This window comes from Anguilla anguilla, chromosome 1 (genome assembly GCF_013347855.1).
Source record: "Anguilla anguilla isolate fAngAng1 chromosome 1, fAngAng1.pri, whole genome shotgun sequence".
Classification (NCBI taxonomy): domain Eukaryota; kingdom Metazoa; phylum Chordata; class Actinopteri; order Anguilliformes; family Anguillidae; genus Anguilla; species Anguilla anguilla.
Window position 1 is genome coordinate 1,006,928 of NC_049201.1, and position 71,460 is coordinate 1,078,387.

The window sequence follows — 71,460 nt, forward strand, 5'->3', positions numbered from 1 at the left end:
GAGAGCATTTTAAGAGCGTTGTGTGAGTGTTGTGAGAGCGTTGTGCGAGTGTTGTGAGTGTTGAGGGAGCGTTGTGAGAGTGTTGTGAGAGCGTTGAGTGTTGTGAGAGCGTGTTGTGTGAGTGTTGTGAGAGCGTTTTAAGAGCGTTGTGTGAGTGTTGTGAGAGCGTTGTGCGAGTGTTGTGAGTGTTGAGGGAGCGTTGTGAGAGTGTTGTGAGAGCGTTGAGTGTTGTGAGAGCGTGTTGTGTGAGTGTTGTGAGAGCGTTTTAAGAGCGTTCCGATAGCACTGGCCGTAGGTGTATTTGCACAGCACTCCCTCTCTCACCGCTGAGCACACAAGCCCAGGACGGAACAGACAACAAAGAGGACTGTTTAGGCCGTTACCATGGTGCCCAACATGATGCCATCCTTTCTCCAGGACGCAGAGAGCACTGCTGCTGAAGGCAAGCCCATGCGCAATGGTGAAAGCAGTCCCCGGTGCGCAACAGTGAAACCGGTCCACGGTGCGCAACAGTGAAACCGGTCCCCAGTGCGCAACAGTGAAACTGGTCCCCGGTGCGCAGCAGTGATGCTGGTCCCCGGTGCGCAGCAGTGATGCTGGTCCCCAGTGCGCGACAGTGAAACCGGTCCCCGGTGTGCGACAGTGAAACCTGTCCCCCGGTGTGCGACAGTGAAACCGGTCCCCGGTGAGTGACAGTGAAACCGGTCCCCGGTGAGCGACAGTGAAACCTGTCCCCGGTGCGCGACAGTGAAACCGGTCCCCGGTGAGCGACAGTGAAACCGGTCCCCGGCACAGTAGGGTGCTTGTGTGGGAGAAGTGAAAGACTTGCACAGGCAAGGATGAGTCAGACCCTAAACATGTTCCTGCTCCTGCAACCCCCCCCCCCCACTGCTCCCAGGCAAGCCAATCAAAACTGGGACTGGGATCATCACTCCCACCCAGAGCAAAACAAGCCACCCCCCCCCCATCCTGCGGAACATCATCACAGGAATACAAGCCTCGGCACGTACACCCCCCCAACTCAGAGCGCACACACTGGGACCATCTGCCCTGAACCCCAAAAACCCCAGACTGGCAAAGCCCCCCTCCACACATGGATCCAAACTCAGACACTGTGGGCAAGCAGAGACACAAAGAGTCACCTCAGTACCACCTCGCCAGCACCCCCACCCCCCTCCTCCAATATCATATCGGGGTGCCCCCATCACTCACAGATTTCCCCCCTCCCCCCCTGCACAAAGCAAACATGGCAGGAAGCACAGGCCACACTGTGCAGGTCTGAAGCATGTTCCTCTTCACAGATCTGACGTCTCTGATCGATGCCCCCTAGAGGCCGAACAGAGGAGAGTCTCACCTGCAGGTCCTCAAATCCTGAGCTGCGGTTTGTTTCAGGTTTTTAATAGCATTTATTTATTATACGGCTGATAGGACCCTGCCCTCAGGGTTAAAGGAACAGAGCTGGAACAGTCTCACTTTGCTCAGTCAGTCAAGGTCAGCACTGTCTCCCTCTGTCTCTCTCTCTCTCTCTCTCTCTCTCACACACACACACACACACATACACGCACACACACACATACACAGTCTCTAACACACAGACACAAACCCACCCACATTCTCACACACACACACACACACACCCACACTACTCCCCGGGACTAATACACAGCCCCCGTATTGATCGCTATGGTAACATCCAAAGCCTCCTGATCTGTTTACCTGCTTATTATAGGCTGAGTAGAAAAGAAGATCAAAGGGCCAGGTAGACTCCAGCATGGCCTTCCAGCACACCTAAGGAGGAGGAGGGGCTCAGAGCTCAACGGGACCCCCCTGGTCCCACAGGTGTGTGAACGCCTGTCTCCTGTTCTGATTATTCTGGAACAGTCAGCAACGTGAAATGAGCTTTACTCTGAAGGACATAGGTACCATACCCATAACCCCAACCACTTACTCCTATAGCCCACCCCCCCAACAAGAACCCCCCCATAACCCCTACCACCTGCCCCATAACCCCCCCGCCAACATGAAACTCCCCCATACACCCCAAACACCTACCCCTATATCTCCCCCAACAAGAACCCCCACATACACTCCTACAACCTACCCCTATAGCCCCCCATACCCCCCTACCACCTACCCCTATAGCCCCCCCATACCCCCTACTGCCTATCCCTATAGCCCCCCGAACAAGAACCCCCCAAACACCCCTACCACCTACACCCATAACCCCTACTACCTACCTCTATAGCCCCCCCCCAACAAGAACCCCCACATACACTCCTACCACCTACCCCTATAGCCCCCCCAACAAGAACCTCCCAAACACCCCTACCACCTACACCCATAACCCCTACTACCTACCCCTATAGCCCCCCCAACAAGAACCCCCCCCATAACCCCTACCACCTGCCCCTATAACCACCCCCCCCGCCAACATGAAACCCCCCATACCCCCCTACAACCTGCCAATGACACACTTATTTTATTAACTTATTTGCTCAGACAAATCCCTGCTAATACATGTTTAAATAGAATAAATAGAACACTAAACTAACCAGAAACAACAGCAGACCTTAAGTGTTGCTGTAGTGCCAGTTTTAATCCGCAGAAGGACATGTAGATTTATGACCTTCATAATTGAGAATAATAAAAAAACAGGTGTGTAAGACGGACCTTTATATTTTTACAACAATTCTAAGAAATCATTTAAAAAATATTTTAAAGAGTAAGAGCATGATCTGGGCCTGCGGGGCGAGCCAGACCTGCCTGCCTCAGCGAGCAGCAGGAGAGAGAAATCGCAGCTCTCTGTGAGGTCCCCACTTTGTGCTGATCTGATAAAAAGTAGCGGCCTTATCCTTCATGACCACAGACCTGCACCGCACACACACACGCACACGGGCGGCTCCAGGTCTGACTGGGCTAAACACACAACACAACGGACGGGAAGAATGTGCAGTGTGAGTGTGTGTGTGTGTGTGAGTGTGTGCGTGGGTGTGTGTGTGTGGGTGTGTGAGAGTGTGTGCGTGTGTGTGAGTGTGTGTGCATGTGAGTGTGTGTGGGTGTGTGAGTGTGAGAGTGTGTGGGTGTGTGCGTGTGTGTGCACGCTTGTGTGGGAGGGAGAGAGAGAGAGAGATAGCGAGAGAGAGAGAAAGACAGAGAGAGAGAGGGGGGCGGGAAGAGAGATGGGGGGGGAATATACCTGGCTAAGCATACCTCTGAGTACAGTCTGCTGAAGGGCACACACAAATAGTCACTCAAAAGCTAAATGTAAATGTTGTAAGTTCATTTTAATTAAAACACTGCAGCAAATATTTTTTCCACTCAAAGTTCTCCCATCAAGAGATGTGGAGCTGAGCTGAGCTTCCTGGCCGATAAACATCCTCCAGCTTCCACAGCCTTACCCGGAAGCGTGTAAACTCTTCCCATCAGCCACTGCTTCTTCCTGCATTTTCCTTCCTGGCCTCGCACTTATTTCTGATGTGGATGCCTCATCCAGAGGTTTTCTGAGAACTTCGCCGAGCAGAAAAAAACGCCTACAGGTTCAGCAGGGCGACAGAGCCAACACGATACCCACAATGCACCACACATATTCCATCACAGGAGTAATGTACAGTAACCTACTCAAAGTTGTGAAACAGATCCTGACCACGACGTCCCGCCGTGACTCAAGCGGAGAATTCCCCCAACGGTCCCGGCCTCCAGTTTCACAATCAGTCACTAATGGACCTGCCGTGAACCGGCCATGCGAAACCGTATAATCACACGCGCGCCAAAACCAGCCCTCCCCGGCGGAGTACGGCGGGACAGCCCGAAAACAAGCTTTTATCAGCAAGAATGCAGAACAACAGAGAAACTCAATCTCCCACGTCCCCCTGCCACAGCGCCACACACAGAGCGCACTGAAGGATGTAGCACGAGGGGAATCTGATAGCGCGGCACGCGGGGCTCTGGTTTTAAATGCTGTGAGTACACCGACGGAAACGGTCAGTTAAACAGCAGCCCGCGAGCCAGGACGGCGTGGAACAAATGGAACAAGATCGGTTTGAAAAAAGCAGAATGGCGCCGTGGTTAACAAGCAGCCAAACGTGCCTCAGTGTTTCATGCAAATATTAACACATTCACAACATTCCCCTCAAAACACATTTTCACTAGAGAGAGAGAGAAGAAACACTTCACTGACTGTGTGTTGCCTGTTAAAACGTGCCAGTTGCAGGCCTAACGTAAAACCTACCTATTGCAAGTGCAATCCGTAAATTTTTGTGAAGTGAAAAAATAAATATTATAACAATAATAGCTGACATATTATAATGAATAATAATATGTCAGCTAGCCAAAGAAGTACGATTATTAGGGTAAATGTTAATTGAGTGCCGATATGACACAGGGTGTCGTTTGTTGCATGTGACATGTACCGTCCTGCTATAGAACGCTACAATCCCGCAGTGTCATAAAAGCCCCATTGTATGCACAACACCACAGACAGGAACCACACAGCCAGTTTATAACAGGGGTAACATTCCCCGTGATTCACAGAAAATGAGAAGCCAGTTCCCAGACGACCTGGTTAAAATAAAGGTGAAATGAAATATAAATCGTCACATTGAATTATCTCTTCTTTTTCGGGTGGGAACATTTTTTGAAGGTGGTCGCGCCACCATAACTGCGTCCTGTTAGTAAATCAAAAAATCTGAACCTATTACAAAACCAGCCTAAAATCTAATTCGAGCGCAATCGTTCAGACAATCAGACGTACCAAAATCAGCGTTGCTCAAACCCTCCACACAGCATATCACAGATTTATGTGTTTTCCGTGTTCACTGAGGTAATATAACATCGTTTCTCCAATAACATTAGTTCTGAAATGCAGTGTTCTCACACATTGCGATTTTCTTCCCTTTTTGGAAGGGGTGGCGTCATTTGGGGTCATACAGTGTTCGCAAGCAGCAGAATCCAAAAAACATATATATAGATAGGCTATAATAATTTTTAAAAAGCAATATAACTACTCATACGCATAACACAGAAGAACTGGGTGTACACAGTACACAAAGGCTTCACGCCCGAACATCTAGTCACTGGTGTCTCGCTAACATTACATCACCAATATTTTCAGAATCGGCATGTTCCATTTACACGCACCGTGGCTCGTCTCTGTCCTGAAATACCCCGAGCCTTAATCAAGAGGTCTGGCTGTGCGGATGGTGGAGGGTCCCAGCCATGCGGCTGTACTGGAGCGGAGAAGTGCCACAGAACGGCACATCGCCGATCGATGATGCCGTGCACTTTACCGTTAACAAGGTCCCATTTAACACAGCACAATAAATAAATAAATAAATAAATAAATAAATAAACTATGGCTACACGCATTTATAACACATACTCTAGATATCAGTGCCAACAAAGGAAGGCTTGCAAAAACAAATAGTAACAATGGAAAGTAAAACAGGTTAAAGCCCATTTGTCCCAGGCGACATATGTGACCGCTCGACTGTACAGATTTCAGGTGGTACAACAAAAGCAAGCAGACACATAGCCGTTCTTCTCCCGGGTAATTTCGCTCACACACAGGTAGCCTAGCAAGCGTCCCCATTGGATTTTCATGCTGTAAGAGATTCCGCTAAATGGGACGCATGACTGTACACAGAAAGCTCCTTGGAAATTGGCAGCTGTACCTTGAAAATGCCGTAAAATGCAGTAGAACCGCTCTTCGTTTGCCGTCGGCGACGCAATGATATACTGTAGCGATCTAGCGGTCTGCCTACAGTACGCCAAGCACAACGTAGTAAACTAAACCGTTGATAAAACTAATATGGTATCTCTGACATTTCCGCTGTATTGTACAGCAGTGACAAGCCTAACGTAATGATATTAACCGACGTTTGCTGTGTGAAATACAGCTATTGTGTCAAATTAGCCTATTGCACTTTCCGTGCGGGAAAATGTTTAATCTAAAAACGAAACCGGACATAGGACAATTAAAACAGAAAAAAATACTGTCTACTAAATAACCGCTCTCAAAACTGCGATAGGGTCGCCAAATTAATTCATTTTTTCCCTCCCTACCACTTGCAAGAATTGGTCAAAACGGGCATTTCCAGGACGCGGTGTTCCGCGCGTGTCCAGAGACAGAGTCGTTTTCCGTTAATATTCTTTATTGCCGCCGGTAAATTGACATAACAGCCTATTAATCATCACAATCGCGGGGTTATCCTTGCAGTGACTCCGGGCAGCGTATCGTGCGATTTTTGGTATGATAGCCTACAGTAGGCTACGCACTGTTGCTTAACGAATAGTTTACCTAACAGGAATAAAATATATCCTGTACAGGTACAATAAAATCACAGGCGCCGCAAGCAGGCTGTTTGCTTCATAGAACAACACGGCACAGTACAGTAACCCGGGACAGTAACTAGCGTAGATTAATTTGCAAATCTATGACAGTCGCTAAAGGCAATAGCGATAGCCAGCTAACTAGCTTGCTACGGCTATCTCACACCACGTTTTTAATAAAGGACAACAGCAGAAACATTGCTGCACTTCATAATTCATACAACAGCAGCATACTAACAGATTTCTGTTAAATCGCGATGTAAGATTTAACATAGCAGCCAGTTAGCTGCATAAAGAAAACAGCCTATCCCACGCTGAAAAAGACGTAGCTGCACTTAACGCGACAGGACATAGCATAACCTACCATTTGATTTTCTACAAAATAAAATACTACAGTTAATGCAAATTAATAGACAGTTTTCTCATGTTGGTTACAAGCTCTGTTTATCTTAGTAGCCTAAACTGGGGTGTTAAACATGGACATTAACATTGCGTGCCAAACCCGCCTGAACTTCACCTTAGCCTATTCTACCGTACCATATCTCATTTTATATCGTACCACCCCCTTCTGCCGTACGTTTCCCCCTTTCACTCTCAGACGAGTCAACGATATCACACTTAAAACAAGTCATACTAAAAATATACGAGCATGCAATAGCGCCAAATTAGCTACCTGACAGTGTGGAGAGAACTGCAGCCATTTATCCCATAGTGGGAGACCGGCGGCGGAGCGCATCTCCCCGGGAATGTGACGGTGTGCGCGGCTCCTTCGCTCGCAGCGCCGCTGGGAGGCAGATCGGGACGGTCGGGGGGCTTTCCCTCTTCCCTGTCAAAGTGCAACTGCGATCCCACATTCAGCTGATCAGCACAACAAAAACACCGTCTCGCGCTACGCAAACACTCCGCGCCGCACCACCCCGCACGAGACGCCCCGGGGGCCCCGCCCCCTTTCCCGACCTCCCATTGGCCCGGCCCTCTCCTCTTTTGCATCTGGTTAATTATTCATGAGGCGAGGGCGTGCGGTGGAGTCTATTGGCTGCTAGTGGTGTCATCTCTCTCCCCTCGTTGAAATCCCCGCCTCCATATCAACAACAGCGACTGTCAGATGACGTCATGGAACATTCCGAAAATTCCAAGCCGCGGCATTCGGCAGGGCCCAGGAGGCGGGCGGCTCTGCCCCTCTTTCAGGCGCTGGGTCTCGCGCGGTAACCTCTGTCCGCGGGGAGAAAGCCTGGCGGCAGAAAAAGCGTGCTTTGAAGCAGTGCGCCTTGGTACACTGGAGCAGCTATTGTTTGGAGTTTCAAGCTGCGATGCTAGAGGAAGAGGGTTTTCCGGTGTTAGTTGGGGGGCGGTGGGGGGGGGGGGGGGGGGGGGGGGGCTGCAGTGTCATCAGTGTGCCCCAGCAGTGTGTGATTGACAGCTGGGTGCAGCGGGAGGTAAGTGTGCACACAGGAGAATTTCCCTGTTCAGTGCAGCAACTAACACCTGAGACCTGTAAGAGAGGCATTCATCATGGGTATACTCACACACTCACACATGCACGCACACACACACGCACACACACACACACACACAGGGTGAGAGAGACACAGAGCCAGCGTGCACTTCCTGGACCGCCGGGGAGGGGGGGGGGGGGGTCACCCCACAGACCCCCCTGCCCCCCCCCCCCCCAGCTCATGCTCACATTTGCTGCCTCTCTCATGCAGCTCAGACCCCCCACCCTCTGCAGCCACACTGAGAGGGGGGGGATAATAAAAAGCACGTAAGCCCCCCCCGACCCCTCCCCCCCCCCCCGTCGGTGCCCCGTCCTGCGCACTGAAAGGTGAGCGGCCTTGCTGCGTTAAAGCCATTAAAAAAATATCTCCATTCATAAAACCCGAGCAGAACTGCAGCCCTGACTGCCATCGCGAGCTCTTCTGTGGCTGCAGATCTTGTGATTCACAGAGAACTGTCGGCCCACCATGAGCCCACTTTAACAGATGGGGACCCTTCTGCCTCCTGGATCACCATGCCAACATCTCAGCAAGGCATTCTGGGTAGAGGCATGCTCACTTACATCAACCAAAGCAGGCCTACTTTACACCCCCACCACAACTTACACCATCTTTACTAACACCAGCAAATTACACCATCTTTACTCACACTAGCAACTTATACCATCTTTACTCACACCACAATTTACACCATCTGTACTCACACCACAACTTACACCATCTTTACTAACACCAGCAAATTACACCATCTTTACTCACACCAGCAACATACACCATCTTTACTCACACTAGCAACTTATACCATCTTTACTCACGCCACAATTTACACCATCTGTACTCACACCACAACTTACACCATCTTTATTAACACCACAACTTAAACCATCTTTACTAGCAGGCAGAAGTCTGAACCCTGAAGCAATGTTCCTGATGCGCTGCTCTCTAGAGCTGCAGCACTAGCGTCTCACACTGCAGAACAGTGTCTTTCACGGTGTAAAGTCGTTTTGTTTCTGCTCATTCAGTGGAGTTAAGTGTAACTCAGTCCAGGGTTAAGAAAGGGTTAAGAAAGGACCTTCTTTCAGGCTGGACATGCACGCGCTTCTGTCTCCATGTAAAGACAGTGAGGAGGGTTTCTAACGTGACCTGGAGGTCTCTCAGTGCATTGTGGGTGTCTGGCTTGTGCTAAACCCCTTGCAGGCAAACAGATATGATCGTTTCTGTATGGCTCAAACGAGCCGTGTCTGCTGTGTTTGAGCTCTCTCACTCTCACAGCTGATTCAGTACCACTGGACCCGGGGCCTCACAGCTGATTCAGTTCAGTACCACTGGACCCGGGGCCTCAGAGCTGATTCAGTTCAGTACCACCAGAACCGCAGCTGGCTACTAAAGACCTGTCTGACAGTCCCGACACCGTTCCTTAGCAACACTTCCAGTGGCCGAAGGTTCCTCCTGAGTCCTAGTTTATGATGTGAAGCTGGTCTGGAAAAATATGCACTTGCAGAGTTTTCTTTTTGTTACACAATTTCAACCTCCTCAACTCAAAGGCAATAAAAAGTCCGAGTTCAGCATTTTCACCCATCAAAGCAATTCTGCTGGGAAGGCTGGTCTGCGGAAATCTGTAAAAGCAACGTGGCACTGAGGACCAGGACACACGGGGAATATCGACACATCCTGGGTGTTGCTAGGTGATCAGTCACATGACAACACAACAACCTGGGCCCACTTTTAGGATCTGTTAATTCTAAAGCGTTTTATTCTCATTTCTGTCAGCTTAATTTCACAGGCAGTGCATTAGCTGGCTGCTACTGTTACAATAAAGTGAGTTAGCCGGACAGGAGAGAGCTGATCTGTGATTACAGATGGCTGGAGAACAACATGTGCTGTTCAGAACCGCGGCCTTTGGCTGACTTTATTGAGCCCATATTCTTAAGCACACAGTGTACCCCGATGCTCACTGGTCACACACGTAATGCATATTTCACATGTAAATTTGCATGAAACCAGGATGCAAAAGACGCACACAGAGACACCTCTTATCTCTTCTCTCGAGTAAAAGTGTTTAAAACACTCGCCCGTTGCCAGGGAGATTCCCACCGCATCTATACCGGCCACCATGTTTGTCCTCTCTCTGCTTCCTTCCTGTCTCCAGCACGCAGCTCCTTGAAAGCATCACGGCAGCAAAACCTCGTTAACCGATCCAATTAAGCAATTAAGGACCTGTTTTACGGTTAAATGGATGGAGTACCGGGATGGGCACGCCGGCTGCACTGGCCACACCCACCGGCTTGTTAGCGGACAGTTTTGTGATTCATAGAGACGGGGGGGTGGGACCGTGGGGGGGGGTATATGCTGTCGTCAGCTGATTCCAGAGCCACTTCCAACTAACTGAGGCCCATCTCCCAGCATGCCCTGGGGGCTCCCGGCGAGTTTAAATCACTTAGCACAGTACTAATGGTAGTACAATGCATAGCCCTCCTGGGGCCTGTTACTGGGTTTAACCATAAAAAAGGCTCCTATTCAATCAGGCCCAGCTCCGGGGAGGGGGGGGGGAGGGGGGGCTTTACATGAATTCACTTGGTTATTTTTGAGGGGGTTGGATTTTGCCAAATCTTCCCTCACAGCCAGGAAAAAATGAGAAAAAATGAATTTAAAAAGAAAAAAAAATCTTCCAGCGCTTTTCAGGAGGCTGAAATATCACTCCTGGGGGAGGTTTGAGCAGGTCTGTCCTGCGCTGAAGTGAACAGAGGAATCCAGCGCAGACTCTGAAGGAGGGGATGGCTATTTGTGCTGCTTCTAACAAAGCCATGGTGGGGGGGGGGGGGGTGTAGCATTAATTACACCACACCAAAAGAAAACCTGTTTTCCTGGGCTGACTGGTTTGGTGTCCTTTCATTTCTAATTTTCAATTTTTTCTCCACAACTCAAATTACAGCGAGAACATCAGCTGCTGATCTTCCTGGTTAATGCAACACGGGAGCCAGTTTACCCTCCCTCCCTCTACCACTCTCTTTCTCTCCCTCTCTCCCTCTACCTCTCTCTTTCTCTCCCTCTCTCCCTCTACCTCTCTCTTTCTCTCCCTCTCTCCCTCTACCTCTCTCTTTCTCTCCCTCTCTCCCTCTACCTCTCTCTTTCTCTCCCTTTCTCTCCACTCCTTGTCTCTCTCATTCCCTCAATCCCTCTCCTTCTCTCTTACTCTCTCTCATCTACTCTCTCACTCCCCCTCTCTTCTTCTATACCTCTCATCCTCTCCCTCCCCCTCTCTCTCTCTCTGTTCCTGGGGCGTGGTGGGCTGACAGCCCCCCCATGGCTGTACAGCAGTACTCAGTACTTACAGTGTCTCAGTGCAGTGCGGGGGGGCGCGTGAGGGGTGGAGGGGCTCTGAGCGGTGGGGGGGGGGGGCGGGGGGTCTGGGGGGGGTAGGGTATGAGGGGTGGGGGTCTGAGGGGGGGTAAGGTATGAGGGGTGGGGGTCTGAGGGGGGGTAGGGTATGAGGGGTGGAGGGGTTCTGAGCTGTGGGGGGGGGTGTCTGGAGGGGGGGGTAGGGTATGAGGGGGGGTATGAGGGGGGGTAAGGTATGAGGGGTGGGGGTCTGAGGGGGGGTAGGGTATGAGGGGTGGAGGGGTTCTGAGCGGTGGGGGGGGGGGGTCTGGAGGGGGGGGTAGGGTATGAGGGGGGGAGGGGGTCTGAGGGGCCGAGTTTCTTACAGGACCTCCACAGGGCGGTCCTGCCATGGTGGTTCAGCACTTCTGGGTTCCACAGATGCCACCGTCAGAACCCAGAGAATTTCAGAATCAGCAGCGCAGAATCAGTCACACACACACACAACCAACCGATTATGGGTTATGTGTGTGTGTGTCGGATGGGTTGGTGAGGTGTGTGTACATATGTGTGTGTGTGTTTGTGGGGTGCATGCATGGGTTGGTGAGGTGTGTGTACATATGTGTGTGTGTGTGTTTGTGGGGTGCATGCATGTTTGTGTGTTTGCATGTGTGTGCGGGTGTGCGTTTGTGTGTGTGTGTGTTTGGGGGTGTGTGTGCGCGTGCAGCCAGTGCTGACAGATCGAAGGTCTCTGATCAGCCAGAGGGGGCGCTGTTCTGCAGTAAAGCCTCCTTCCTGATCAGGTTGACACTGTGAACCATGGGCTCAGTTGGCACAGGCCAGACCAGGGAAAAAAATATGCATCTGACACCAATAAAAATTCTGACTGATGACCTCTTTAAAATGAAAATGTATTTCCAAAACAAAAATTCTTTTTATTTCACCCGATAGTTTGGTTTTTGTTTGTGATGCATTTCCCCGGGAAACTGCTGAAGTGTTTCCACTTGTCCCGCCCTGTAAATAGAGTAAAACTTCAGCTTTTGCCCCAAAACTGGTGCCGTGTTGCACAGAGGCACCAGTTAGAAGTTCTTCTGTTTGAAAACACACACACACACACACACACACCCACACGCACACAGACACACATACACACACACACACACACACACACACACAGACATGCACAGATACACACACACCCCCCTCTCCTCAGTGGCAGTCTGATCCTAACAGCCTTACATAATGGAGCAGCTTCTCTCTGGCCCTCATCCTGTGGAGCTGTGTGGTTATATAACAGCATTAGCCAGCGAGCAGCACCACAGGGGCAGCAGGGCGGGGGGGGGGGGGGGGGGGGCATGAGAGGGGCAGCAGGGCGAGGGGGGGGGGGCATGAGAGGGGCAGCAGGGCGGGGGGGGGGGGGGCATGACAGGGGGCAGCAGGGCGGGGGAGGGGGGGGAAGGTTTGGGGGGGCATGACTGGGGCAGCACGGTGGGGGGGGGGTGCGAAGGTAGCCTCTTTAAGATCCCGTTCCTCTAATCAGGAGATTTTTGGGGTTTGTGGCTCTGAGCAGCCAGCCCATGCTAGCGCTGCAGCTCACCAGACAAGTGGGAGAAGTACTTCCTGTGTGAGGACTGCATGCGATGACATCATCGTCTCTAACTGCATCCTGCTGACCGGCTGGAGTCTGAATTTCTCAATGAAAAGTCCACTTTTTACTATCAGAGCTGTGCCCATGTGCTGCCCTGCTGTAATATTTACTAGCCTGCTGCAATATACTGCACTAACACACACACAAACATACTCACATGAACACGCATACACGCCCACTGCTAATATACTGCACTAACACACACACAAACATACTCACATGAACACGCATACACACCCGCTGCTAATATACTGCACTAACACACACACAAACATACTCACATGAACACGCATACACACCCGCTGCAACATACTGCACTAACACACACACAAACATACTCACATGAACACGTACACACACCCGCTGCAACATACTGCACTAACACACACACAAACATACTCACATGAACACGCATACACACTTGCACACACACAGAGCCCAGATCCACTCCACGCTGGTATTTGAAAAATTGAAAATCCAAAACAGAGACGACAGTTTCCCCATAAAATTTGAGCGATGCAACCAGGATGTTAGCCAGCCAGCAGCAACTCCATCTGATGGGATGAACTTGCTACAGAATGATTTTTTTCGTATCTTATTCATGCATTTCCCCCCTAAACCGTAGCAATAAAGAACTACAGGTTAAAAAAAATAATAATAATAATAATTCAGCATGCTAAATAAACAGGCGAGCTGAGCTGAATGTTGAGTTATGCTGGTGTTAAATGAAATTAAACCACCATCAGTACTTCCTGCCAGACCGAGTCTCTCCGGAGAATTCTGCTTCCTGTTGCAGCAGCTTCTGCCCTCTGCAGCTCAGAGGATGGAGGCACATCGTAAACCCGATACTGCTTAACCCTAACCCTAACCCAACACTGCTTAACCCTAACCCTAACCCAATACTGCTTAACCCTAACCCTAACCCAACACTGCTTAACCCTAACCCTAACCCAACACTGCTTAACCCTAACCCTAACCCAACACTGCTTAACCCTAACCCTAACCCAATACTGCTTAACCCTAACCCAACACTGCTTAAACCTAACCCTAACCCAATACTGCTTAACCCTAACCCTAACCCAAACCCAATACTGCTTAACCCTAACCCTAACCCAATACTGCTTAACCCTAACCCAATACCGCTTAACCCTAACCCTAACCCAACACTGCTTAACCCTAACCCTAACCCAACACTGCTTAACCCTAACCCTATCCCAATACCGCTTAACCCTAACCCAACACTGCTTAATCTAAACCCTAACCCAACACTGCTTAACCCTAACCCTAACCCAATACTGCTTAACCCTAACCCTAACCCAATACTGCTTAACCCTAACCCTAACCCATTACTGCTTTACTACCAAGACTCCTTTCAGTCGAACTGCAAAAAGAAAAAAGAAACAGACAAAAAAAAAAGCAGTGAAAAAAGAATTTCATTTTATTTTTCATTTTATAAAAATGTTCTGAAGTGCGTTTGTCCTCTTCGGGTTGGGAAGGTGATTCCCGGGCTTGTGTTCTTAGATGGGGTGTTATCAGCTGGAACGTCCTCTCCCCAGGACACCTTTACTGAGAGCTAAACGTGAGGATAAAACAGGGAGCACTCACAGGCCAAACTCACAGGTGTGTAGCTCACAGACCAATCTCACAGGTGTGTAGCTCACAGACCAAACTCACAGGTGTGTAGCTCACAGGCCAGACTCACAGGTGTGTAGCTCACAGGCCAAACTCACAGGTGTGTAGCTCACAGACCAATCTCACAGGTGTGTAGCTCACAGACCAAACTCACAGGTGTGTAGCTCACAGACCAATCTCACAGGTGTGTAGCTCACAGACCAAACTCACAGGTGTGTAGCTCACAGGCCAGACTCACAGGTGTGTAGCTCACAGGCCAAACTCACAGGTGTGTAGCTCACAGACCAAACTCACAGGTGTGTAGCTCACAGGCCAAACTCACAGGTGTGTAGCTCACAGGCCAAACTCACAGGTGTGTAGCTCACAGGCCAAACTCACAGGTGTGTAGCTCACAGGCCAAACTCACAGGTGTGTAGCTCACAGGCCAAACTCACAGGTGTGTAGCTCACAGGCCAAACTCACAGGTGTGTAGCTCACAGGCCAAACTCACAGGTGTGTAGCTCACAGGCCAGACTCACAGGTGTGTAGCTCACAGGCCAGACTCACAGGTGTGTAGCTCACAGGCCAAACTCACAGGTGTGTGTCGGCGGGGTGGGGCGGGGTGACGGGGGTTGGCAGGGGCCCTGGGGGGGGGGGGGGCTGTAATTACTCTGCGGATGAGAGGGAGCCGCTCCCTCAGCATCATCCCGGTGCGTCTGGGGGGGGGGCGGCAGGGGAGCACGTCCGGGGGGCCGGCAGGCTCCTGATTAATCTATTACACCGTCTCTCTCGGTGGGGGGGGGCAGGTTTGGAGGCAGAGTCTCACCCGTTCTGGGACAGAAATGCTAAGATGAGCAACACTGCACTCGCATTATGACAGGTTACCCTGGTTACCCTGCTCATACAGCGCTTCACCCATTATGCTAATATTACACAGCCTTTTTCCAGGCTGCTCGCTGCCTTAAAGTGGGCGGCATTTCCGGTCTTCCACTAAAAATAAGACCAGAGGACAGGAGCAGATGTACAGTATGTTAGCAGCATTCGTGAAGAAGACAACATAGAAAACATGACAACTGTAGCAGCCCTGACACTGTGGAGAGTGTAGCATCAGTGTGTTAACAAGCAGAGAGTGTAGCAGCAGTGTGCTAAAAATCAGAGAGAATGGCTTCAGTGTGTTAAATGTAGTGTAAGTCACAGGGAGTGTGGGGGGGGGGGTGTAGGGTGGGTGCTGTAACATGACCTCCTCTATAATGCTTAGTCAGTGTGTGTTTGGGTGCCCTAGAGCTTAGTCAGTCTGCCGATGTGTGTGTGTGTGTGTGCGTATGTGTGTGTGTGTGTGTGTGTATGCGTGTGTATGCGTGTGTGTGTGTGTGTGTGTGTGTGTGTGTGTGTGTGTGCGTGTGCGGCTTCCCCCTTGTTCATTGTTTAATGAGTCTGGCCAGTCAATGGTGAGAGAGAGGGAGAGAGAAAGAGGGAGAGGGGGAAAGAGGAAGAGAGAGTAAGAGAGAGAGAGCAGGAGGGGAAGGAGAGAGAGAGAGAGAGAGAGAGAGAGAGCAGGAGGGGAAGGAGAGAGAGAGAGAGAGAGCAGGAGGGGAAGGATAGAAAGAAAGAGAGCAGCCCTTTCCCACTGTAGAGCTGAACCAGGTTTATGATAACATCATCATGGTCATTGTAGTGGGAATTATTACACGACTGATTGGCTGATTCTTTTGGTTTCAATAACAATCAGGAAGATCTAATTCCACGGCCCTTATTAAAGCCTGTCTGGGTTTTTATGAATGAAGAGCCACAGCCATCATTGACATTACGGAGGATCCTGTTCCCCACAAGGCATCTGTGATCTTTGTTTATGACACAAAGACTTCTAATTAGGGCCATGTGCTTGACCAAGTATTCATAGTGTGCGTTTATGGCTCAAATGGCTTTGCAAAAATGACCAGATGTATTCACCACAAAGTTCCTGAAATACGACAGATGTTTTGGTAGTTCCTCAGTCGATCGGCACCAGATGCTGCAAAGCCCGTTTCTGCACGTTTTCTCCCATCTGCACCTCACCTCTGTCACGCCTGCAGGGCAGAGCCCGTCCATCGTCTTCGGCAGGCCTGCAGGGCAGAGCCCGTCCATCGTCTTCGGCTCGCGCTGCAGTCAGTCACCCAGTCAGGCCCCCGCTTGTGCTGCGGTCGCCATGGCGGCTGGCGAGTCCACCACACGCCCAGTCAGGCTGCACAGGGTCGAGGAGCGCCGATTCAAACAGACCTAAACAGCCGAGCCCAGATCTTACACAGGACTGGTTCTGAGGGTCCAGGGCTGGTTCTGAGGGTATAGGGCTGGTTCTGAGGGTCCAGGGCTGGTTCTGATGGTGTAGGGCTGGTTCTAAGGACACTGGACTGGTTCTGAGGGTATAGGGCTGGTTCTAAGGACACAGGACTGGTTCTGAGGGTATAGGACTGGTTCTAAGGACACAGGGCTGGTTCTGAGGGTGTAGGGCTGGTTCTAAGGACACAGGACTGGTTCTGAGGGTATAGGGCTGGTTCTAAGGACACAGGACTGGTTCTGAGGGTATAGGGCTAGTTCTGAGGGTACAGGACTGGTTCTAAGGACACAGGGGTGGTTTTGAGGGTATAGGGCTGGTTCTGAGGGTATATGACTGGTTCTAAGGACACAGGACTAGTTATGAGGGTATAGGACTGGTTCTAAGGACACAGGTGTGGTTCTGAGGGTCCAGGGCTGGTTCTGAGGGTATAGGACTGGTTCTAAGGACACAGGGGTGGTTCTGAGGGTCCAGGGCTGGTTCTGAGGGTATAGGACTGGTTCTAAGGACACACGGCTGGTTCTGAGGGTCCAGGGCTGGTTCTGAGGGTATAGGGCTGGTTCTGAGGACACAGTGCTGGTTCTGAGGACACAGGACTGGTTCTAAGGACACAGGGCTGGTTCTAAGGACACAGGACTGGTTCTGAGGACACAGGCAGCCCTTTAAATGCACAGCATCCTCAGACTCACACAGTAAATACTGATGTAAACTCAGTGCTGATAGCAGAATGTCCCACTGCCGGGAAAGAGAGAGATAAGGAGCCCGAACGCACTGAAAATAATCACTCAGCATGCAACAGTGTCGCCAAGATAGCGCCGCGAAAACAACACCTTCTGTAAAAACAACCCAGCACCCAACCCAGCCCCGCAGAACTGGGTCATTTCATCTCCAGGCAGGGTCCCCACTCCCATCAGATATTATATTATATCTCCCATAACTTTCCAGTGATGATGCAGTGATGCACCAGTTTGATGTGAGTCAGGGTTCATCTCAGAGATGAGAGAGAGGTCATTTAGGGCGGTAGAGGCGGGGTTTTTAAGGACTTGTGAGGACCCTGCACCCCTGCCATCAAACCCGCCCCAGGAAGACTCAACTGGGGTGAGATTTTAAGGTGCTGTATTTGTGTGTGTGTGTCTGCATATGGGTGTGTGCGTGAGTGTGTGTGTGTGTCTGCATATGGGTGTGTGCGTGAGAGTGTGTGTGTGTGTGTGTATGTGAGTGTGTGTGTATGTGTGTGTACGTGAGGGTGTGTGCGTGAGAGTGTTTGCGTGTGTGTGTATGTGAGTGTGTGTGTATGTGTGTGTACGTGAGGGTGAGGGTGTGTGTGTGAGTGTGGGTGTGTGTGTGTGTGTGTGTGTACGTGAGGGTGTGTGTGTGTATGTGAGTGTGTGTGCATGTATGTGAGTGTGTGTGCGTGTATGTGTGTGTGTGTGAGTGTGTGTGTGTGTACGTGAGGGTGTGTGTGTGTGTATGTGAGTGTGTGCGTGTATGTGTGTGTGGGTGTGTGTGTGGGGGGGGGGTTCTTGTATGTGGTGTGTGTGTCAGCAGGTTAACACAAAGCAGACTGAGAAAGGAGAAAGAGGTGAGTGGAGAACTTTTCACACACACATGCACACACACATAACAGCTTCATATAGGGCATATTTCTGATACCATATCAATATCTGATCCTGAAGGCAGGGCCCCCTGCCTGTCCTCCGGTCTAAAACATACACAGGGCTGCAGGAAGAACACCGGCTCCACCTACAGGACAGTTTCAAAACAACTCTTCACCAAACGATCGTTTGTGGGAACAAAAATAACAGAATAAAATCACACCAGGACTTCACAAAATGTTTATTGAGATTTAAAAAGAGCCGTTCTGGGTATAGTCCTTAAAATTATTACACCATGAAAAATGTGGAAATGCACATGGACACAGTCAAATAATCTTGGATCTTACAGTCACTCGTGTGTACGTACAAAAACGAGAGAAGGCACTTGTGTAGAGATCTGTTTCCGACCTCCTGTTCTGCACCTGTGTGCAAAGGCACTGGCAGCGATGTTCACGCTACTGATCACAATACTCGCTTAACTGAATCAATGCTGACGAGACTAATTACCACTGAAGTCATGCTCACTGTTAAATATCTGAATACTGGTTCAGTCCACAGCCACATGCTACTTTATATATGTTTCTAACTGATTAATACAGTCGATTAATACAGCATAACTCTGCCAACTCAGGAGCTGGGGAGAAGCCAGGGAGCGTTCACAGGACCAACGACACTCAGACACCCATGACCAGCCACCGTACTCAAGGACTATTATTAGTTTATCTCACAGAGCTGAGTCAAGATGCTTTACTTTACCTACTAAAGTAAATTTAAGACACCATCACTATGCACTTTAACCACGAAGAAAGAGCGACGTGAAATTCCATTTAAAACTGGCGACAGCGATATTCCGAATGAGCTTCCTAAACCCTACCAGTCACAGCTACTGCCCAAAACCAGCTTAACTAAACCCGACCAGTCACACCTACTGCCCAAACCCAGCTTAACTAAACCCGACCAGTCACACCTACTGCCCAAAACCAGCTTCCTAAACCCTACCAGTCACACCTACCGCCCAAACCCAGCTTAACTAAACCTTACCAGTCACACCTACTGCCCAGAACCAGGGCCCCTCTATTAATAAAAAAAGAGATCTTTTTAAAAGCACAATTTCACTTTGTGAAGATTTGAAATTCCATCTACCACACGCTCAAGAGGGGCCTCCCTATCGCCATGGGAGCCAGGGGGCGTGGCCTGTTGTCAGGGCTGGAATAGCAGACAGCCTTATCTCTCCGACACACTGCTGCTCTGGGGCTCAAAAGGGGGGGGTGTTTCATCTTCTCTATGGTAACCAGGGTCCTGTCAGTCATTTCAATCACTCAGCCCCGCCCCTCTACACCCCCCACAGCAGCAGTGCATTTCAAAAGAGCCCATTGACCAGGCCCCCTGTCAGACGTCTGACCTCAGCCCAAAACCCAATTACCCAGGCGGCCGTGCTCCTGGTACCGCCCCAACAGTCAGCTGAACAGCCTGGTACTGCCCCAACAGTCAGGTGAACAGCCTGGTACTGCCCCAACAGTCAGGTGAACAGCCTGGTACTGCCCCAACAGTCAGGTGAACAGCCTGGTTTTTGCATACGGATCAGAGTGGATCAGTTCACGTTAGAATTAAAGACCGTTTCCAGTGCATAAGGATTTTTGGCAGCTCTTGATTCCTGTGTGTATGATATGAAATATATACAATGATTACGTTTCCCTAACTGAGTGTGAAACCTGCACCATCCCGTGTCAACAGACCCAGGAACACAGAGACGAGCCGAGAGACTCACACAAGCTGCAGGAACACAGAGAAAAATACAAATACAAAAAATAAACACCAAACTAAGAGGCATTTGGCCAAAGTAAAATAGGACAGCATCCATCTGGAACACACACACACACACACACACGTGCGCACTCCCAGCATACACACACACACACACTCACACACATACACACGTACACACAAACACTTACACACACACACACACGTGCGCACTCCCATACACACTCACACACATACACACGCACACACACGTACACACACACACACTCACACACACATGCTAACACTCACACACAGTCAGTACCCTGTTCCAGGGGCATTAGGGCGGGGGGGGGAGGGGCGCTGGGGTATTGGGAGGCTCAGTTGAAGTCCCGGTTGGTCAGGATTAGGGGGGCCACCAGGGTCCAGAGGTACAGGGCCAAACCCAGCCAGCTGGAGCTGATCTTCACCCAGACTGCAGGCATCCGAGTCAGCATGGCCTGAGTAGAGGTATCAGGCCTGGAGAGGGAGGGAGGGGGGAAGAGAGAGAGGGAGAGGAAGAGAGAGAGGGGAGGGGAGGGAGAGGGGGAAGAGAGAGAGGGAAAGAAAGGGGGAAAGAAAAGGAGATGGAGAAAGTGACGTGGGTGGTTTATGAAGGAGCAGATGTAAAACGGTTTAGAGAGGGCAGGTATAAAATGGGTGAGCTTTCAGGGGGGTGGGTATGAAGTGGGGCGGGGTTTCCATGGGGCAGGTATAAAGTGGGCGGGGTTTAGAGAGGGTGGATAAAATAGGCGGGGTTTCAGAGGGGCGGGTACAAACGGGCTGTCACTCACTGGTACCAGTTGGTGAGGGTCATCATGATGTAGAGGGACGCCAGGAACAGGCAGAAGTGGAAGAAGCTGTAGCTGTATGTGACTCCGTCCTCCTCATTATCCACCGCCCGGCGTATCCCATCCTCCCCCACCTCTCCTCCGCTCACTCCCCCACTCCCCTCCTCCGTCTGCATCAGCTTATTCACCTGCGTGTTATTGGACGAGCGGATGCTGTGGGCGAGACACAAGGGGAGGGGTTATTCTGGAGTCTCACCACCTTCTAAAGGCATCAAGCACAACCACATTGGTATCTACTGACACCTACAGGTCTAAAGGGGAACTACATCACATGCAGTGTGCTAGGCAGGGCTCACCTGGCGTAGAGGGTGCAGAACAGGAAGATGACCAATCCCACAATGCCCTGCGCGTCCCACCACTGGACCTGTCCTGGAGCAGGGGTGGGGGTAGGGGAGAGGGCGCTGGAGCTGGTGTTGCTCACCAGGCTCAGCAGGCTGGGATTGCACTTTCGGTCTGAGGAAGAGCAGCAGGGTGAGGAAGAGGAGGGATACTGAGAGCTGCCCCTGACAGTCCGGCAGTTCTGGTGTACGGTGTAGCAGAGCGCATTAAGGTGTCGTTAGGGTGTAGTAGGGTGTAGAATAATGCATTAGGGAATACTTATGGTGTAGTAGCATGTATTAGGGTGTAGGTAATGTGTAGAAGAGTGTATTTGGCCCTAACGGGGTGTATTAAAATGTAATGAGGGTGAAGTAGAGTGTTAGGGTGTAGTTAAGGTATAGTTAGGGTGTGTTAGGGTGTAGTTAGGGTGTAGCAGAGTGTATAAGGGTGCAGTATTGGTGTATTAGCATGTATTACGGTGTAGTTATGGTGTAACAGGGTGTAGTAAGGGTGTAGTATGGTACAGTTATGGTGTAGCACGGTGTGTTAGGGCGTAGTTATGGTGTAACAGGGTGTAGTATGGTACAGTTATGGTGTAACAGGGTGTGTTAGGGCGTAGTTATGGTGTAACAGGCGGTAGATAGGGTGTAGTATGGTACAGTTATGGTGTAGCAGGGTGTGTTAGGGCGTAGTTATGGTGTAACAGGCTGTAGATAGGGTGTAGCAGGCTGTGCTGGTACTCACTAGGGTTGTTGGTCATGGCAGACCAGGTGATGTACATGGTGTACAGAGTGATGAGGGAGGACTGCAGCAGACCTGACTGCGGCTGGACCTCCTGCAGCAACACACACACACACACGCTGTTATACACACACACACACACACTAAGTTATACACACACACACACACACACACACACTGCTATACACACACACACACACACACACACTGTTATACACACACACACTCAGTTATACACACACACACTGCTATACACACACACACACACACACACACTGTTATACACACACACACTCAGTTATACACACACACACACACTGCTATACACACACACACACACACACACACACAGTTGTACACACACACACAGTTATACACACATACACAGACACACACACTGTTATACACACACACACACACACACACTGTTATACACACACACATGCACACACACTCTGTTATACACACATACGCACTGTTACATGCGCGCGCGCACACACACACACAGCCGTGCGTACCTGCACTTTGGGGAGGATGGAGACGATGGAGATGATGACGCTGAAGATGAGGTTGAGGCTGATGAAGGCCTTGTGCTCTGCGCAGTCGTCAGGTTGGGTGTAGTACAGGTAGAAGAGCACCACCGCAGCAAAGGCCAGGACGTAGTGCAGGATGGTGAAGGTGAGAAGACCTGCAGGAACGGCACACACACACACACACACACGCACACACGCACACACACACACACACACACATGCACGCACGCACACACGCGCACACACACACACGCGCGTACACATGTACGCACACACACACGCACACACGTACGCACACACACACACACACATGCACGCACACACGCGCACACACACACACGCACACATGTACGCACACACACGCGTGCACGCGCACACACACACGCACGCACACACGCACGCACACACGCACGCACACACACACACACGCGCGCACACACACACACGCACACATGTAGGCACACACACGCACGCACACACACAAACATGCACTGTTTTAATATGGCCAAAAAAAACATTTTCATAACATTCCACCAGAATGACGGCATAAAAATGCGTGCCACTGACAGACAAAGCAGTAACAGAGAAGGGCGTGGCACTGGTAAATGGCAGTGAATGAGAGGGGCGTGGCACTGGTGAATGGCAGTGAATGAGAGGGGCGTGGCTCTAGTGAATGGCAGTGAATGAGAGGGGCGTGGCACTGGTGAATGGCAGTGAATGAGAGGGGCGTGGCTCTAGTGAATGGCAGTGAATGAGAGGGGCGTGGCACTGGTGAATGGCAGTGAATGAGAGGGGCGTGGCTCTAGTGAGTGGCAGTGAATGAGAGGGGCGTGGCAGAAAGGGGTGTGGCAGTGAATGAGAGGGGCGTGGCATAAAGGGGTGTGGCAGTGAATGAGAGGGGCGTGGCAGAAAGGGGTGTGGCAGTGAATGAGAGGGGCGTGGCAGAAAGGGGTGTGGCAGTGAATGAGAGGGGCGTGGCAGAAAGGGGTGTGGCAGTGAATGAGAGGGGCGTGGCAGAAAGGGGCGTGGCCAGTACCTGCGAACCAGCACTTGCTGTTTCCCTCCTCGGCGTTCTCCACCCAGGCCTGGTTCCAGGAGTGGGCGAAGTCGATGAGGAGGATGAGCTGGATCACGATGAAGATGAAGGACCCCACCACGCCGAAGTAGAACCACACTGTTACCCGGGAAACGAGGAGCTGGTTAAAGGTCACCTGACATCATCCATTTTCAGCTGCTCTGGGATCTCGACTCTGCTGTATTAAAACGCTGAGGCGTCTGAAGGGCGGGAGCAAGCGCGTGTGGACCAGAACTTTCACTGTTATCAGACCTAACTAAGAGGAAACGGCAACGTCTTCACTCTGAAACAGCCCTCCCAGCCAGGCTCCTGTGTTCAGTACTGCTCCTGTGTTCAGTACCGCTCCTGTGTTCAGTACCGCTCCTGTGTTCAGTACTGCTCCTGTGTTCAGTACCGCTCCTGTGTTCAGTACCGCTCCTGTGTTCAGTACTGCTGGGAGCACATGCAGGCTACTGTACTCTGAGTGTGCAGTAGAACAGTTATAAAATGTAACATTATGTAACACTTTGTACATGTAGCTAATCCAAAAGAAGCAATAACCTTCCATCTGTTATGAGAGAATGACCTGTAGAATTCCCCTAAACAAAGTTCACAATCTAATTTCTTCAACTGGGTGGTTTAAGAACATCCCACACAGGGGTCTGATTGGCTGGTTTAAAACCATCCCACACTGGGGTCTGATTGGCTGATTTAAAGCCATCTGACACTGGGGTCTGATTGGCTGGTTATTTTTCACTCTGAACACTAGACAGCACATTCTTCTCAGAGACGCAGTACAAACACTAAGGTCTGATTGGCTGGTTTAAAACCATCCCACACTGGGGTCTGATTGGCTGGTTTAAAGCCATCTGACACTGGGGTCTGATTGGCTGGTTATTTTTCACTCTGAACACTAGACAGCACAGTCTTCTCAGAGACACAGTACAAACACTAACGCCTAAAACATCTTCCATTCCTCACACAGTTATTAATATTAATCATCTCCGTGTCTTTAATGCGTCTCCATGGGCGTGCGGTTGAGTCTCCCCACACTGTGACTTTCTGAGCCTGCACTTTAAATTCTGCGAGCACTGAGACTGTTTAGCCCCTCCCACAGACGGGAATAAGACACACCTTAAATAAACAACGCAGTGGAGCTAAAAATGACTCTGCAGGCGGGACAGCGGTGTTTTATTACAGACACACAACACACACCCTCACGCTATGGGCATGCACACAGGCTGTTGGCACACACACTTTCTCACACACACGCACAGACACACACACACACACACACAGTGTGTGTGAGGGGGGGGGGGGGGGGGGGGCTGAAGGTGGAGTTCCGCTGAGTCTCACCCGTGTGGAAGGTCCCGTCTGGGATGAAGAAGGCTCCCACGGTGATACCGACCAGCACCAGGAACTTAAAGAACCAGAACCTGGAGAACAGAACCACCGGCCTCTGAGCACCACCAGCCATGGACCAGACACACAGGGGAGCGTTCACTCAGCGTTCACTCAGCGTTCACTCAACGTTCACTCAACGTTCACTCAACGTTCACTCAACGTTCACTCAGCGTTCACTCAGCGTTCACTCAGCGTTCACTCAGCGTTCACTCAACGTTCACTCAGCGTTCACTCAGCGTTCACTCAACGTTCACTCAGCGTTCACTCAGCGTTCACTCAGCGTTCACTCAACGTTCACTCAGCGTTCACTCAGCGTTCACTCAGCGTTCTCAGAGCGTTCTCAAAGCGTTCTCAGAGCGTTCTCAGAGCGTTCACTCAGCGTTCTCAGAGCGTTCTCAGAGCGTTCTCACAGAGTGTTCTCAGAGCGTTCACTCAGCGTTCTTACAGCGTTCTCAGAGCGTTCTCAGAGCGTTCTGACAGCGTTCTCAGAGCGTTCACTCAGCGTTCTCAGAGCGTTCTCACAGCGTTCTCACAGCGTTCTCACAGCGTTCTCACAGCGTTCTCAGAGTGTTCACTCAGCGTTCTCAGAGCGTTCTCACAGCGTTCTCACAGCGTTCTCACAGCGTTCTCACAGCGTTCTCACAGCGTTCTCAGAGTGTTCACTCAGCGTTCTCAGAGCGTTCTCAGAGCGTTCTCAGAGCGTTCTCACAGCGTTCTCAGAGCGTTCTGACAGCGTTCTGACAGCGTTCTCAGTACTGGGCGGGCGGGGCGTCTCACCCGTTCTGCACGGCCGCGCGCGGGTCCTTGCTGGATCGCACGCGTATCATGAGGACGGAGAAGAAGAAGAAGAAGCAGGCCATGGCGAAGCACATGCGGTACACCGACTTGTAGCCCACGATGACATCACAGTCCACATGGTTCTCCACGCCCGGGATCGAGCTTCCGCCCTGGCAGAACCCTGGGATCTGAGAGCACACAACCCAACACGCCATATACACGTTACACACAACCCAACACGCCATATACACGCGTTACACACAACCCAACACGCCATATACACGTTACACACAACCCAACACGCCATATACACGTTACACACAACCCAACACGCCATATACACGTTACACACAACCCAACACGCCATATACACGTTCCACACAACCCAACACGCCATATACACGTTACACACAACCCAACACGCCATATACACGTTACACACAACCCAACACGCCATATACACGTTACACACAACCCAACACGCCATATACACGTTACACACAACCCAACACGCCATATACACGCTTAACACACAACCCAACACGCCATATACACGTTACACACAACCCAACACGCCATATACACGTTACACACAACCCAACACGCCATATACACGTTACACACAACCCAACACGCCATATACACGTTACACACAACCCAACACGCCATATACACGTGTTACACACAACCCAACACGCCATATACACGTGTTACACACAACCCAACACGCCATATACACGTTACACACAACCCAACACGCCATATACACGCGTTACACACAACCCAACGCGCAACACACACGCGTTACACACAACCCAACATGCCATATACACGTTACACACAACCCACCACGTCACATGCACGCGTTACACACAACCCAACAAGAACGCGTTACATACAACCCACCACGCCACATGCACACGTTACACACAACCCAACACACATGTGATGTATAGCCCAACACGCCTTACACACAACCCAACATGCAAGTTTTGGGGGCGGAGCCGAGGCGGGTACCTTTTTGAGCTGCGTCTCCATCCCAGGCAGAATCATGATGACGGAGACCAGCGTTCCCAGGAGCAGGAAGAAGGAGAAGACCAGCCGCGTCATTGTGGAGTTATTGGAGGGGCAACAGCCACACAGCAAGCAGGGGGCGGAGCCACACAGACAGGATGCCTGAGAGACGGACAGACAGACAGACCTTTATTTCACCTTTTTTAACACATAAACCAGCATGTCGTATAATCTGTTAAAAAATGTATCTGCTTTGGCAGTGCTTCTCAGGGGCGACATAGCTCAGGAGGTAAGACCGATTGTCTGGCAGTCGGAGGGTTGCCGGTTCAAACCCCGCCCTGGGCATGTCGAAGTGTCCTTGAGCAAGACACCTAACCCCTAATCCCTAACTGCTCTGGCGAATGAGAGGCATCAATTGTAAAGCGCTTTGGATAAAAGCGCTATATAAATGCAGTCCATTTAACAATTACCATTTCATGGATATTTCAGACCAGTAATGCATTCTGCACTCTGAGATAGAGAGAGACACACAGAACCAGAGAAAGCAAACACACACACGCACACGCACACACACGCACGCACACATGCACAGACATGCACAGACATGTGCACACACAGGCACACGCGCGCACGCACGCACGCACACACACATGCGCACAGACATGCACACGCAGCAGATTCTGCATTACATGTGCAGAAAGCTCTCCTGATTTCTGCAGCCTGAGGCAGCCATGTTCCTGCAGTTCACCAGCGTGCACGTTATAAAGTGGCAGGACGTTAGCTGCTTTGATCCGCTTTTTCACACAGCTCCGACTGTATCTAGGTCTTGATGCGTTTGACCCGCTGTGATGGATCTCCTGGAGTATTTTGCAGCTGCTTGATCAGACCACAATAACTGGCGCCGTCACGTGTCAACGCTATTGCCATGGTAAAATACTCTGGCGTCATTCAGATTGAACCACGCCCCTTTACTATTTTCTCGACAAATCGTTTCTTCTGCGCACAGTCGCTACGATACCACCTCTACTTTTCCCCTTCTGTGAAAAGCATGTGACCCGCGGATATATGCTGACTATGTTTTGGCTATGTTCTCCCTGCATGGGTCAAGAATGTTGTAGGATTTAATGCAACCCGTTAAAAGCAGGGTTGAATTCAAAAGCTTCCGTAGCCAATGCGTTGGTATGAGCTGTTACTACGGAATGACCTAATGCTTGTGAAACAACTGGCGCTACTGCCGCAACAATAGCTTCCTTGTCATCAGCCCAAATTTCGCATCGCCAACTATGCGCCAGGGACCTGCCGCAGTTATCAGTAGAACAGTCGAATCTAAATGTCATGACAGCTCAACAGCGGCTGGAGTCATTAGATCATTTCCCCACGCCTCAGGCAGCTAGTCTAGCGTTACCTCTGGACGCGCTTCTGCTCCTCTGCAATCAGGAAGTGTTTTAGAAACAGTTCCTTATCTAACGGAATTTGTGACTCAGGAGTGACACAGGGGTGAGACGTTGCTTTCCGAAATAAAACCAGATTTACCCGAATTGCTTATTATAGCTAATTCAGGGCTGTTGTAAAGCCATGCCCGCGCGACCAGCAGCACTGGATCGCCCATAATAGCATTTAGCAAAACAAACAGCCGAACTCACTTTTAATTCCTGAATAACTTATTGTTTCACTAGACTAACGTTATATTGGTCAATACATATCAAGTGATGTCATTTGGCCATTAATCACTAAATTCAGTCACGCAAGCTAAAATTTAGCAGACTTTAGCTACCCTGTTATCCAGCATGTTTACTCTACCACAGGAAATACGCTGACTGACCACATCCCATGTCCAAACAAGGAACCTTGTTAAATAATTTATCTATTAAATAATACGCAAGCACAATATTAGACAGCTCGCTCTGGTATATATTTCAGAGGCCAAATACTCAATTTTTTATTTTTTTTCAATTGTTTTTACATAAAACGGACTGACATTTCTCTCAGTCGTACGGACACGCAGCCATACACAACACAGGAGCTAAAATGACGTTTACGAATTAATCCCGTTCCGCTGTACTTATATTTATAATTATTGAAGCTATAACTATAAAGCACTGATTATTACAACCTTTTAGAGAAAACATAAATGTGGCTAAACTATTGTTAGCTGCCAAACGTCATATACTGTTTAACGAGATCGAGTGGGCTACATTCAAATACTAAACGCAGCTAGCTCGCTAGCATTATCCATCGCTCTCGAAAACCAGTAACACAATTTTAAATACATGCAAATGTGCCACTTACGCAGCTGGCCAGGGAGCACAATGCCAGGCAAGCACCCATGTTCGTATGTTAAAATCCCTGGACCAGTATTTTTAAATGAAAAACAAAGCGTATACAAGCAGAGGTAGCGTGTGTGAAACGTAGCCCTTCCCGTCAAGCTGAGAAATGCTGAATGACGAGAACGCACAGGACCAACATGGCCGCCCAGCATCGGCTATTTCCAGGATGTCACGGAAACGGGCACTTTTCCCACACAAAAAATAGTGGGATCATTGGCTCGCCTGGGTAGGGACGGATCTACCACCAGATGTCGCCCACAATTGTATTTTCAAGACCATGGCAGTAAAAATGTAATTCGTTTATGTAACATTTCTGGCCAACACAGGCATATTTAGGGCGTCAAAATTATCCCTGACCGGTGAGATGCTATTCTACATGTAAGTTGTTGACGTGAGCGACACTCATTGCATTTCAAGTTCACCTCTGTCACCATACAGACTCACACACATACCATGCCCTGTAGAGCTGTGTCTTGTGCCATTATTTTAAAATAAGATTAAATACATTGACAATGCACCAGTCACCAGTTTGCAAACAAATGGAGAAAGTGCATTCTCCCCATATAAGATTTTCGGAATCATGGCAGGGCTGCTCAGCCCTGTTCCTGGAGCTTTACCATCCTCTAGGTTTTCACTCCAACCCTAACAAGGGACACCTCAGTCAACAGCTAGAGCAGGGCTGCCCAAACCTGTTCCTGGAGATCAACCATCCTGTAGGTATTCACTCCAACCCTAACAAGTCACACCTCACTCAACAACTTGAGATCTCGTTGAGTAGGGTCACGTGTGCCAAATTAGGGTGGAACTAAAACCCTATAGGGCAGAAGATCTCCAGGAACAGGGTTGGGAAGCCCTGCATTACACAATTCAGGAATTTATTTCCTGAACTGGCTGAAATTAAATGGCATCTGTAGCCAATCCTGCGATGCTGCTCTCCATCCAATGAAAGGTCTTACTTACAGCCTTCAGAAACCCTCAATATGTATAACCCCGCCCCTTCCATAGAAATTAAATGTTCCCATGGTAACAATGCATATACTTTACAGCAGAGGTGTCCAATCTTATCATAAAATGGCCAGTGCGGGTGCAGGCTTTTGTTTTAGCACAGCACTACGAAACCTGAGTCAACTAATTAGCCAATAACCTTCTTCAGTCAATCCCTTGATAAAACAAAAACCTGTGCCCACAGCAGCCCTTTCCGGTTCAGACTGGATCCCTGATCTACTGCCTTTATATTAGTAAACCCCTGAGACACAGTGCAGCTCTGTCGCCACTAGCTGTTCCTGAGAAGACTCCCGAACGCTCACAATAATGACTGAGAGACGGTCTAACCAGCTTTCCACCGACACACGGCCTCTGGGGACAGAGGAGTCTGTGAATCACATCCTTCTGCACGGCCTCCTCACACTGGCCCGGAGTTAATGACAAAAATATCCATTCAAAGCAAATGCTGCGATTGGGTTTGTATGCCTCGTGTTAACAAAATCAATCTTAAAAAGGCAATTTGTTGTCGTGTGGACTGGGGACTACACATCGACAGAGAGAGGGGAAATAATATTGGCGCGTGCAATATGCTTGCACGTGTATCAAAAACAATTAAACACACACAATTGTTTTTGTTTGTTAATGCTGTCAAGCCAGGGATTAGAATCAATTCTAAGACTGAATTTGGGTGCCCAAACATCAGCACAGTTCCACTCAAGTGTGTCACTGCAGAAAAATTCAAAACGGTTTGGTTTTGAATGAATGTCACTGCTAACACAGGCACATACAGTCCAAACGGCACAATGAAGTGCTGAGGAAGAAAGAATAAAACTAAAAACGGCGTTTATATGTGTTTATGGTGTTTATTTATTTCTTTTTTTGTTGATCACTGTTTTTAAAAACTTTTTTTTTTGACAGGGTACAATGTAAAATCTTGGGAGATGGCGCACGTTTGACTCTCATTTCGAGAATGAAGGCATTTGGAGAGAAGTTGACATGAAAAAGGATTCATTCACATTTGTCCTGTTAGTTCTTTGGACAGCTGCAGGTTCAAGGTGACTGCACCTTGTTCTTTCAGTGCAGACAGCAGAATGAAGTCTGTTCTTCCAGTGTTCTACCATATTGTTCCATTCTGCAAGAATTTCATTCCCAGCCCTTCACTTTAGTGTGTTCTGGCCTGTGCGTACTTCACCTCATTATTACTGTGATTTACACGGTCAATAAATCACATCCATAATGTCCACTGATACCTTTTTTGTTTACATGCGACTGAGCTGTTATCCACCTAAGGCTGCTTAAAGCTAAAATACTGCAATATGAAACAGCATTTGTCAATTTCTCAATTAAACATAGACTATTCCAGACAAAATCTTTCATACTTTACCAGAATTTAAGTATTTCAGTTTTTGACATGTGTGTGTTTGTGTGTGTGTGTTTGTGTATGTGTATGTGTGTGTTTGTGTGTATGTGTGCGTATGTGTTTGTGATTGTGTGTGTGTGTGCATGTTACCTATTTTTACTCACATACTCTTTGCCGTGCATCCTGTGCCACAAGAAAGAAAAAGAGGGCACTAAAGCTTGATTTTCTGACCAATAAAACAGTAAAAGGGCAACAGAGCTTTCTCTTTCACATGTTTTACTATCTCTGTTATAGGGCATGTTTACACACACGTGGATGGTAACACTGCAGACTGCATAAACATGATGGAAGTGAAAGATGTCCTTGACACAGTTTAGCGACCTGCATTCCCACCCGTCCTGGTAAATGGTAAATGGACTGCATTTAAATAGCGCTTTTATCCAAAGTGCTTTACAATTGATGCCTCTCATTCGCCAGAGCAGTTAGGGGTTAGGTGTCTTGCTCAAGGACACTTCGACACGCCCAGGGCGGGGTTTGAACCGGCAACCCTCCGACTGCCAGACAATCGGTCTTACGTCCTGAGCTATGTCGTCCTCCTCGGCTAGCCTACGTCTGTGAATCACACTGCCTACAAAGCACATGACGGGCCCGGTGCCCCACATCTGTCCGTTGTTCTAACTTGTAGCAATGCTAAACTGCACTGTTCAAATAAACAATAAGCTAATGAAATATAATAAAAGGCTCCTCATCTCGCGGAAGGATTCGGGTGCTCGCGCGCAGTCGGCGAGGGGCTGAACGCTTTGTCAGGGGGTTGTCGGACCGTCTGTCTCGCGGCAGAGTCCGTTACTGCCACCGGAAAATCTGCCTGTTTCAGAGCATGCTATACGTCACCACCTTTGCTCATCACCGTCGCCATGACCTCAGCTGTTTCCTGGAGTTCCTTAGTCACAGTCCACAGTGTCATAGTCCTCCAGCCTCGAGGTGCTTGTACATTAAGGTGTCTGTAAACAAAACGCCGATGCATGTGAATGGGCCAGAGTCCATGAGATGAGGTACACACACAGCACGCGCCATCAGACTCACAGACTGCATTGGAAAAGGACGCACCTGTACCGCGGCCTGCAGCCGTGCAGGTGACAGCGCCTGCGCAACCTTTGCGCCGGGCGGGAAGTCTTATCTCCGAGGTGACCTCATCGAGGCCAGCGTCGCTTTGTCAGCTCCGAATCCGGTATTAATAAGTCATGAGAACTCAGCTCTCGTACAGTGATTGCCAATGTTCTTTATTCAAAATGACGAGCTTGGTTACAATGCTAATACTAAATAAGGCTTCATTCATTTCAGGTTAGGCTACTGCACAGTTAAAAAAAAAAAAAAAAAAGTCTTATCAGATAACATTTGGTCCCACCCTGGAATATGGGACCAAATTCTATCTGTTTAGAGTTGAATGAAGGCTGGACATTTTACTGCGTGATGTCATCTGTACTCGAGCGGCAGTGCAATATAAAAGCAACGAACTTCGCATTCACTGCTGGGGAAAAAATCTGAAAAACCTAAATTGAAACTTCTGCGACGATACGACTTAAAGCTAGTTTTCAGCTTTTATGACAAAGATGACAAAGCAGCAACCCTGCGTAATAAACAGCGTGACAATTCAAACTATCAAAATTCCTCCGTGTGTATACGCGTGAGTGTGCCGCGATCTATTGTTCTTGAACGTGCATTATAATTTGGCAATGCGAAAGCTAATGTTCTGATAACACTAATACAAGTGGCACTGACATGTCACCTGTTGCAGGCGTACCTGTTGATCACCTGCTGAGGAAACAGGAAATGAAATTCTTTATCTAATACTGATATGGAGTGGCTTGGCACGGGGCGGTCAGAGAACGAATAACCCTTCTGGATATCATTTGGACGTGCACCATTCTTGCAGGGGTATGCAACATGGAAGGGTTTTATGAACTCCTTACATCACGCATCATGACATACAGTTTACATAATCGTACAGGAATAGACGAAACGCAACTCTTTGTAAAGGAATGTTCCACTTAACGGCGGCGTGGGGGCGTCATAGGGCGCAAATATTTTCAATTTCAGCCTTTCAGACGTTGCTCACTCGGCACTTTCAACACGCGTTCTCCCCTGCGTGTTCGCGCGTTGGTTCCGCCTCCTCTCGGGTACCCTGTGCATACACACCGGAACGCCACAACCACAGGTCTTTGGTCATCTTAATTCAAGATGCTTTGGTGCACGAGATCTGTCCGCTTGTTCGTTTAGCCGGCCCGTGTCCTTCGTCGCTTTTTTCACAGTGCCATGATTACTGGAGAAAGAAAACTCAGGATTTCTGCTTAAGCAGCCGCGCGAGTCGATTTATTCACTGGTAAGTCCTGTTTCGGTATCATATATGCTCATCCCTCGCGCCGTGCGGGTTCGCAGCAGGGCACAAATATGAGAAACATTTTATGTGTTTGCGAAGCTGAAGAACGACAAGCAGAGAATGCATACAGCGACAAGAAGCCGCATTCTCATGCACTTAAGGGTATAGGCAAGTAGCAGCACTCATATATTTACAGAGTATATGAGGTGCCACTAACCTTTGGTAGCCTACTGCTTATTTGGCCACCGTTTACATGGAAGAGGGTGGCGAGGACTTAATGAAGGCGTATTTAAAGTGCTTACTGACAGCACAATACTTACTCAAAGCACACGCACCTAAACTCTCTCTGTCTCGCTCTCTATATATAGTTATGTTCCACCTTACGATACGACTTGACAAGACTACATAATCTCTTATTTAAATCTAGAATGCTCTCTTACTGAAGTGTAAAGACCTGGATATTTAACAGTGACAGGGCAGCGTTTCGTAAACCCGAACGCACGTTACAACGTATCAAACGCTGAGCCCAGAAAAAAATTTCCTGGTTGTGTCGCGGGTTCTCATTCCCGTGTTTTCGTCCCGCGACTGTCGGATTAAGCAGCGAGGCGTCCCAGGCTCGCGGCATCGCGAGCGCGCATTTGGAAACACTTAGCAGTTCCCAGACTGGCAGCAAGTGAAACACGTTCTGACATCAGTCCCCGGAGCGCTGTGTGAAGCATACGAGCCCCTTAAGTTATTGCAGCATGCCCCTCAGACACGTGTGTGTGCGTCCGCCCGCCCTCGGGGACAGCATTGCCAATCACAGAATCACCGGGAGAAATCTAATGCTTTCCCGCTAGCATACCCCTTTTAATGAAGCGATGGGAATTACACCGGGCGCACACGTGGTTTTATTATCCCGGAGACGCTGAGAAGCGCTAGCCCGGTATTTTTAGGAGACGGTCATAAAATGAAAGGGCAGGGGGTGGTTTCAGTGGAAGTCACACTGAGAGATTCGTAGTAACTTCCCCGGGCCGGGGGCAGCTCACTGCTCTCCATTCTGCGGTGCCGTTAAAAAGCCCATCAGCCTCGCGGCCCCTCCCCGTGCTTGGCCGAGCAGAGGCTTTTACCGCGCGGTCCTGGGGGAGCTGTGATGGATGGAGCCGGTCAGGGAGGCCCGTTAGGAAGCGTGGGGAGTCACTGCACACTTCCCCAAAGAAACCAGCCCTCTGGGGAGGTCCAGCCCCCCCCTGGCAGCGCTGGTCCTGCCGGCTGCCCCGCCCCCCTCCCTCCGCTGGTCCCACCGGCTGCCCCGCCCCCTCACCATCCAGCCTGAGGCCTCTCTTATATAAGCCTGCCTCTGATTGGGCTTTATCAACAGAGCAGCCAATGACAGACAGCCTGTCAGCCTTCAGTCGTGTCACAGCCGCCTCCCACCCCCCCATCAGTCTCTCTCCGACTGTATCCAATAAACACCCCCCCCCCCCCTCAGATTGGGACTTGCATAATTTTAGTAATGTGTGCTCAATCTCACCTCCAAGGAGAATTAACTTTTTTAGAAGAAGAGCCATTTTGTAATGATAAATCACATGTAAAGGAGGTCTGCTTGGGGGGGCACACACAGTTATCTCTGACTCTGAGGAGCACAGAAACACACAGTTATCTCTGACTCTGAGGAGCACAGAAACACAGTTATTTCTGACTCTGAGGAGCACAGAAACACAGTTATCTCTGACTCTGAGGAGCACAGAAACACAGTTATCTCTGACTCTGATGAGCACAGAAACACAGTTATCTCTGACTCTGAGGACCACAGAAACACAGTTATCTCTGACTCTGAGGAGCACAGAAACACAGTTATCTCTGACTCTGAGGACCACAGAAACACAGTTATTTCTGACTCTGAGGACCACAGAAACACAGTTATCTCTGACTCTGAGGAGCACAGAAACACAGTTATCTCTGACTCTGAGGACCACAGAAACACAGTTATCTCTGACTCTGAGGACCACAGAAACACAGTTATTTCTGACTCTGAGGAGCACAGAAACACAGTTATCTCTGACTCTGAGGAGCACAGAAACACACTGTTATCTCTGACTCTGAGGAGCACAGAAACACAGTTATTTCTGACTCTGAGGAGCACAGAAACACAGTTATCTCTGACTCTGAGGACCACAGAAACACAGTTATTTCTGACTCTGAGGAGCACAGAAACACAGTTATCTCTGACTCTGAGGAGCACAGAAACACACTGTTATCTCTGACTCTGAGGAGCACAGAAACACAGTTATTTCTGACTCTGAGGAGCACAGAAACACAGTTATCTCTGACTCTGAGGAGCACAGAAACACAGTTATCTCTGACTCTGAGGAGCACAGTTAGCTTTGAGGACCTGTTCTCACACGCGAGGGTAATGTCACACCTGTGATTGGACTGCAGCCAGGCTGTAACCCACGGTTACAGTTTGAACGATGGAATAGCAGGTGCTGCCCTTCTGTTGTACAGATCACAGCCAGGAGCCCCGCTGTGGGGGGTCCAGCCCGGGACCTGTGAATTAGAGTCAGTGCTGCGGGACGGCGGGGTGGCTGGAGTGAGGGGGGCGGGGGGCGGGGGGGGCAGATGTCTTTGGCATTTCAGCTGATTCCCACTCCTGATTGGGATCCCGACCCACCAGCATGGTGAGCACAGCCTTGTATTTGAGCATGTGCATGTCATAGGTTTGCACCTCAGGGTCCAGGTTAGATATCCTGCAAGCGGCCAGTGGTGGCAGGTGTGCTTGGAAAGTCATCTGCTGGAACCAGTGAACAGGTCTTAGAATACAGTGCACACTGCACAGTGTGTGTGTGTAAGTGTGTATGTGTGTGTGTAAGTGTGTTTGTGAGTGTGTGTGTGTGTCTAAGTGTGTATGTGAGTGTGTGTGTGTGTAAGTGTGTATGTGAATGTGTGTGTGTGTGTGTGTATGTGAGTGAGTGTGTGTGTGTGTGTGTGAGTGTGTGTCTGTGTGTGTGGGTGTGCCCGTACCTGCAGCGGGCAGGGGTGTGCCCGTACCTGCAGTGTTAAGGATCAGTCCAGGGCAGACAGGCCCAAAAGATCCCTGAATCTCACGTTCAGGGTGCAAACCATTACGGAATGGGGGGAGGGAATCTGTTCTGCTTTGAGTGAGTCAGGATGGGTTGGGTCAGAGTGGATGGAGTTTATGTTTGTTTGTTTACCCATAATGCACTCTTCCCCTCCTGTTCTGGAGGAACTGCTGCAGGTGGTGAAATATTCGTGCCGGGTTAGCATGCGAGTGTGTGTGTGTGTGTGGGTGAGTGTGTGTGTGTGTGTGGGTGAGTGTGTGTGTGTGTGTGGGTGAGTGTGTGTGTGTGTGTGGGTGAGTGTGTGTGTATGTATGTATGGGTGAGTGTGTGCATGTGTGTGTATGTTTGTGTGTGGCACTGTCACTGTCCCTCCCTTTCTCTCTCCTTCTATCCTTTCTCTTTCTCTCTGTCTGTCTCACTCTGTCTCTCTGCTCTGCCTCAGTTCTGCTCATTAAAGTTTGATAGAGGATGACAGTGCTCCTCTCCCCCGGCACGTAGCGGTCTGTAGTTCTGTCTCTCCCCCGGCGCGTAGCGGTCTGTAGTTCTGTCTCTCCCCCGGCGCGTAGCGGTCTGTAGTTCTGTCTCTCCCCTGGCGCGTAGCGGTCTGTAGTTCTGTCTCTCTCCCGGCGCGTAGCGGTCTGTAGTTCTGTCTGTTGCTCTGTCTGTGTCTGTATTCGCTGTCTGCCACTCTGAATGATGCCAGCCTCTAACAGACAGCCCACAGCAGATGAGTTACATTTGCTGTTTGAGATGGAAAAGCCTCCTGGTGGGGAGGGATGGGGAGGGAGAGGAATGGAGAGAGGGGGACAGAGAGGGATGGGGTAGGACAGAGGGATGGTGAGAGAGAGGGACAGAGAGGGATGGGGTAGGACAGAGGGATGGTGAGAGAGAGGGACAGAGAGGGATGGGGTAGGACAGAGGGATGGTGAGAGAGAGGGACAGAGAGGGATGGGGTAGGACAGAGGGATGGTGAGAGAGAGGGACAGAGAGGGATGGGGTAGGACAGAGGGATGGTGAGAGAGGGGGACAGAGAGGGATGGGGTAGGAGAGAGGGATGGTGAGAGAGAGGGACACAGAGGGATGGGGTAGGACAGAGGGATGGTGAGAGAGGGGGACAGAGAGGGATGGGGTAGGACAGAGGGATGGTGAGAGAGGGGGACAGAGAGGGATGGGATAGGAGAGAGGGATGGTGAGAGAGAGGGACACAGAGGGATGGGATAGGAGAGAGGGATGGTGAAAGAGAGCAATGGAGACAGAGAGAGGAAGGGAGAGAAGGATGGGGAGGTTCATCTGTGAAAGCTCCGATCAGCCGGGTCAGGAGTGGACCCCCACCCAGAATCTGGAGCTATGAACCAGACTTCTGTGCATTAAGTGGTTCTGAGACACATTAGCGTTAGCTACTGATTAACATGTAGGGATAACGAGCCATAATTAATCTCTGTTCCAGAGCTGGGGGGGGGGGGGGGGGGGGGGGGGGATATGAATGTAGTCTTTATGAGGAACAAACCCCATGCTTCAGCGGGGAGCCACCACATGGGGAGCTGGAGGATTAATGAGGTGAGGAGGGGGGGGGGGGTTATGGAAAGGGCACCTCCAGGGGCACAGGAGCAGGAGATACAGGGAGTGCCGCAGGCGGCAGTTGGGGGGGGGAGGTGCAGTCTCTAACGAGCAGCAGTGTGGAGCAGTGGTCAGAGCAGCAGTATGCAGCAGTGATCAGAGCAGCAGTGTGGAGCAGTGATCAGAGCAGCAGTGTGGAGCAGTGTGGAGCAGTGGTCAGAGCTGCAGTGTGGAGCAGTAGTCAGAGCAGTAGTGTGGAGCAGTGATCAGATCAGCAGTGTGGAGCAGTGGTCAGAGAAACAGTGTGGAGCAGTGGTCAGAGCAGCAGTGTGGAGCTGTGGTCAGAGCAGCAGTGTGGAGCAGTGGTCAGAGCAGCAGTGGGGGGCAGTGGTCAGATCAGCAGTGTGGAGCAGTGGTCAGAGCAGCAGTGTGGGGCAGTGGTCAGAGCAGCATTGTGGAGCAGTGGTCAGAACAACAGTGTTGAGCTGCAGTGTGGAGCAGTGGTCAGAGCAGCAGTGTGGAGCAGTGGTCAGAGCAGCAGTGTGGAGCAGTGGTCAGAGCAGCAGTGTGGAGCAAGCTTGACTCCCTAACTTGGCAGTGTAGGCTCTGAACAGTAAGGGCTATGAAGCATCTTGCTGTGTAAACAGACACATTAACTGTGTGTTATATCAGCTATTATGGGTATCTTTTATGCACAAGAATACTGTAATAATGTTACACATTATGAAACATTTCCTCACCTTCATAATGTTCACACAGTGTGTGGGAAGAGTCTTTTCATTCAGTTATTTTCCCTGCCGATGCTGTGAGCAGCTTCCTGAACGAGAACTCCTGCACACAGGAACTCCTGCCCGCACACAGGAACTCCTGCACACAGGAACTCCTGCCCGCACACAGGAACTCCTGCACACAGGAACTCCTGCCCGCACACAGGAACTCCTGCCCGCACACAGGAACTCCTGCCCGCACACGGGAACATGAGTAAATACGACTTTAGATTACCAGCCAGAGCTCAGGTGTGTTATATAAGGAAACAGGAAAATCATATGGAGGGGATTTAATGGGAGAACCATGAATCTCAAGATGACAGCAGTATCATAATTCTGCCAAAAGTATTTTGGGAGCATTTAGATTCAGAAAGCTAAGAATAATGAACAGAGCGGTGGTTATGAGCATTGTTCCTTGTATTGTGCATGTATATTGTTATAGTTTATGTGCTTTAGTGGAGATGGATGTGTGTTTAGAGGGTGGGTGTTGCTTGGGGTCAGGCTGCTGGTGTATGTCTGCCGTTGGTCAGTTATAAGATCTGGCGTCTGTTCGCCGTGCGCACAAGCTGCGGATGACATAGTTTACCCTCCGAATCCCTGCTACAGGCCGGACGTACTTTATCACCTGTGCACTACCTGTTAAACCACGGCTAATGAACAAACAAGTGGGAACAATGGAGGTTCTATAACAGCGTAGGGCATTATCTTAATATCCTGGTATGGGTTGGAGCACTCTTAGAAGGCAAGTTTGATGCCAACAGTAACTTAACCCTTTGAAGAGTAGGTCCTTTGGAATGCTTTTAAAAATTCTAAGTCAGTGTTCTAGAACTCCATTGTTTTCAGTCACCAGCCGTGATTGTGACATCAGCATTAGAATGTTCAGTTACAGTTAGAACATTCTAATCACATATCTGTGATCTCACACCCTAAAGGGTTAATGGCACAGCGTGATCATGTTCACCCTGTGTTCGGGCGTTTCTGTCCTCCAGAGAGGGGTGCGTTTCAGGAAGCAGTGTGCATATCCACAGAGCAGGAGCAGTTTCCCAGGGGGTGTGGGGGCGATGGCACTGAGGTGCAGGGCCACTCTCAGGCACCGGAACTGAACTGAGCTCTGCGCTTATGGAATTTTCCAGAATGAACCCAGAGGGCGCTTGTCACTGTCAGCTAAGAGCGAGCTGATTGTGTTTCTGGAAGAGTGGTGTGGTCTCTCTCCTGCAGAAATACAGCAGCTCAGGCGCTGTGCTTTCAGGCTGTACTGGATACACACAGTGGCCCAACACCCTGTCAAGTGACTTTACATTTGTGTTTCCGACTTCTGTTCACTGTCTGTAGATTTTGCTATAATATAATTTACAGCTGCTGTACAGTAATAATAATAATAATAATAATCATCATCATCATCATCATCATTAAGCCAATCATGGATGCTGTTTTTGGTTTATCAGCGCTCCTCCTGAATAAATCTCCAGGAAGATTGCTCAGTTTCCGTGGCAGAGAGGTTGTCATGGCGACCTCTCAGGCTCCGCCTCCTTCTGTTCCGGATTAACGGGAGAGTTGCCCTTTCTCTCCTGCCAGTGAGATGGAAAATCTCCAAATGCAGGTGACTGTTCTGGCCCAGACCCCGGGATTGTGGCCGGTGCAGATGGTGCTGTGCGTGTGGTCCTTTGAGCCTGGGAGCTTGGTGAGACTGGAGCGCAGTCCAGAGCTTGGTGAGACTGGAGCTTTATGAGACTGGGAGCTCTATGAGACTGGGAGCTTGATGAGACTGGAGCTCAATAAGACTGGAGCTCTGTGAGACTGCAGCTCTATGAGACTGGAGCTCTATGAGACTGGAGCTCTATGAGACTGGAGCTCGATGAGACTGGAGCTCTGTGAGACTGGAGCTCGGTGAGACTGGAGCTCTATGAGACTGGGAGCTTGATGAGACTGGAGCTCTGTGAGACTGGAGCTCTATGAGACTGGAGCTCTGTGAGACTGGAGCTCGGTGAGACTGGGAGCGAGGTGCAGAGCCCGGTGCAGAGCCTGGTGCAGAGCCTGGTGAGTGTGCTCACTGCAGACGGTGCAGCGCTGTTTTCAAACACCCTGTGAGGAGGTGCGGGAATGTCACCCCTGTGCAGTGACTCCAGCCTCCTCCTACTGATCCGGACCAGCGGGGGGCATCGCAGGAGTGGGGGATATGACATCCTGATAGGGATTAACTCCCAAAATCTATCCCAAAACACCACCACGCTTCTCTGAGCACAGAGAGAGCTAGAGAGAGACAGAGCACCGTGCCCCAGCGGAAGCACAACCCTTTTGCAATGTTTCACCAACGTTGTGTCTGGTTGTGTCTGGTTGTGTGTGGTTGTGTGTGGTTGCGTCCAGTTGTGTCCGGTTGTGTCCGGTCGTGTCCGGTTGTGTGTGGTTGTGTCCGATTGTGTGTGGTTGTGTCCGATTGTGTCCGGTTGTGTCCGGTTGTGTCCGGTTGTGTCCGGTTGTGTCTGGTCATGTCTGGTTGTGTCTGGTTGTGTCCGGTTGTGTCCGGTTGCGTCCGGTTGTGTCTGGTTGTGTCCGGTTGTGTCCGGTTGTGTCTGGTTGTGTGTGGTTGTGTCTGGTCATGTCTGGTTGTGTCTGGCTGTGTCCAGTTGTGTCCGGTTGTGTCTGGTTGTGTCTGATTGTGTCTGATTGCGTCACATCGCTGCAGCAGAACGGCATGGCACAGCGGTGCATTAAACCGCACAGCGCTTCCTCTGTCTCTCCGTACACGGCGATGTCGAGATGCTCATAAAAAGGACTGGTTTCCGGGAGAAACGCGCTGAAGATGCTCCGTACGCGCAAATAAATCCACGGGGAGCGCGCAGCTTTTTATTTACTTATTTATTTTGTGTGTGGTTTTCTGGGTACTTCTCGCACTAACCCTATAATCCACGGATTAAAATAGTGATGTTTCCATGGAAACTGCCAACGCCACAGCCAGTCGGCTTCAGTCTAACAAAGGGAGAGGTGGGAGGCAGACATATATGCTGTCTGCTTTACATCCCCCAGGGGCCCGCTCTCCCTCTGCATCTCTCTCTCTCTCTCCCTCTGCGTCTGTCTCTCTCTCTTCCTCTGCATCTCTCTCTCTCTCTCACCCTGTCTCTCTCTTTCTCTCTCTCTCCCTCTGCGTCTGTCTCTCTCTCTCCCTCTGCATCTCTCTCTCTCTCTCTCCCTCTGCGTCTGTCTCTCTCTCTCTCCCTCTGCATCTCTCTCTCTCTCTCTCTCCCTCTGTGTCTGTCTCTCTCTCTCTCCCTCTGCGTCTGTCTCTCTCTCTCTCCCGCTGCGTCTGTCTCTCTCTCACACTCCCTCTGCGTCTGTCTCTCTCTCTCCCTCTGCATCTGTCTCTCTCTCTCTCCCTCTGCATCTCTCTCTCTCCCCCTCTGCGTCTGTCTCTCTCTCTCCCTCCGTCTGCATCTCTCTCTCTCTCCCTCTGCGTCTGTCTCTCTCTCTCTCTCTCCCTCTACATCTCTCTCTCTCTCACTCCCACTTTCCCCCTGTCTCTTTCTCTCTCTCTCCCTCTACATCTCTCTCTCTCTCACTCCCACTTTCCCTCTGTCTCATTCTCTCTCTCACCCTGTCTCTCTCTTTCTCTCTCTTCCTCTTTCCCTCCCTCTTTCCCTCTGTCTCATTCTCTCTCTCTCACCCTGTCTCTCTCTTTTCAATTTCAATTTCTCTTTCTCTCTCCCTCCCTCTGCGTCTGTCTCTCTCTCTCCCTCTGTCTGTCTCTCTCTCTCCCTCTACATCTCTCTCTCTCTCTCACTCCCACTTTCCCTCTGTCTCATTCTCTCTCTCACCCTGTCTCTCTCTTTCTCTCTCTTCCTCTTTCCCTCCCTCTTTCCCTCTGTCTCTCTCTCTCTCTCTCCCTCTTTCCCTTTGTCTCTTTCTCTCCCCCTCTCTCTCTTTCACTCTCTCATATTTTTGCCCTGTACTGTAATTTGTAAAGGGAAAGCCATCCTGATAAAGGTTAGGGAACTGGATTTATAACCAAAAGGTTGCAGGATTGGTTCCCAGGTGGGACACTGCTGTTATATCCTCGAGTAAGACGCTTAACTTGAATTGCTTCAGTATATATCCAGCCACATAAAAAGTTGTGTAAGTCTCTCTGGATAAGAGTGTCTGCTAAAAGCCAGTAATGTAATATGGAGACTTTTGAAAAAATGTTCCTTTATTTAAGCAGGTAAGGACTGAAAACTGAATTGATAGGGACTGCACAGCCAATCAGATGTGGCAGGGATAAGCTGAGCCGCTGCTTCCTCTCGCTTTGATTGGCAGCCGACCCGCTGTTGATGCCCGAGATCTAGAAAGCAGGTGCGAGACGGTGACTCAGCCTGCGGACATGGAGCAGACTCAACATGGCCGCCGCCGTGGCGTGTGTTAGCGTACACGGGCTCCTTCAGCACACGTTATTGTCCTGAGCAGCAGAACATTACGGAAATAACAGCAACAGAGAATGCAAACACCACGAGAAGCTACAAACCCCAGAGCAGCACAGACCGTAGATATTTATGTATGACGCAGACAGGCATTCAGTGCTAATCGCATGAGCAGGAGACAGAATGCTCTCAGTGGTAATGAATATTACAGTAAGGCGGTCGGTGTAGGAGTGGCGAGGGCTGTAGGTCTGTGGAGCGGGAGGCTGTGCTGACCTGCAGGGGAGGTTATTGCAGCGGTGGCTCTCTGAGGGCGCAAGGCAGGCTGGGTAAAATATTAGGCAACGCTAGCTGGGTAAATATAGCTAGGTAATGCTGGCTGGGTAAAACATTAGGCAATGCTAGCTGGGTAATGCTATCTGGGCAAAGCTAGCTGGGTACAGGACTAGGCAAAGCTAACAGGATAAAGCTAGCTGGGTACAGGCCTAGGCAAAGCTAGCAGGATAAAGCTAGCTGGGTAAATCTAGCTGGGTACAGGACTAGGCAAAGCTAGCACGATAAAGCTAGCTGGGTAAATCTAGCTGGGTACAGGACTAGGCAAAGCTAGCAGGGTAAAGCTAGCTGGGTACAGGCCTAGGCAAAGCTAGCAGGATAAAGCTAGCTGGGTAAATCTAGCTGGGTACAGGACTAGGCAAAGCTAGCAGGGTAAAGCTCGCTGGGTACAGGACTAGGCAAAGCTAGCTGGGTAAATCTAGCTGGGTACAGGACTAGGCAAAGCTAGCTGGGTAAATCTAGCTGGGTACAGGACTAGGCAAAGCTAGCTGGGTAAATCTAGCTGGGTACAGGACTAGGCAAAGCTAGCTGGGTAAATCTAGCTGGGTACAGGACTAGGCAAAGCTAGCTGGGTAAATCTAGCTGGGTACAGGACTAGGCAAAGCTAGCTGGGTAAATCTAGCTGGGTACAGGACTAGGCAAAGCTAGCTGGGTAAATCTAGCTGGGTACAGGACTAGGCAAAGCTAGCTGGGTAAATCTAGCTGGGTACAGGACTAGGCAAAGCTAGCAGGGTAAATCTAGCTGGGTACAGGACTAGGCAAAGCTAGCAGGGTAAATCTAGCTGGGTAAATCTAGCTGGGTACAGGACTAGGCAAAGCTAGCAGGATAAAGCTAGCAGGGTAAAGCTCGCTGGGTACAGGACTAGGCAAAGCTAGCACAATAAAGCTAGCAGGGTAAATCTAGCTGGGTACAGGCCTAGGCAAAGCTAGCTGGGTAAATCTAGCTGGGTACAGGCCTAGGCAAAGCTAGCTGGGTAAATCTAGCTGGGTACAGGACTAGGCAAAGCTAGCTGGGTAAATCTAGCTGGGTACAGGACTAGGCAAAGCTAGCTGGGTAAATCTAGCTGGGTACAGGACTAGGCAAAGCTAGCTGGGTAAATCTAGCTGGGTACAGGACTAGGCAAAGCTAGCAGGGTAAATCTAGCTGGGTACAGGACTAGGCAAAGCTAGCAGGGTAAATCTAGCTGGGTAAATCTAGCTGGGTACAGGACTAGGCAAAGCTAGCAGGATAAAGCTAGCAGGGTAAAGCTCGCTGGGTACAGGACTAGGCAAAGCTAGCACAATAAAGCTAGCAGGGTAAATCTAGCTGGGTACAGGCCTAGGCAAAGCTAGCTGGGTAAATCTAGCTGGGTACAGGCCTAGGCAAAGCTAGCTGGGTAAATCTAGCTGGGTACAGGACTAGGCAAAGCTAGCTGGGTAAATCTAGCTGGGTACAGGACTAGGCAAAGCTAGCTGGGTAAATCTAGCTGGGTACAGGACTAGGCAAAGCTAGCTAGGTGGAGCACAATGGTGTTTTACACGTGCTGGACTTCAGCTCAGACGCAGACATGCAATCAGTGTGTGAGTGGCTTTCATATCGAGTTGCTTTCAAACACTTTGGCCTCTGCTGCCCACTGGGGATTCACATAATAGATTTAAATGGTGCTGCGGAGTCATTCTGCAGAAAGTGTCAATAAAAGGGGCTGTCATTCAGTCAGTTAGCATGCGGCGCTAACAGGAAGACAGCTGTTCTGTCTGGCTCAACTGTTTTTTCTTTTAAATGTTCTTTGTGAACCCATATTTAATATTAATTACACACGGCCTCAGGCACTTGCAAAAATTTCTAAGTGGAGCACTTTTTTTGGGGAGTTTTATTCAGTATTCCAACTTTTACTGACTCTAAGTATGTGGATGCCTGACATCCAACATTTCATACAAAATTATATTGGGTGGAGTTGGTCCACCCTTTGCTGCTATAACAACCTCTGTTCTTCTGGGCTTTATACTAGATGTTTGAGCATTTCTGCTGGGATTTTTATCCCATTCAGCCAGAAGAGCATTAGTGAGGTCGGGCACTGATTGGGCAATTAGGCTGAGCTCACAGTTGGCTTTCCAGTTGATCCCAAAGGTGTTGGGTGGGGTTGAGGTCAGGGCTCTGTGTAGGCCAGTGAAGTTCCTCCCCACTATTCTCGACAAAACCATTTCTATATGGAACTTGCTGTGTGCCCAGGGGCATTGCCATGCTTGAACAGGAAAGGGCCTTCCCCGAGCCATTGGGGAAGCACAGAATCATCTAGAATGTGATCGTATGCTGTCGCATTATGATTTGCCTTCACTGGAATTAAGGGGCCTAGCCCAAGCCATGAAAAACAGCCCAGACCAAGGGGTGTCCAGATACTTTTGGTAATAAAGTGTAGGCCACCTCTACCATATATATATTTACTGTATATATCTGTTGTTCTGTATCGTATTTACTGTAATCCGTCCTGTTCTGTGCATTGAGATTGCAGACTTTGTTTCGTGGGAAGAATGAAAAAAAGCAGAAAGTGCTGTTTGAGACACAGCCTATAGTGGTAGAGCACAAACATGCACCTACAGGCCACTGCCCTCATCCCAAAGTGTGCTGGGGTCCCGTCCCTGAACCCTGAACCCTGAACCCTGAACCAGCCTGCTCTCAGCCAATCACGGTTCATGTAGAATCTCTTCCCTGATTAACCAGCTTACTGAGCTCTGCAGCGCTGGCCAGACCCGACGTTTTAACTCCTCATTAAATCATTGTTATCGCAGCTGAGAGATCTAACTACTCGATGAATAATTGTGGTTAGAAGAGTGATGGCCGTGGTTTTCGATGTTGAAACCAGAATTCTCCACTTTAAAACACATTTATGTGGAGTGCAGGGGCGGCACTATTAAACGCAGTCGTGTTTGAGGGGTATCTGCCGCTAATAGATAACTCAGATCGGCTCGTGTGTTAATTCCGCGCAGCTATGGAGAGAGCAGGTTCGGGGGGGATCATTATCCAGTAAACTGTACCGGAAGAGCTCCTCCGCCTCTCCTGTTCGTACCCCTCCTCCGGTGCCGGGCGCTGTTCGCTGCCTGTCCTGCGCTCACAGCCCTGCGCTCACAGCCCTGCGCTCACAGCCCTACGCTACCTGTCCTGCGCTCACAGTCCTGCGCTCACAGCCCTGCGCTCACAGCCCTGCGCTCACAGCCCTACGCTACCTGTCCTGCGCTCACAGCCCTGCGCTCACAGCCCTGCGCTCACAGTCCTGCGCTCACAGTCCTGCGCTCACAGCCCTGCGCTACCTGTCCTGCGCTCACAGCCCTGCGCTCACAGCCCTGCGCTGCCTGTCCTGCGCTCACAGCCCTGCGCTCACAGCCCTGCGCTCACAGCCCTGCGCTCACAGTCCTGCGCTCACGGCCCTGCGCTCACAGCCCTGCGCTCACAGCCCTACGCTCACAGCCCTGCGCTCACAGCCCTGCGCTGCCTGTCCTGCGCTGACCTTTAGGACGTCGTGCAGCGGGTGAGGAGGGAATGGTTCCTTATTTCTCAGCGTCACCCCCGTCTGCTGAATTCGGCCGCTGGGCTTTATCGCCGTCGAGGGTGCGTGCGGTTCGATAGCGCGCCCTTTTCCCGTAACTTCGTTTATGCTAACGAGCGCTAGCTCTCCGCAAAACGACCGCGGTCATCGCAGGGCCACAAACTCAGTGTCAGACTCCGCCACTCAGTCACGCCCTGCCCGACCCCCCACCCGCTGTACTTAGGCTACAGACTCCGCCCTGCCCGACCCCCCACCCGCTGTACTTAGGCTACAGACTCCGCCCTGCCCGACCCCCCACCCGCTGTACTTAGGCTACAGACTTCGCCCTGCCCGACCCCCCACCCGCTGTACTTAGGCTACAGACTCCGCCCTGCCCGACCCCCCACCCGCTGTACTTAGGCTACAGACTCCGCCCTGCCCGACCCCCCACCCGCTGTACTTAGGCTACAGACTCCGCCCTGCCCGTCCCCCCACCCGCTGTACTTAGGCTACATCTCGCAGTTTGTTTTACATGCTAAAATAATATCTATTTTTAATATACCTATTTTAATTTATATCCCTCTCCCCCTCTCTATCCCTCTCTCTTTCTCTGTCTCTCTCCCCTCTCTCTCTCTCTCTCTCCCCCTCTCTGTATCCCTCCCTCTTGCCTCTCTCTCTCTCTCTCTCTCCTCCTCTCTCTATCTGTCCCTCTCTTTCCCTCTCTATCCCTCCCTCTCTCCTCTATCCCTCTCTCCCTCTCCCTCCCTGCTGAGTGGGTTGTGAAGCAGTCTGCTGCTAACTGTAGCTTAGCCTTTGTGCAGCTGACAGGAGAAACAAAGAGTGTCTTTGACATTTCAGGGCTGGAAGCCCAGATAGCAGCCTGTACTTTTCCCTGGAAGTGAGCCAGCACACAAAAACACACACACACACACACGCCACATACACACAAACACACACATGCGCACACACACACACACACACACATGAACACACACACACACACGTACACACACACACACACACACGCGTACACGCACACACACACACACACACACATATGCGCACACACACACACATACACACACGCGTACACACACACAGGGTTGTTTGGGTTTGTAGGGAGGTTTCGGTTAATGGGGAGGTTGGGTTGGTGGGGAGGCTGGGTTAGTTGGGAGGGTGGGTTGATGGAGAGGTTGGGTTGGTGGGGAGGCTGGGTTGGTGGAGAGGTTGGGTTAGTACGGTAGGTGGGTTGATGGAGAGGCTGGGTTAGTAGAGTGGGTAGGTTGGTGGAGAGGCTGGGTTAGTAGGGAGGGTGGGTTGGTAGAGAGGCTGGGTTAGTAGAGTGGGTAGGTTGGTGGAGAGGCTGGGTTAGTAGAGTGGGTGGGTTGTGGAGAGGCTGGGTTAGTAGGGAGGGTGGGTTGGTAGAGAGGCTCGGTTGATGTAGAGTCTGGGTTGGTAGGGAGGTTTGGTTGGTGGAGAGGCTGGGTTAGTAGGGAGGTTGGGTTGGTGGAGAGGCTGGGTTTATTTAAAGAAAGATGTGAACTCATCTGTTGCTATGCCAGAGGTGGTTTCTTGCCTGTCTCCATAGAAACAGCTGCTGGCTTTCTCTGCATGAATCTTTATGTGTGTGCGTGTGTGTGTCTGTGTGTGTGTGTATTGGTTGGGTGTGTGTGTGAATGTATATGTCTGTCTGTGTATGTGTATGTGTGTGTGATTATGTGTGTGTGTGTGTGCATGTGTGTGTGTGTGTCGTGCGTGTCTGTGTTTGTGTGTGTGTGTGTGTGTGTGTGCGTGTCTGTGTTTGTGTGTGTGTGTGTGCGTGTCTGTGTGTGTGTGTGTGTATTGGTCGGGTGTGTGTGTTTGTGTGTGTGTATTGGTCGGGTGTGTGCGTGTCTGTGTTTGTGTGTATGTATTGGTCGGGTGTGTGTGCGTGTGTGTGTGTGTGTGTGTGTGTGTGTGTATTGGTCGGGTGTGTGTGTGCGTGTATTGGTCGGGTGTGTGTGCGTGTGTGTGTGTGTGTGTGTGTGTGTATTGGTCGGGCGTGTGTGTGTGTGTGTGCAAAGTGGGACATAGGTGTCGCTAGTCTTTCTATCACCCTCTGAACCTGATAGCTGAACTAGTGGTTACCATGGAAACGCACACAGCAGCGCTGGGAGGATAGAATATGTCCTTGCCACAGGGCTGTTCTGAGCGTGTGCAGTGGGTGATGGGAGAGGGGGGTGGGTGCACTCGTGCTATAGAGCTCACCTGTACACCTGCCCATTACACTGGACACATCAGAGTGTACCCTGCGTATTTACATGCCCAAAGGACCACAATGCACTGGGAGTCTGTACACTCTTCCAAAGTAGAGCATGTGGGGCTACAGTTCCCCCTAGTGGGCAAGAGATGCGAGGCAACTTCATGTCCTTGTTTACATTTGAATTTCCTGGGTCACATGAAGCTGTAGTGTCCTATAGATGCTGTAGTGTTTTACTGCAATTATGCAATTAAAATGAATGCACAGACAAACCTGCCTGTCAACAACAACCACAGTCTTCCTTTCTCCTCCACTCTCTCTCTGTCCATCCCCTCTGCTTTTCACTCCCTCCCTTCTTCCCTTTCTCTCTCTTTCTCCCTCTCTCCCTCCCTCCCTCTCTCTCTCTCCCTCCCTCCCTTTCTCTCTATCTCTCTCTCTTCCTCCCTCTCTCTCCATCCCTCCCTCTCTCCCTCCCTCTCCCTCCCTCCTTCTCTCTCTCCCTCCCTCCCTTGCTCTTTCTCCCTCCCTCTCCCCCCTCCCTCCCTCTCTCTCCCTCCCTCCCTCGCTCTCTCTCCCTCGCCCTCCCTCCCTCCCTCGCTCCCCCTCCCTCCCTCTCTCTCTGCAGGTAGGTGAGCTCCCTGAGATGACGGAGGTGGAGCCGGTGTTGGACTTCGCTTCGTCGGGTCGCTCCGGTCGGCGGAATGCCCTGCCGGACATTCTGGGGTCACCTGCGGGGGTCAGCCCCTCCGACCTGCCACTCAAACTGGCCGAGCTGTCACTCACAGGTGAGCTCTGTCACTCATGGGCATGGAGCTTTCCCCACCACGCTCAAAACCTCAACACTGTCCCTAACCTAAACACTGTTCCTTACCCAAACACTGTCCCTAACCTAAACACTGTTCCTTACCCAAACACTGTCCCTAACCCAAACACTGTCTCTTACCTAAACACTGTCCTTAACAAAAACACTGACCCTAACCTAAACACTGTCCCTAACCTAAACACTGTCCCTAACCCAAACACTGTCCCTAACCCAAACACTGTCCCTAACCTAAACACTGTTCCTTACCCAAACACTGTCCTTAACAAAAACACTGTCCCTAACCTAAACACTGTCCCTAACCCAAACACTCTCCCTTACCCGAACACTCTCTCTCCATCTCTCTCTCTGTCTTTATCTCTGTCTTTCTCTCTCTCTCTCTCTATCTCTCTCTCTGTAACTTGACACATTTTAACAGGTTTTGTAAATATATTAGAATTTAGTGTGATAACCAAATGGAATGCTAATTATGTACCTTCGTCCACCCCCCTCCCCCCCTCCCCCCCCCCAGACGGGCCGGACGGGGCTCAGACCCCCAGCACTGAAGAGGCTCCGCCCCCTGCAGGCAGCACAGAGGGGCAGGACGGGTCGTAGCAGGGGGGGAGGGGGCGCCCCACAGCCCAGCATTGCAGAAATGGGAGGAGGAGGAGGAGGAGGAGGGGAGAGAGAGGAGGGGAGGAAGGGATGACTGCAATGAGCTAGTCTGCTTAAACACCAGCTGCAGTGGCGACGGCAGCAACGGGCAACTGCTTGGGCCTGGGGGGGCCGCGTGGTGGGGGAGGTACTGTTCCTAACACCCCCTATCTGCCCCCCCCCCACCCACCCCAAAAAAACAGACATGGAATGGGTTTGGAGACAATTGTAGAGACAATAATATTTTCATTTAAAAAAATAAATGAATAAAAACAACGTCAGACACTGCAGCAGGAGATTCAGTGGAGGAAGAAACAGGAACTTCTTATTGTGGGCTTTGCTGGATTTCCCCCACCGTCTATCTCCTGTTTTTACTATGATCTTTTCTAAGTGAAGTCCATGTTGTGGATTTACATGGGAAAACCCTTTCAGAAGGGCTTCTAATGTTTGTCTGTTGTCCTGCCATTTAAAGAAAAAGATTGCCTCAGTTTTCAGAAGAAAACGGCGGGTGTATGCAAGCGTAAGTCGTGGGAGCGCGGGCTGACAGGTGCCTGCAGTCACAGCTCGTGCTAGTGAAGAAGCAGCCATCGCTGGGTCCTGGAGACCTCAGACTACAGAGCGGAGGTGCTGAGAAAATGTCGCAAAGGCTCTGAACGAGCATTGAAAGGGTGTTGTGTGCCAGCCTAGCCTGGTGTTCTCCGAATGGGTGCGGCGTTGGGGTGCTGAATGAGGGCGGTGTTGGGGTGCTGAATGGGTGCGGGCGTTGGGGTGCTGAATGAGGGCGGTGTTGGGGTGTTGAATGGGAGTGGGTGTTGGGGTGGTGGGGGTGGGTGTTGGGGTGCTGAATGGGGGTCTGTGGGGATCTCCGATGGGCAGAGAGTGTGGGATGTTTAGAGTTATGTAGCAGAAGCCAGTACCCTGATAACTAGCCAAGTTCTACTGGAGGACCACGTTTCTCCTGTTTGGACCATGTTCCTCCTGTTTGGGACCATGTTCCTCCTGTTTGTGACCATGTTCCTCCTGTTTGGGACCATGTTCCTCCTGTTGGGACTCCGTTCCTCTGGTTTGGGACCATGTTCCTCCTGTTTGGGACCATGTTCCTCCTGTTTGGACCACGTTCCTCCTGTTTGGGACCATGTACCTCCTGTTTACTGTGTTCTTTTGCCTCGGGATATTTCTGGAAGAAGGAAAAAGCTTGTTGACCAAAAATAGACCAGCACTGCCAATCCTTAGAATCTGTTTCTCAACTGCCTATTTCAAAGAGAGAATGGGCCCTGTTAGTCAGAACAGCACAACTGCCCTTACCCCAGGGCTGGGAGCAGTTCTACTGCCCTTACCCCAGGGCTGGAAGCAGTTCTACTGCCCTTACCCCAGGGCTGGGAGCAGTTCTACTGCCCTTACCCCAGGGATGGGAGCAGTTCTACTGCCCTTACTGGATTTAATTTCATTTCCTGAGTTAGCTGAATTTAAATGTAACTGATCTGAACCCTTTCCCATGATTGTTGGCATTAAGTTTTTCTTTTAAAATAGCACTTGGCCTCAGCTTTAGAAATGAGAATGGATGTTTTGATGCTCTAGATGTCCTGTCATACCTTAAAGCTCAGTGACCTTTGAGGCACTCAATGACTTTTTAGGCCTATAAATCGAATCCCCCTCGCCCCCGCTCCAAAAACGACCAAGGTTTTTATCACAAAGCTGCGTCTGTGGAAGCAGGCGTGCTGTCACCGTGGCGACGTCTCCAAACAGACGGCCGACTGTGCGAGCAGACGGAGAGGAAAGTGCCATCCTGTGCGTCTGTTTCCCTCCGACGGGGTTAGCACTGCGGCTCGCCTGCGCTCCACAACACTCTCACCAGGGCCAGAAAGGCTGGTCATCATCAGCAACTGTTAGCCTGAGTATAACACAGTCTGGGGAGGGAGGGGGGGGGGGATGTGTCTTCAACACTAAATCATTTACACACAGCGAGATTTTGTTATTCACTCAGAACAGGCCTGAAGCATTTGGGTGGACAGCCTCAGCTTTTTTAAACCTGTCCTGTAGGGGGAAGGTTCTGTTTGTTTGGTTTTTTTTGAGGGGAGGCTCCATCTTGAAGCAGAACAGAGAGCTCAGCTGCTCTCATCTCTTTATGTTTTACCCTGACTATTATAGACCTGACTATCATAAACCTGTCTATCATAAACCTATCATAAACCTGTCTATCATAAGCCTATCATAAGACTGACTATTATTAGCCTGACTGTCATAAACCTGACTATCATGAACCTGACTAATCATAAACCTGACTATCATAAGCCTGACTATCATAAACCTGACTATCATGAACCTAACTAATCATAAACCTGACTATCATGAACCTGACTATCATAAACCTGACTATCATAAGCCTGACTATCATAAACCCGACTATCATAAGCCTGACTATCATGAACCTGACTATCATAAACCTGACTATCATTAACCTGACTGTCATAAAATTATAGTCATAAACAGCACTTTGTGGCAGTTCTGTTATCTACCTGATATGATCCACTCCTACCAACAAATACGGTGTAACTGAATCATTGATTAGATGAATAACCCTGTGTTTACTTTACTTTGTTAATTAATTTGTTATTTAATTTGTTATTTCTGTCTACCAGATACGTGCAGTCACACATGTAGGTATGACTCTTTGTACCCTGTGGTCCTACTGATACTAAATGTATTTTTGTTCAGAGGATGGATCCATGAGAGATAAAACCTTTGGGCCCTTATAAAATGTTTGGGTAGAGATGTGTATTGTATGCAAGATCAAAGAAAAAGGCTTATAAACTGCAAAAAAAGAGTTCCTGCCAGAACCTCTGGCCAAATATCTCATTCATTTTAGTGTCACACTTTGGAAAGCTGATGCCCGTCCTCTTCTATGACAAACCAACGTGCCGCCTGATAGAAAGACAAGTTCTCTCCTTTAATTGTACATACTATCGTGTCATCAGTGGCGGATATTTCAATTCATGTGTTCACATATATGAATATAATCGTGTATCTGTTTTATATTTGAAGTGTGTGGGCTGTTTTGTGAGGTGTCAAATTTCTTCTCCATCATGAAAATGGAGAAGTCCATCTCCCTGACTATCACGAATAAAATCTGAACAAATTCACAGTGTTGTTATGAATCAAGGAAATGAAATAAGCTTGATTTTCAGAAAATGTGAAACAAAGAAATGCCTTTATTTGTACCGATTTTTTTAACAGTATGTTTATTTCATTGACATAAATGTATATATTGATACTGTTATGTGATCATGTCATAATAAACCCTCATATGTAAGATTTTGGTGGTTTGATCAAATGCAGGGGAGGTAATTAGGTAGCCAGATGTAGCAGGCCAGTGCACCCCGCCATTTCCACAAAGTTCTGCGGGATCTGTAATGACCACACTAGCTCAGGACCTGGGTTTAACCTGAATCAAAGTCACCTCCGGCAGCACAGTGTCCCCATCGCAAGGGGAGAGGAGAGGCCAGCACACGGCTCTTCCTGTAGCAGCAGCGGGGTTTATTTGAGGAGGGTTTAGGCATCACGCACATTATAGACGAAGCATTGTTATCTCCTCTCTCATTGGCCAGTCATCAGGGAGGACACGCTTATTCTACAGCTCTGCACACAGACCCTTTTCCTTGGAAAGTGAAGATCTCTCGTACTAGTTAAACCATGTAGACAGCCAGGCAGCCAGTGTTCTCTGAGTCACTCCTTTCAAAGATAAATTTTAATAAGGGAACAGCTGCTCCCCCTAAAATGTCAAAATGCAATAATTATACTGTAGATATCACATGAGCATGCTTGCCAACTCTTCCAAAGTCTTCACCTTCTCCTTCACAAGGTATGCAAGTACAAACTGTTTCAATTATCATTAAAGGCAAAGGTTAAGAACAGATGTTGACTGAATCAAATACATGGGTTTAACAAATGACCAAAACTATTACCAAACAGTGTTACTCGGGAAAGAGAACATTCAGCATTAAGGAAAATCAGAGTTGAGCACAGTCAAGAATTAAATATGTTTTGGAATAACTGACAAATATTTTCAAAATCAAGAACACAAAATGGCCTCAGCTTTCAGTCTGTACACACACGACATCATGCATGCTGTACAAAATAAATATAGTCATATTATGCATAACATGGTCATTTTTACTCTGTCACTGAGTTAAAGGCTTCTCTCAGAACAAGGTTACCTACATAATTCAGTGCATTCAGAACTGACCTCTATTTAAGGCCTGAGAAAATTCTCTTTAAATGCTTGTATGTTCACAATTTCACCACTAGATGGGACCACTCTTTAAATTTGAAAGGCTGGCACCGCCATATTATGCGTGGTTCGTTAGGAGGCACGTGCTCTGTTTAGTCCCAAAGCCTTGTTACAGCAGCAGTGTAATGATGGTGCTTTATTTGCCATTCTCGTTTGTGTTTATATTTTAAATTAGTGAGTGATTATTTAATTTTGAGATGACATGCTGGACAGCTGTTCTGCATATTTGTGTGTTCATTTTGTAAATCCTATTTTGAGATTAGATGCAGACAGCTCTTTCATACGTTCAGTCCAGCAGGCAGGGATGTCCGGCTCGGAGCTGGAAGGGAAGTTTTCTGCCCTGGTCCGACTCCAGGTGATTAAACAGAAGTTTTCTGCCCTGGTCAGACTCCAGGCGATTAAACAGAAGGAGAGCTACGCTGCTCTGACCCCGGGCTCCCATCTCTGAAGAGCTGAAATGTGCGGAGAGGAGATTTGCTGGTGGACGGGGTGGTGTTTTTTTTTGCAGCACGGCCGAGAGAAGCATCTGTTGTTTTAGATTAGAGCTCAAGTCTAGTCACCCCAAAACCTGCACACCCTGATGTCTGCCAACCTGCCGTCACCATGACAGTCAAGGAAACAAGACCGACCAGCCCTCGTGTACGGGGTGGGGGCGCGGGGGTGGCGGGGGGGCACGTAAAAGACCAGCCTGCTCTCCATTTGAAGGCCTGGGCAGGTGACATGCCAAATTTTACATAATAAAGATACATTTTCATAAGTGAGTGTCACATTTTCATTTTAACTACATGCTGCCATCTTTTTCAAGGGTGTCTCTCAGCACAGACCTTCCAGTGTGAGAAAGTAAAATTAATCTGGGTCATTTAAACAGGTATTGATTGGTCTTTTTTTGTGTAGTAACCTCTATAAGGTCATATCAGTCACTCGAGTCCTGGAGAGTCAATTACTTGTCCATCTTCCTGGTATTCTATTATGGGAGCCTAAAATGTTACCATGTTAGCCTCTGGCACCCCTAGTGGCCAGATTCTGTTAGTGCAGGAGCCACGCAATCTTGGGGTCATTGAGTTTGGACCAGAGGTGTGTGGGACTGTGGAGCTAAACCATCTGTCATTTCACAAAGCAAGCTTGTCTACTCCAGCAGTTATACACTCAGCACATGAGATAAGGTTGTACGGAGGATATGCGATGTGGAGAAAAAACACTGCTTTACTTTTTGTAAATAAGAAGAAAATCTGTGGATTAGATGATGTCAGGCACAGGAATAAATGTGTTGCTGCCTACGGCTGCTGTGGGGAGGTGTAGTGTTGTGGAGGTCAGGGTATGGTGGATTCAGGGTGTTGTGCAGTCGGTGTTGTGGAGGTCAGGGTATGGTGGATTCAGGGTGTTGTGCAGTCAGGGTGTTGTGGAGGTTAGGGTGTTGTGGATTCTGGGTGTTGGGGGTGAGGGTGTTGTGGAGGTTAGATTGTTGTGGATTCTGGGTGTTGTGCAGTCTGGGTGTTGTGGAGGTTAGGGTGTTGTGGATTCTGGGTGTTGTGCAGTCTGGGTGTTGTGGAGGTCAGGGTGTTGTGGAGGTTAGATTGTTGTGGATTCTGGGTGTTGTGCAGTCTGGGTGTTGTGGAGGTCAGGGTGTTGTGGAGGTTAGATTGTTGTGGATTCTGGGTGTTGTGGAGGTTAGGTTGTTGTGGATTCAGGGTGTTGTGCAGTCTGGGTGTTGTGGAGGTCAGGGTGTTGTGGAGGTTAGATTGTTGTGGATTCTGGGTGTTGTGGAGGTTAGATTGTTGTGGATTCTGGGTGTTGTGCAGTCTGGGTGTTGTGGAGGTTAGGGTGTTGTGGATTCTGGGTGTTGTGGAGGTCAGGGTGTTGTGGATTCTGGGTGTTGTGCAGTCTGGGTGTTGTGGAGGTCAGGGTGTTGTGGAGGTTAGATTGTTGTGGATTCTGGGTGTTGTGCAGTCTGGGTGTTGTGGAGGTCAGGGTGTTGTGGAGGTTAGATTGTTGTGGATTCTGGGTGTTGTGGAGGTTAGGTTGTTGTGGATTCAGGGTGTTGTGCAGTCAGGGTGTTGTGGAGTCATAGTGTTGTGCAGTCAGGGTGTTGTGGAGGTTAGGTTGTTGTGGATTCAGGGTGTTGTGCAGTCAGGGTGTTGTGGAGGTAAGAGTGTTCTGCAGTCAGGATGCTGAGGGCGAGGTGGAGCTGGGCTGGCATGTGCCAGAACAGAGCCGAAGAGAGGAGCAGGTTTTTTAAGACATCACTGACTGTCTGGCTTTGTGTCTACCCGCCTTGTTTCCATGGAGACCAGCCTCTGATATAGTTCACAATTCCCTCCAAAGTGTGATGTTGGCCCCCCCCACCCCAAACAATCCTACCCCCCCCTCCATTCAGCCATGTCCGACACAATTCCTTGTGTTTACACCTGAATTTACCAGCTGAGCAAGTTAGACCCACTAAGCTAAGCTAAGCTACAGTAAGCAGCTGTCACGGTTGCTAAGTTACCCGTTACCAAGGTAACACACCCTGGTGAAATGCCTCAATTCCACCCCTTGTGGGGGGATCAGAATCTTTTCAGGGTACAAGCGTGCACGCCCTTCCCTGCGGGCGAACACTGGTGTTGTCACAGTTAAAACAACATAGCAGAGAAAAACACGAGGGAGGGAGGGATGAAGGGAGAGAGCGGGGGAGGGAGGGAGTGGGGGAAGGAGGGAGGGAGGCAGGGGAGGGACGGACCTGGATGGATTCGTGGACTGAAGCGATGATAGAAGCTAAAAATAAACAGTATCTTTAACGATCACAGCAAGGAATCTCCGTTCTGCGTGCTAACCATGTATGGGCTAACCCTGTGAGCGCTAACGCTGCCTGCGCTAATCGCGTATGGGCTAACCCTGTGTGTGCTAACCGCCTATGGGCTAACTCCGTGAGCGCTAACCCTGTGTGCACTAACCGCGTATGTGCTAACCCTTTGTGTGCTAACCGCGTATGGGCTAACCCTGTGAGCGCTAACCCTGCATGCGCTAACCGCGTATGGGCTAACCCTGTGAGCGCTAACCCTGCGTGCTAACCGTGTATAGGCTAACCCTGTGAGCGCTAACCCTGCGTGCGCTAACCGCGTATGGGCTAACCCTGTGACCACTAACCCTGCGTGCTAACCGTGTATGGGCTAACCCTGCCTGTGCTAACCGTGTATGGGCTAACCCTGTGAGCGCTAACTCTGCCTGCGCTAACCGTGTATGGGCTAACCCTGTGAGCGCTAACTCTGTGTGTGCTAACCGCGTATGGTTTTGCGGTTAAATAAAATTAACTCATTGTGTAAGTGCATGTGTGTGTGTGACTACATACGTGTGTGTGACTATTTGTGCATGAGTGTGTCCGTGTGTGTGGTTGGGGGGTGGGGGTGCTAGTTGGGGCTGGTGCCAGTATTGATCAGGATAGAACTGGAGCCCATGAACAGACTGCTTGGAAAAGGGGTGGACAGGGGGATGGAGAAAGAGAAAGAAAGCGAGAGAGGGGGGGAGGGAGATGGAGAGAGAGAGAGAAAGAGAGACGGGGGGAGGGAGATGGAGAGAGAGAGAGAGAGGGAGAGAGAGGGAGAGATAGAGGGGGGGGTAGAGAGAGAGGGAGAGAGATGAGGGAGGGAGAGAGAGAGAGAGAGAGAAAGATGAGAGAGAGAGGAGGGCAGAGGGAGGGACAGAGAGAGAGGGAGAAAGATGAGAGAGAGAGAGAGAAGGAGAGAGAGGGGGAGCAGTAGAGCATGCGGAGAGATTTTAAAAGCCTTACATAAATGGCATCTTTTATTTAAGAGGCTGTAGCTGCTCCCCCTCTGTGTGACACAGATTTCCACCGAGCAGCAATGCTAGTGCCACCTGGGGGGCGGGGTTACGGACCCTCGCCTGTGCTTGCTAGCTGCCCCCTCCTGCCCCCTCCTGCCCTCAAGCCTGCCCCTTCCTGCCCCCTCCTGCTCTCAAGCCTGCCTTCACCTATGTGAAGCTCACCCTCACCTGGCCAAAGGGGGGTGGGGGGTGAAACCTGAAAGCATTGGGTATGTGGTTCTGTCTCTGGAACCATTGGGTGTGTGGTTCTGTAAGTTCATTTGTTTGAAGCTGCAAGTTTCCAGTTTACCATCCGGAAGGTTCCTGCAGTTAAGAAGCAGAGAGGATGGAAGGAACACAGGAGCTAAATATCTGGTGTGTCTATAGAATCTGTGGCTCAGCCCAACACTGATGGCATTAGAATCCTGACTGTACATTCAAATCATAGTTGTCATGGTATCCTAACTGACATATTAGACACAGGGAAATGTAGCATTGGAATGAAGGCATTGATCTCATATTGCACATCTGTGCTATTTCAGTACAACTAATTTCATCTCATCCACTGACTCAATACACGGAGCAGACAGCATTAAACCAAAGGTATTAATGTCATTTTCTTTTTATAACTCAGCACACAAACAATCATAGTTTATCTGTGTCAAGTTTATAAAAAGAAAATTGTATTTAACACCATTGATTTTATGCCTCTGATTCCTCACATGAATAAAAATGAACGGAACTCGGTATTTGTCTGATATTTTTAATGCAGTTCTTGTGTCACTGCATCAGGATTTTTTTTATTATTAATTGATTTTTGGATTGCGGTTCCTCTGAACATGACTGCATGACTCTTAGAAGCTTAGTGGTGCATTACCAGGGTGTGCTTAAAGCTCACTGACCAGAGTGTGCTGAAAGCTCACTGACCGGGGTGTGCTTAAAGCTCACTGACCGGGGTGTGCTTAAAGCTCACGGACCAGAGTGTGCTTAAAGCTCACTGACCAGGGTGTGTTTAAAGCTCACTGACCAGAGTGTTCTTAAAGCTCACTGACCGGGGTGTGCTGAAAGCTCACTGACCAGAGTGTGCTTAAAGCTCACTGACCAGAGTGTTCTTAAAGCTCACTGACCAGAGTGTTCTTAAAGCTCACTGAGTGTTCTTAAAGCTCAGGGTGTGCTGAAAGCTCACTGACCGGGCTGTGTTTATGGGAGAATTGCATGCAGGGAAGGTGAATATGAAAACAGTGGGGTGGTGGGGGAGTTGCCCCCCCCCGCCCCCCTGCTCGCCCCCCCCCCCCTGGCTAACTCCCCCCTCGCCAGCGTTTCCTGTACCCTCCCCTCTCCCTGCACCCTGCTTCTACCTACATTGGCGGTTCAGTCACTGAACACCTGCGCCAGCAGTGCTGGCCACTTCCTGTGGAAAACAACCACTTCCCTGAAACAATGGAGTCAGAGGGGTGGGGAGGGAGTTGAAGGGCTTTCTCACAGGCAGGAGGTCACCCCACAGTGCCCCACAGGGCTGTGGCTCTGGGTGTAAGACTAACCGGAGGTGCGTGAACGTGCTCCACAACACGAATTTACAGGCGCTGTTCTGGGAACCTCAAAAGCTGATCGTCCTGAATTCACTGTTGTCATGACAGCAACAACTGGAATAGAAAGCAAGCGATGACAGATGCACACACACACACACACACACAGACACAGACACACACACACACACACACACACACACCTTCCTACAGTACGAGTGCTTTACTGGTACCTGGGCGCAGGTGCAGGTGGGCCCTGCAGGTAAGGTCTGACAGCACGCTGAGAGCAGCGTCTGAACTGCGTGCCTCGGGAACGTTAGAGGCTCGTGTGACACTAACGTCAGGAGCAGGGCTGAGGAACGATGAGCAGAGGAGCCCGGCTGAGGAGGGTTAACCTGGAAAGAGAGCCAGAGCTGCCCGGGTAATTCACTGCCCCCCCGCCCCCCCTGACTCCCCCCGGCTGTAATAATTGGTTGCTTTGTTGTGCTGCTTGCAGGCTGCTTTGCCCCAGAGGGGGGGGTGATGGGGGGGGTGGCTGATATGTCTGTCTCATTGTACTGCTGCCACGATCGCAAACCTCGCACCAAACAAAAAAATAAAAAACAGACATTCCTTTTTTATACACAATTCTCCACTCAAGAGCCTAATTGTACTTCATTCCGCAAATAATGGGACAGGAGACAGGACGGGCGGTGTCTGGTGGGAAATGGGGGGGGGCAGAATTTATGAAATCAGGTCAGTTCCATTTGCGCATTTTCTTTCGAACACTTGAACGCAACTGAACACTGATTTTCCTCAAAGACCTGAACTGCATCTGTGCTGCGGTCTGTGCTGTGCCTGTGCCACAGACCACAGAGCCACAGAGTCACAGACCACAGAGCCACAGACTGCAGAGCCACAGACCACAGAGCCACAGAGTCACAGACTGCAGAGCCACAGACCACAGAGTCACAGACCACAGAGCCACAGACTGCAGAGCCACAGACTGCAGAGCCACAGACCAGAGTCACAGACTGCAGAGTCACAGACCACAGAACCACAGACCAGAGTCACAGACTGCAGAGCCACAGACCAGAGTCACAGACCACAGAGTCACAGGCTACACAGACAGGCACAGGCTAATGACTCAGTTATATTTGTGTTAAAATAAAATAAGAGCATACAGTAGGAATACCCTGACCCAGTGCTTTGTAAGGCCACAGTCCTCATTTACATACAGCGTGTGTGTGTGTGTGTGTGTGTTTGTTTGTCAACATGTGCGTAAGTGTGTGTGTGGGCCCCATTTGTGTGTACGGACCATGTTTGTATATGTACAAACATGTTTGTGTGCACTTTGTGTACGCATATGTATGTGTGTGTGTGTGTGTGCATGTGTCATGTGTACAAACATGAGTACCACGTGAGCATGTGTTGTGGCTCAGGGCGTGTGCATGTATGTGTGTGTATGTATGTGCGTGCATGTATGCCTGTGTATGTATGTGCGTGCATGTACGCGTGTGTATGTATGTGCGTGCATGTACGCGTGTGTATGTATGTGCGTGCATGTATGTGCGTGCATGTATGTGCGTGCATGTACGCGTGTATGTATGTGTGTGCATGTATGTGTTTGTGTGTGTGTGCGTGCGTGTGTGTGTGTGCATGTATGTGTGTGTGTGTGTGTGCATGTATGTGTGTGTGTGTGTGTGTGTGCATGTATGTGTTTGTGTGTGCGTGCGTGTGTGTGTGTGCATGTATGTGTTTGTGTGTGTGTGTGTGCATGTATGTGTGTGTGTGTGTGTGTGTGTGTGTGTGCATGTATGTGTGTGTGTGTGTGTGTGTGTGCATGTATGTGCATGTATGTGTGTGTGTGTGTGTGTGCATGTATGTGTGTGTGTGTGTGTGTGTGTGCATGTATGTGTGTGTGTGTGTGTGTATGTATGTGCGTGCATGTATGTGTGTGCATGTATGTGTTTGTGTGTGTGTGTGTGCATGTATGTATGTGTGTGTGTGTGTGTGTGCATGTATGTATGTGTGTGTGTGTGTGTGTGCATGTATGTGTGTGTGTGTGTGTGTGCATGTATGTGCCAACGTCACACGCAGCCCAGACCAAAGAGCCTCGCCGTTATGTAACAGTGTGATGTCACAGCTGAGCAGAAAGGCTGGCGGTGGATCTGTGCTGGCGGGGTGAGGGGGGGGGGGGGCGTTCGTGGCTCGTCTGCGCCTCACGTGCTGCCCGGTCACACCGCGAGCATCGGTACGCCAGACGCATCGCTCACTCTGTGGTAAAGCACTTTTGGTAAGGCTGCATCTCCTCAGGTGAGGAGGGGCGGCTCCACATTTTTCCTTTCCAATTTTAGCATCCAAGCCAAGCGGCCAAAACCAGACTTCGTTTTTGAAGCTCATTTCCTGGTGTTGTAGTTCCTGGTTGCTCACTAGCGCCACTACGGATGGCTCCAGTATAGGTGTTTTCATATCCGGTTTCCATGTAAGTCTACGGTACAAATGCGATCAAAATACAAAGTCAATAATTTTTTCTCAAAAGAACAAATAGTCATAATAGGTGTATTTTATTGCTCTTATGACTGTCCATGGGTCGATTTCATGATTTATTGCGTCATTTGGGCACAGTGCCAATATTTGTTCTGGACCAATGAGGTACAGCTTGCGTCACTTCCGGATTACTGACGAGGACTATGCTACAGTAGGGGCTACAGTCTATGGTCACTGGGGTGGGCGGTGGCGCTTCTTGGCCTTGCCATTGCGGCTCCGGCTACGGTCCGCCTGTGCTAAGTCTGAAAATGCAGGCATCCCATTTCGTGGCGATTTCATTATGGCGTGTGCTATTTACAGCTGCTCTAGACGACCATAAAATAATCCTCCTCTTAAGTTTTTCGGTATCCGAGTCATTTTTACTATTTCCTTTAGCCTACTTAACCAAATAATTACTTGGCAGAAAGCGTAATCAGCTTGCTATATTTGGTAGTCCAGTAGTAGCCTGTGCTAAAACAGTTCGCAACTTCGGCTACCAAGCCATTTGACTAGCTAGCTAACCTTAACCGGCAAACATTCAATCTGTCAAACGTGTTTGGCGGCTTGTCAGTCGTGTACATTCCGTAAATGTCTACCTGGGCCATGCTTCACGCATGTGACAAAGCTACTATAATCCCGATTTTGGGATAAACACTTTTTCATTTTCACGAAGCGAATTAAGAGTTTCAAGGTTCATTTGCTGAATATACAACACACGATGAAATCACACACACAGAATTTAACGAAATTAACCATCTTGGCATTTAGAAAGGAACATGTTTTAGCATTTAAGAGACCGACAAGCTAGGCATTTAAGACAGTGGTTCTCAGAATCGGTTCTGGGGGGTCCTTGCGTATATTGGCTTTTCTCCATTGGTTTTGATGATTTACAAGAAAAAAATAATAGCCTAATAATAATTAGAAATTCAACGTAGGCTACATTGTTTTTGTCTTCATGCACCAGGTGGAAAACTTGCCGTACAAAGTGCGTTGTCATATTTACACGCCTGCAGATCAGTTATTAAAATACTTGGTAGATTTGTTAATCACCGCTGAGTGTTAATTTTTGTTCGGTAGAAAGTGATTTGCGAACGATCGGTCAGCTAGCGTCACCCAGCAAGTGAACACCACAAACGGCGATGGAGTAGCTCATTATCTGACTGGCGAAAACCTACGACGATAACTTGCTCGGTTAACAGCAGATCTACCAGACAGTTATACGAAAATTTGCCTAGTCAAATCACCAGTAGCCTACACATCTCCGATTGATTGACCATCAGTGTAGTCAATGTTCTTCCCCTGTGGTTCATATTGCTAACGCGTGAGCTAACCACGGACAGCCTACCTAGCTCACTGGCAAGCTGATATGCTAGCTAAGCATATTCGTTTTGCTGAGAAACATAAATTGAAGATAACTGAACATAGCCTAATTGTATTTTTAATGTCATACATAACGTGATTACATGACACAGTACAGTCACGGATGGAAATTAAACCCCGTAAACATCTGATAATATATTTTAAAACATAACGGCAGACAGTCAGCTAGCCTCGTTCAGGTTGAGGGGCTTTTCCGCACCGGACTGTCAATCAAATTGTAAAAATCACAAGACCGCTTAACTCTATGGTTTTGGCTCCAAATCGAGAAAATGGCCGCGCCCGCCATTGAGCTTCAAAACGTGTTTTAGAGACCCACGGAGAGTCAATGGGTGACGTCACAGTAGCTGTGTCCATATTTTTTACAGTCTCTGATCCAAGCTCAGGGCCCAGCTGCAGCCCCGATGTGATCTGCATTCTGAATGAGCACATTCAGTTAGAACAGGACTGCACTGCTGATATTTACTGTTAACCAGGGACACGCACAGTCAGAGCCCATGCACTGACACATACTGACACGCACAATCAGAGCCCATGCACTGACACATACTGACACGCACAATCAGAGCCCATGCACTGACACGTACTGACACGCACAATCAGAGCCCATGCACTGACACGTACTGACACGCACAATCAGAGCCCATGCACTGACACGTACTGACACGCACAATCAGAGCCCATGCACTGACACATACTGACACGCACAATCAGAGCCCATGCACTGACACATACTGACACGCACAATCAGAGCCCATGCACTGACACATACTGACACGCACAATCAGAGCCCATGCACTGACACATACTGACACGCACAATCAGAGCCCATGCACTGACACATACTGACACGCACAATCAGAGCCCATGCACTGACACATACTGACACGCACAATCAGAGCCCATGCACTGACACATACTGACACGCACAGTCAGAGCCCATGCACTGACACATACTGACACGCACAATCAGAGCCCGTGCACTGACATGTACTGACACGCACAATCAGAGCCCATGCACTGACACATACTGACACGCACAATCAGAGCCCATGCACTGACATGTACTGACATGTGCTGGGTGTGTCCTGGGCCTGTCCTGGGCCAGCCCTGGGTGTGTCCTTGATCTGTCCTGGGTGTGTCCTGGGCCTGTCCTGGGCCTGTCCTGGGTGTGTCCTTGATCTGTCCTGGGCCTGTCCTGGGTGTGTCCTGGGCCTGTCCTGGGTGTGTCCTGGGCCTGTCCTGGGCCTGTCCTGGGTGTGTCCGGCTCCAGGTACAGATGCAGTGTGTGCAGTGCTTTAGTATCCTGGCTCGCTGGCGGCAGGGTTCTGGCAGCGCAGGCCCAGTTGTTTGGCATGGCGGTAATCCCGGAGGGAGCTCACAGGTACACCGGGGTCCCTGAAGCACCGAAACGAACCCCGATGCAGGGGACCGCCATGGCAACATGCTGAGTTCTTCCCAGCGGGAATCACCGACGACCCAGCAAGGGCTGGGAGCGAGCGCGGCATTCAGAGCACCCGCACCAGCTGCCTGTTTATAACTATACTGACCCAAAACTGACCAGAAACTGACCCGAAACTGACCAGAAACCAACTCAAAACTGACCCAAAACCAACTCAAAACCAACTCAAAACTGACCCAAAACTGACCCAAAACCGACCAAAACCTGACCCCAAACTGACCCAAAACCGCACAAGCTGCCACCTGTTTATAACTATACTGACCCAAAACTGACCCAAAACCACATGTCCTCTGTCTTCTTTCATCTACAGAGGAAAAGAGACTCATTTTCATTTTCAGTTAAATTCTTCAGCAGAAAGCCACCCACTGTAAGAGCTGCTACAGGATACTGACACTGTACAGTGGCGCTAAGCAACAGATCACATGACCTCAGCCCTGTGCAGTGATGCTGTGGGATGAACATACTTACACAAGGAAACATGTGCACGCAAGTTCCCCACACACACACACACACACAGGCAAACAGCAGTAACATACACACATACAAAAGCACACAAACACTCACACACACAGTTGCTTACCCACCCACAGCCTCCCACACAAACACACACAGAGTTGCAATTACAGCCCCCCCCCCCAAGCCCTGATTGCAGACGGAGTCATGGCCTCTCCTCCAAATCACAGCGCCAGCACCGTGCCCCAGCTGCGGCCCAAACTGAACGCATCACTTCTGCAGCTCGCTCCTCTGTGAGCAGAGTCTCAGCACAGTGCTTATTTAACTCTCAGAGTTCCCATCAAGTCACAGCGCCTGACATTTAGCACGCAAAACCAAAGCGGGCTGTCCTGTTAGCGTACGTGCGCCTGAGATTTTGCACACCAGTCCAAACAAACACAGCCAGACGGTCCACTCTTTCTCTCTTCACTAATAACCCAACACTGGTGCTCCCCTCTCACTCTCAGATTACAGCACATGGCCTCAATGACCAAAAACATTTACAGCCATACAATGCCCCCCCCCCCCCGCCCCGGTTCTGTGCTCATCTCCCTAGCCTGGTTACCTCCCCAAAAAAGCTGCCCTTCCCTTGGAATACATGACACATCTGCTCCCAGTGGCTGTGGCAGGGTGTGCCGCTCAGAACATGGGGGCGGGGACACCCCCCCTCCCTCGCCCCGCCCCGCCCCTCTTTGTCTCCTGGCTGGCCAGAGGCGTAGCCTGTGTGGGAGATTTGGGTGGAGAGGAGCCGAAGGGGGGGGGGGGGGGATTCAGCTGGTACCATCTGCTCTCCTCCCCAGGGTGTTGGACAGAATGCGCTTTCCCAAACGAGATGCGTTTGGGTGGGGTGGCAGGAGGACCCACAGGAGGAGGGATCTGTCCTCTCTGCCAAAATAATCTGTGCTCCAGAAAAGCCAAATCTGAGTCCTGCTCACCTGCCTTTTATCTTCATTCCTCACAAACCTGGAGGCTATGCAGACACACAAACATACACACACACACTCTCTCTCACATGCACACACACACACACACTCTCTCTCTCACACACACACACACACACTCTCTCTCTCTCTCTCTCACACACACACACACAGCCAATGGGGAAACCAACCAGAAACAAACATAAAGAACTAGAGCACACCGCTTTCTAAAAGGTCAGCATATTCTGCGCTGTTGATGTGAGGCTAAAGTCATAAAGTCTTACACTGTAAGACACTGTGAGCACCTCAGCGTGGTGGTCCAGTGGAAGCCCTGTGAAATATCCCCACGCATGTGTCTGTGTCTCTATTACAATCAGTCAGCTCTAAGGAAGCCTTGGACCAATCAGCCTGTAACCAGACCCTGCAGAGGGCATGAAACACAACAGCAGCCGCAACACAATTTGGAGCAAAAACATTCTAAATGCCAAGTTGCTTCAATGCAGGAACTTTAAAAAAAATTATATCTACGTAGTCATTTGTGTAAAGTTCTCATCTTGCTGCAAACAAAAGCACTTTGTAGATCGATAGTAATGCTAAAAATACCACAAACGCTTGTCAAAGCGTCACAGTAACTTTTTTCTATATTTTTCCCCTTTCTCTCTGTCTCTCGCCACCCCGTCTTCTGTACAACGGTTTCTTTTCTGTCTGTTTTAAAACAAAAATCTTGTCTCGTGACTTTTGTCATCGTAGCTAAATTTAGACCAGCTGGATCTCAGGTGTTTGGAGAGCCAGAAGCGACAGAAATCACTCCTGCTCAGTTCTGAAGACCAGTTCTGAGTAGAGAACGTGTGCAGATGTCTACACACACACACACACACGCAAACACACACACACACACACGCATGCACGCAAACACACACACGCACACATACACACACATGCAAGCACGCACACACACGCAAACACACACACGCACACATACACACATGTGCAAGCAAGCACACACGCAAGCACGCACACACACACGTACACACACGTACACACACACACACAGCTACATCTCGGTTGCTGTGACACTGCTTCCTGGGGCTGTTGTTTGTTGTGAAAGTGTACGGCAGAACTCAGAGTGAGTTCCAGTCACAAATCCTCTATATTCCCACAGCGTTCCAGTCACAGTCACAAAATGCCCCCCTGCTTACTGCTGGTGGGAATGCACACACACGCTGTTCTGCTGGAAGCCAGTAATGATTTAATTCAGTTATTTTGGCTCGAACCTGATCAGGTTTGACCATGACCTGTGACCCCTGGTGGGGGGGTGGGGGGAAGGTTGACGAGCAGGACAATGACCTGAAGGAGGGATGAGAGATATGGAGGACCAGAAAAAGGGTGGAGGGTGGCTGACCTTTTGACCCCCAACCCAAGGCCAGCAGATGGGAGGGGGCGATAGAGAGAGGGGGTGGGGGGGGGGAATAATGGGATGGAGAGGGAGAGAAATAGCATGATGGAGGGGGGAGGGAGGTAAGCAGGTGGGTTCAGTCCAACAAAAGAACAACAGGTAGATCAGCTACAGACAGATGTCTGTCTGTCTTACAGCGAGACCGAGCACATGCCTGTTCCTGTGGAAACGGGACGATGAGGGGGAGCAGCGGGCTTGGGGACCAGTGAGGGCCCCCACCACACACCACACTCCATATGGACCTGCCACATTTCACATGCGTTTTCTAAGCATATATTTATATACATGCCTCATCACCCTTTCCTTTACATCGACCGGACTATTTCACTAAGGGAACAGTGCTGTTATCTTTTAGAGGTGTGTGTGCGTGTGTGTGCGCTATCGGTTTATTTTGGCTATAATAATGGGGTGGGGCGGTAAGGCAATACCGTTTTACCGGCAGCGTGTTGCTGGGACATCAACCGCGAGCTCTAAACTCGGGCGGCGGTCCTCACGGGATCATTAATGCGCACGCGTAGGCTGGATGCCCCGCGGACGACGAAGCTCCAGTTTTGATGGACGAAGCAGCTCCGTCTCACGGCGCTAACTCATGCGGAAAGGGGGGGGGGGCACCGGGGGGACCAGATGAGACTGCTCCGGTCCGCTGAGACGCTCACTGCAGAAATGACATAATTCATTTAAGGAACAATTGGCTTCCAGATCAACAGATTCCCTCCCCACCCCATGTATGGAGAACACGTTTAACGAGAATACGCTTGAACATGTTCAACGTGCAGGCAGCTGTGTTAATGAGTATGTCGACCATGCTTTCAGTTCCTCGCGCAGCGCATATAGTGAGTAGGTCTAAGCTATATGGCACTGTCGACGAAATAAGGCTAATTTACAGCACCCTATATTTTACATTTAACGATTGGTGACAGTTAAACACGGGCATTAATAATTATCCTCCGGTGAGTCAGCCCATCTGATGTTTAGTAATAGGCCCGTCAGATAATCAATGTAACATTTTCCGAACGCGGAACAGCTGCACTGATTACAGTATTGGATTTGTAGGCTACGGATTCGGTATTTTCAGGTTGTCTAGATTTTCACTGGAAGTTGGACATTTTAGAAATACTGCTGAAACTGTATTGTGATGCGGTCATCAGTTCTGCACGCGATATCTAATCTAAGATACTGGGTTTAATTCCGACCGCTCTGTCCCCCATGGATCTCCTGCTACGGCACAAATCTGGAGATTAATCTGGCGGCCACGCAGAGACCAACATGTCATCATTGGGTTCACGTGCATAACGAAACGGAGACGTAATTAACCTCACAGGGGACACAGCTAGCAGAAACATATGGCCATATACGTAGGCTATGATGTAATAATTTTAGCACAACCAGATACTTGTTTCGTAGCCTTATTATACAACAAATGCTCCTGCAGGCACAAACACGTAAACGTGACTCCAGTCTGTCTCTCACCCAAGCTAGGCACACAGAGGAAGAGAGCCTCAGCTAGAGACGTGCACTTGAGAGTCTTACGTAATCGTGCGCACGTCGAACGACTCTCTGTGTCGCGTGGGGGACATTGTCTCGTGCTTTGTATTCTCCATTTAATATTTGTCTGTAAATCAAAATGGCCATGTTTTAATCCATGTCGGTCTGTACAGAGGAATTAAGACGTAAACTGTTAATGCAATGATGTAATAGCATAGCCAAAATTTTAATCAATGGGAACTCGTGCAAACAGCATCCTTACATATGATACCGCTCACAGCAACGCTTAATTTAATATTTTAAGTACGGACAAAAACTGAAACAGTGGACCGCTGAAATCATTGTGTTAACAGTCGTACCTTATAGCACGTACGTTCAAATGTGTGGCCATATCGCATGCCTGCATGCGTTTTGCAAAACGCTGACTATCCGCGAATTGTGGTCAAACCGCAGCAACTTGAAGTTCACACTATGAGAAGCTGTTGACAGAAGAAATATGCAGTTCGTTTAAACACAACATAACAGCTATGGAAGATTCGCGAGGGATGGAAGCTCAATAGTTACAAACTCGAAGATAGAGTAACAGCCAGACTGTTGTGTACAACCATATATATTCTTTTCAGGGTGCTGAATTAAGATGGCCTATAACCGCCAAAATTAACCAAAGTAGGCTATGCGAAGACCGTCACACTCACATCCTCCATTTACCTCGTGGTTTTGTTTTGGTAGCATTGAATAAAAAACTACAAACCCCAGATCAGCCAGTAAGCGCTATTTTGTAACGTACAGCCAATAGGACTGCAGAATTAGCAGTGACGATATTACTTTGGTCTTTTTTTGCGCGAACAGGCAAGGCTGTTGCATAGAAGAATTCGGCGCGAGAAAGGCTGGGTAGATTGAGATTGGACTCGCAGCACTTCGTGGAGGTGGGTGTGATGTTTTTTTGTTGCAAAAATAGACGGTAGACATAATTACTTTTCGAAATAAAGCTATTGGTGTACATTCATGCTGTTTTTTAAAAAAAATGCCG

At 49.7% G+C, this 71,460-nt stretch overlaps 3 protein-coding genes and 2 long non-coding RNA genes across 5 annotated transcripts in view; 3 read left to right on the forward strand and 2 right to left on the reverse strand.

Annotated features, from left to right (window-relative positions):
• Nucleotides 1-18,525: 18,525 nt before the first annotated feature.
• LOC118234837 lies at nucleotides 18,526-19,859 on the reverse strand. Its single transcript, XR_004766733.1, has 2 exons — nucleotides 19,354-19,859; nucleotides 18,526-19,186 (listed from the first exon to the last, which is right to left on the reverse strand). It is a non-coding gene; the product is annotated as an uncharacterized LOC118234837 (long non-coding RNA).
• Nucleotides 19,746-20,103, forward strand: LOC118234841. The gene is made up of 2 exons (XR_004766734.1): nucleotides 19,746-19,826; nucleotides 19,858-20,103. It is a non-coding gene; the product is annotated as an uncharacterized LOC118234841 (long non-coding RNA).
• A 153-nt stretch (nucleotides 20,104-20,256) lies between these two features.
• On the reverse strand, nucleotides 20,257-29,243 carry serinc2l (serine incorporator 2, like). The gene is made up of 10 exons (XM_035431610.1): nucleotides 29,067-29,243; nucleotides 26,781-26,939; nucleotides 25,764-25,951; nucleotides 24,939-25,018; nucleotides 23,565-23,702; nucleotides 22,514-22,683; nucleotides 21,999-22,089; nucleotides 21,233-21,389; nucleotides 20,880-21,089; nucleotides 20,257-20,565 (listed from the first exon to the last, which is right to left on the reverse strand). The coding sequence occupies exons 1-10, from the start codon at nucleotides 29,103-29,105 to the stop codon at nucleotides 20,427-20,429; spliced, it is 1,371 nt and encodes a 456-aa protein (XP_035287501.1). The 5' UTR covers nucleotides 29,106-29,243; the 3' UTR covers nucleotides 20,257-20,426.
• Nucleotides 29,244-33,627: 4,384 nt separating this feature from the next.
• LOC118234827 (cAMP-dependent protein kinase inhibitor alpha-like) lies at nucleotides 33,628-54,433 on the forward strand. Its single transcript, XM_035431622.1, has 3 exons — nucleotides 33,628-33,828; nucleotides 50,294-50,453; nucleotides 51,000-54,433. The coding sequence occupies exons 2-3, from the start codon at nucleotides 50,312-50,314 to the stop codon at nucleotides 51,080-51,082; spliced, it is 225 nt and encodes a 74-aa protein (XP_035287513.1). The 5' UTR covers nucleotides 33,628-33,828; nucleotides 50,294-50,311; the 3' UTR covers nucleotides 51,083-54,433.
• A 16,840-nt stretch (nucleotides 54,434-71,273) lies between these two features.
• The window catches only part of stmn1b (stathmin 1b), a 4,249-nt gene continuing 4,062 nt past the window's right edge, over nucleotides 71,274-71,460 (forward strand). The window contains exon 1 of the mRNA XM_035396014.1: nucleotides 71,274-71,356. The gene's annotated coding sequence lies outside the window, so the exon portion shown is untranslated. The remainder of the gene's footprint in view (nucleotides 71,357-71,460) is intronic.

What these genes read in the sequence shown, in the direction of transcription:
- LOC118234827 (XM_035431622.1), top strand. Translation starts at nt 50,312, where the DNA reads ATGACGGAGGTGGAGCCGGTGTTGGACTTCGCTTCGTCGGGTCGCTCC. An exon ending in GGCCGAGCTGTCACTCACAG is followed by an intron (nt 50,454 to 50,999) that starts GTGAGCTCTGTC and finishes CCCCCCCCCCAG; the next exon opens with ACGGGCCGGACGGGGCTCAG.
- serinc2l (XM_035431610.1), bottom strand. Translation starts at nt 29,105, where the DNA reads ATGGGTGCTTGCCTGGCATTGTGCTCCCTGGCCAGCTGC. An exon ending in CAGCAAGTGCTGGTTCGCAG is followed by an intron (nt 22,684 to 23,564) that starts GTACTGGCCACG and finishes CCGTTCCTGCAG; the next exon opens with GTCTTCTCACCTTCACCATC. An exon ending in CCATCCTCCCCAAAGTGCAG is followed by an intron (nt 22,090 to 22,513) that starts GTACGCACGGCT and finishes GTGTTGCTGCAG; the next exon opens with GAGGTCCAGCCGCAGTCAGG.